The following is a 63,589-nucleotide window of genomic DNA, read 5'->3' on the forward strand; positions in this document are numbered from 1 at the left end:
ATAGTACCTGCCTCAATGATTATCCTCTGGCACAAAATGCTGGAGTAACTCAGTGGGTCAGACTAGCCAGGCTTTGCCCCGCTCCCACCTCTCTTCCAGCTTTCTCCCCACCTTACTGAGAGAGCTAGATCGAGCTCTTAAGGATAGCGGAGTCAAGGGGTATGGGGAGAAGGCAGGAACGGGGTACTGATTGAGAATGATCAGCCATGTTCACATTGAATGGCGGTGCTGGCTCGAATGGCTGAATGGCCTCCTCCTGCACCTATTGTCTATTGTCTATTGTCTACTGCAATCAGTCTAAGAAGGTTGCCGCCTATCCACGTTCTCCAGAGATGCTGCTTGACCCGTTGAGTTAGTCCAGCAGTTTCTCCTACTCACCTTGTCCATGCCGACCAGCGATCCCCGCACACTAACACAGTCCTACACACACTCGGGACAATTTACATTTACACCGAGCCAATTGACCCACAAACCTGCACGTCTTTGGAGCGTGGAAGGAAACCAAAGATCTCGGAGAAAACCCACGCAGGTCACGGGGAGAACGTACAAACTCCGTACAGACGGCACCCGTGGTCGGGATCCAACCCGGGTCTCCAGCGTTGTGAGCGTTGTAAAGGCAGCAACTCTACCGCTGCGCCACCGTGCTGCCCTGGGGATGTTAAGAGAATGAAGGGAAATGCGGATGGTGCCGGGAAGACAGGATCAGCCATCTTCTCATTGAAAGAAAGAGCAGGCAGGAGGGGAGGGGAGGAATGGCCATCTCACCTCTCCAACCACCATTGCTGACGTCCTCATGCCTCCTGGCAGCAACAGACTGTAAATTAAACATGCGTCAGGCCCATTCATATTCCCAATAAATCCTGTTTAGCTCAATCTTAAGTTTAAGGGCAACACTTTTACCGTTTAAAATGGAGACAGGTTCTGCAAACAGAAGGCAGTAAAACGTACTGAGGTCGACCACTGTGCACTTAAGTAGAGGTTCTGCATGCAAGACGCCTAAAGGTTAAGCAATATAACTTGATCTACGGCCGACTTGCTGGCTGAGCTTAAAGATTTGTAAGGACAGCTTTGGCTCAGGAACAGACACTCTGTGTTTAACGCACCACATGGCACTTGGGCTTAAACACATGCAGCGACTCACAGCTAAAAAGACAGTCGGCATGAAACCAAAGTTAAAACTGCATGCAGGTAAATTGGCACAGTCTTCACACCACACCGGGAAAGTGTTTCCAGTCAATACCTTCAACACAGACCTCTGCCCCTTGGCAAAGCCACATCAGAGAGTTTGACAATTAGAACAAAAATGTGATTTTATTTGGGTGAGGAAAATTATTGCCGTCCGTCATCCAACCCCAAACTGCGGCCGCTGTAAAGGTGAGTTAACTCTTTAGGTGCCGGGTTTTGACACAACCTGGTTGAAGCCAGGTTCCGAGCAAGTGTCTGAGGAAGGGTCCCCGAGAAGGATAGATCAGCCATGATTGAATGGCGAATAGACTTGATGGGCCGAATGGCCTAATTCAGTCAGAAGAAGGGTCTCGACCCGAAACGTCACCCATTCCTTCTCTCCAGAGATGCTACCTGTCCCGCTGAGTTACTGCAGCATTTTGTTACTGTTGTATTATTTACCAAGCTTGGTATTGTAAACCGGAGCTTAAGGTATATACGTCAAAGGTAGATTGGATGACTCACACATCCTTAGTGACTGTGATGCTCAGATGACTTTTACTCTGCAGATGCTGCCTGACCCGCTGAGTTACTCCAGCACTTTTTGTCTACCTTCGCAACAGGTCGGGAGATGGGATTCGGAAAACAGTGTAGCTGGGAGTCAAGCCTGCAAAACTCGAGTTGATTCGAGTTTATTCTCATATGCACCTGTACGGTGAAAGTCTCATTTGCAACAGCATCACAGACACATAGACTCGGACAATACACAAAAAAATATACACCTACATATTTTCATATAAAATTGTACAAGGCTGTAAAATAGGAAAAAAAAGACTGCAAAAAACCTAGACATTAGTGCAAAACACAATTAGGGATAAAAACAGGTACATAGGTTCCTTAAAAGTGGCATCACAGGCAGATAGGGTGGTCAAGAAGGCTTTCGGCACTTTGGCCTTCATCTGTCAAGAGTGTTGAGTATCGAGGTTGGGAGGTCATGTTACAGTTGTACAAGACATTAGTGAGGTCACATTTAGAGTACTGTGTTCAGTTTTGGCCATCCTGTTATCGGAAAGATGTTGTTAAGCTGGAAAGGCTGCAGAGGAGATTTGCGAGGATGTTGTCGGGACTCCAGGGAGAGATTAAGCAAGGTATTCCTTGGAGCACAGGAGGATGAGGGGTGATGAGAGGAATGGATGGGATAAATGCAAAGAGTCTTTTACCCAGAGTAGGGGAATCAAGAACCAGAGGACACAAGGTTAAGGTGAGGGGGGTGGGGGGATAGATTTAAGAGGAACCTGAGGGATAACGATTTTACACAAATGGTGGTAGGTATATGGAACGAGCTGCCAGAGGAGATTTTTGAAGAAAGTACTATCACAACATTTAAAAAAAAACATTTGGAAAAGTATTAGGGGTTTGGAGGGGTGTCAGTGATTATGGGGAAAAGGCAGGAGAATGGGGTTGAGAGGGAAGGATAGATCAGCCATGATTGAATGGTGAATAGACTTGATGGGCCGAAGGGCCTAATTCAGTCTGAAGAAGGGTCTCGACCCGAAACGTCACCCATTCCTTCTCTCCAGAGATACTGCCTGTCCCGCTGAGTTACTGCAGCATTTTGTTACTGTTGTATTATTTACCAAGCTTGGTATTGTAAACCGGAACTTAAGGTATGTACGTCAAAGGTAGATTGGATGACTCACACATCTTTAGTGTCTGTGATGCTCAGATGACTTGCAGCCAGAGGAAGCATTGCAGACAAGTTGCCAGGTTCACCCTGCCTGCCGTGCTGTTACATGGCTGCCCAGTCACGTCTGCAGGAGGCAGAGGGAGCAATGTCCATGTGTGGAAAGTAACCACGGTTGCTAGTGGACAACGAATATTGACACAAAATGCTGGAGTAATTCAGCGGGTCAGGCAGCAACTCTGGAGAAAAGTAGGTGACCATTCGGGTCGAGACCCTTCTTCAGACTGAAGAAGGGTCTCGACCCGAAAACGTCAGCCATTACGTCTCTCCAGAGATGCTGCCTGTCCCGCTGAGTTACTCCAGCCATTTGGGCCCATCTTCGGTTTTAACCAGCATCTGTGCGGCAAGGTGGCGCAGCGGTAGAGTTGCTGCTTTACAGCGAAAGCAGCACTGGAGACTCAAGTTCGATCCTGACTACGGGTGCTGTCTGTACGGAGTTTGTACGTTCTCCCCGTGACCTGCGTGGGTTTTCTCCGAGATCTTCAGTTTCCTCCCACACTCCAAAGACGTACAGGTATGTAGGTTAATTGGCTGGGCAAATGTAAAAATTGTCCCTAGTGGGTGTAGGATAGTGTTAATGTGCGGGGATCGCTGGGCGGCGCGGACCTGCTGAGCCCAAGGGCCTGTTTCTGCGCTGTATCTCCAAATCTAAAAATCTAAAAATCTGCAGTTTCTCCAGCACATCTTCCAGGGAAGAGGCATCGTGTCCATGGCAGCATTGGAGGTGAGAGAGTAGAGTCATGGAGTTATAAAGTGTAGAAATGTGCCATTCAGCACAACATGCCCACGCCGACCAACATGCCCCATCTACGCCAGTCCCACCTGCCCGCGTGCACTTGACCCATATCACGGGATCTCCAAGATCACCTTGGAGTTCTTCATGGGACGCACATGGGCTAAACGTCACGCCATTGTGTTGCGGAGGTCCTGTGCGTGGACGCTGGCTGTAACTTCAGCTCCATCTGTCCCTGCGCGAAACAAATTGGGCGAGTGGCAAATCATGAGGGCAGACAGTGGGAAGGACCATTCACCCCCTGCCTGCCGTGTGTGTTTGGTTCCACCGCAGAAAGGGGCGGCACGGTGGCGCAGCAGTAGAGTTGCTGCCTCACGGCGCCAGAGACCCGGGTTCGACCCTGACTACGGGTGCTGTCTGTGGGGAGTGCGTACGTTCTCCCCGTGACCACGTGGGTTTTCTCCGGGTGCTCCGGTTTCCTCCCACATTCCAGAGACGTGCAGGTTTGTGGCCTCTCTAAATTGAAAACTGTCCCTGGTGTAAAGGACAGAGCTAGCGTACGGAGTGATGACTGGTTATTTGTGGGCCATGGGGCCTATTTCCACGCTGTATCTCGAAAGACTCAAAGTCCAACAAACATTCTGCTGTGTATAATCTACAGATAGCACAATAATATGTTGCCGGATTGGAATCTCTAAATAATGCACCTTCAAGCTGCCTCTGTTGCCTGCTGGTGTTTGTCTGGCACTCTGTGTAATCAGCAAGGAAATGTTTTACACTTGTTCTACAGTGGTAGCATATTTAATAACCATTCATTATTCTCCCTTCATTCCTCCTTTCCCAGCAGTCTATTGCAGGGAAATGTTTATTTATGTATGTAGGATGTGATTGCTCCAGAAGAAACGCAAAGGTGGTTCTTTGGGATTAAACTTAGTTTGGAGATACAGCATGCAAACAGGCCCTTCAGCCCACCGAGTCCGCGCTGACCTACGATCACCCATTCGCACTAGTTCTACCCTACACACTAGGAACAATTTACAGAGGACCAATTAACCTGCAAACCCGCACGTCTTTGGAATGTGGAAGGGAACCGGAGCACCCGGAGAAAACCCACGAGGTCACAGGGAGGGCGTGCAAACTCCACACTGGCAGCACTCGAGGTCAGGATCGAACCAGGGTCTCTGGCGCTGTGAGCCAGCTGCCCTATCCCAGCGTAGATGTAAATGTGGCCTGGTATTTAGCATTTTATCTATGTGAAGAAACTGGACAGGCTGGGTTTGTGTTACTTGGAGAGGAAGCGTTGCGTGTGGACCTGATGGAGGTGCATAAAACTATCAGGGGCATAAACTGGCTCGATAGCGAGAAACCTTTCCCCCACAGCAAAGGGGATCAAACCAGAGGGTAGCAGTTGAGGATAAGAGGTTTAGAAGGCATGCGAGGAAATTCTTTTCACCCCCGAGGGTGGTCAGAAGCTGGAACGCACTAATTGAAGAGGTGATGGATGCAAGTCCTCTCACAACAGTTAAGAATGAGCCTAACAGCACTGGGGCCAACTGGTCGCACCTGTAATTGGAACGCTCAAGAACAGAGGGTGCAGAGGGGTGGTGGGCATTGCCCACTCCATCTGAGCATTGACCTCCCCACCACATAAAGGATGTACAGGAAGCTCGAACGTTCAGTGGAGACGATAGAAGGAGATGAAATTATGAGGGGCATAGACAGGGTAGACAGTCAGAACCTCATTCCCAGCGTGGAAGTGTCCAACACTAGAGGGCATAGCTATAAGGTGAGAGGGGGAAAGTGGCAGCACGGTGGCGCAGCGGTAGAGTTGCTGCCTTACAGCGAATGCAGCGCCGGAGACTCAGGTTCGATCCTGACTACGGGCGCCGTCTGTACTGAGTTTGTACGTTCTCCCCGTGACCTGCGTGGGTTTTCTCCGAGATCTTCGGTTTCCTCCCACACTCCAAAGACGTACAGGTATGTAGGTTAATGGACTGGGTAAATGTAAAAAATTGTCCCTAGTGTGTGTAGGATAGTGTTAATGTGCGGGGATCGCTGGGCGGCGCGGACTCGGTGGGCCGAAGGGCCTGTTTCCGCGCTGTATCTCTAAATCTAAATCTAAAAGTGTAATAGAGATGTGTGGGGCAAGTTTTGTTACACAGAGAGTAGTCTAGAACACCTTGCCAGGGGTGGTGGTGGAGCAGGTACGATAGTGGCGTTTCAGAGGTTTTTAGATAGGCACATGTATGCGCAGGGAATAGAGGGATATGGATCATGAACAGGCAGGTGAGCTCAATTTAACTTGGCATGATGTTCGGCACAAACATTGTGCGGTGAAGGGCCGGTTCCTGTACTGGTGGGTGTTCTGTGTTCTATGTCCTATGATGCACTGCCTCAAGAAGGCAGCTAATATTAACCAAGGCTCACACAGTCCTGGCCACACTCTCAGCTCACGTCCACCATCAGGAAGAAGGTACAGGAGCCCGACCTCCATGACCTCCAGGTTCAAGAACAGGCACAAAGTGCTGGAGTAACTCAATGGGTCAGGAAGCTTCTCCCCAGAGATGCTGCCTGTCCCGTTGAGTTACACAAGCACTTTGTGCCTTTTAAAAAAATATATAAACCAGCATCTGCAATTCCTTGTTGGAAGTTCAGGAATGGCTTCTCCCCATCAGCCATCAGGCTCTTGAACAACCCTAGGTAACTCTCACCTCAACACAAAGCTACTATAGACCCTAAACACTGAGGGTGCCCTATGAACTTGGGCTTGCATTCTCGTGATCTGTTTAGTTTTAGTTTCAGAGAAACAGCGTGGGAACAGGCCCTTCGGCCCACCGTGTCCCCTCCGACCACCAATCGCCGCACATTAACACTATCCTACGCACTCACAATTTACACACATACCAAACCAATTAACCTACAAACCTGTACAATAGACAATAGACAATACGTGCAGGAGGAGGCCATTCAGCCCTTCGAGCCAGCACCGCCATTCAATGTGATCATGGCTGATCATTCTCAATCAGTACCCCGTTCCTGCCTTCTCCCCATACCCCCTGACTCCGCTATCCTTAAGAGCTCTATCTAGCTCTCTCTTGAATGTATTCAGAGAATTGGCCTCCACTGCCCTCTGAGGCAGAGAATTCCACAGATTCACAACTCTCTGACTGAAAAAGTTTTTCCTCATCTCTGTTCTAAATGGCCTACCCCTTATTCTTAAACTGTGGCCCCTGGTTCTGGACTCCCCCAACATTGGGAACACGTTTCCTGCCTCTATTGTGTCCAACCCCTTAATAATCTTATACGTTTCGATAAGATCCTTTTGGAGTGTGTCTTTGGAGTGTGGGATGAAACCGAAGATCTTGGAGAAAACCCACGCGGGTCACGGGGAGAACGTATAATCTCTGTTTTCGGACAGCACCCGTAGTCAGGATGGAACCCGTGTCTCTGGCGCCGCAAGTGCTGTAAGGCAGCAACTCTTCCCCGCTTCGCCACCGTGCCATTCTTGTACTGCTCTGCTGTGTTTTCTGTTCTATTGCGCTCGTGCCTTTGTGCAAGAGCAGACCCTGTGCAATATGAACAGCGGGTGGCCACAAAATGTCCACAAAGGGCTGCGACAATTTTCTTTCTCTCAAATCAAGTGCTCACCTTCCCTGTGACGGCACAGCTGGGCAGCAGAGCTGATGTGAGACAGTGGGGATCCCTTGGAAGACAATGCCAGGAGGCAGGCTGCAAACACCTGGTGCCCCTGGGCTGGAGGCACATGCACCCCACAGGCTTTTCCATGTCTCCAGAACGGTCTTCCCGATGATCTTCCTTTTAGTTTTAGTTTAGAGATACAGCGCGGAAACAGGCCCTTCGGCCCACCGAGTCCGCATCGACCAGCGATCCCCACACTTCAACACACACCTACACACACTTTACAGTTAAACCACGTGAACAAACCCAAGCCAATTAACCTGCAAACCTGTAAGTCTGCAAGCGCTTTAAGGCAGCAACTCTACCGCTGCGCCACCGTTCTGCCCAAAATAAACAGTAGTAGACCATTTGGAGTTTTATAACAATCCAGTAATTCCATAGTTACCGCCACGTTAATCGAATTCTAGATTGTAATACTTGAAATCAAATTCACCAGTTGCCATGGTTGGGATTTGAACTCACGTCCTGGATTGGTTCCAGTCGCCTGCTTCAGCTGAACTTTGCAACTGCTGTAAAATACCAAGTGCTGGAGGGACTCAGCTGGTCAGACAGCATCTGTGGAAGGAATGGACAGACAAGAATTTGGGTCGGGACCTCCTTCACACCTCAGGGAAAAGAAAGCTGGAAAACAGAGATGGGGGTGGGACAGAGGTCGGTAGAAACGACTAACCGCAGATGCTGGTTTATACCAAAGATAGACGCAAAGTGCTGGAGTAACTCAGTGGGTCAGGCTGGATCTCTCTCGAGAAAAAGGATGGGTGGTATTTCAAAGTCTGGTCCCGATCAGAAATGCCACCCATTCTTTTTCTCCAGAGATGTTGCCTGCCCCGCTGAGTTACTCCAGCACTTTGTGTCTATCTATAAGTGATAGGTGGATACAGGTGAGCGGGGTTTGATTGGCAGATGGGTGGAGTAAGTGACAAAGACCTGTCCATTCCCCCCACAGATGCTGCCTGAACTGCTGAGTTCCTCCAGCACCTTGTGTTGTGCTCAAGATTCCAGCATCTACAGCTCCTTGTGTCTCCATCTTTCAACTTCCATGTTTTTACATATTCTCCGTGTTATACTGATCTGACATTGTTTCAACCGCAATGCAACCAAATCCTTCATGAAGAAATGGAAACTTAAATTCAGTCTAAATGTAGCAGATGAAATGGCAGTAGAGTTCATTATTGCTATTTTTTGGATGTCTCAAAACTTTATATTAAACAATGTTTTCATTCAAGGAGTGAGGAATAATTATTTGGCAGCAAAGATGAAATTGGGTAAATTCATTGTGCAACAAAACACGATTGTGAAATGGAGCGCAGTGTGATACAGCTGTTGAGTTTTAGAGGTTGTTGGGATGAATCTCACTTTCCAGTTTCCATGCCTCAATTGAAACATGTTCCCAATGTTGGGGGAGTCCAGAACAAGGGGCCACAGTTTAAGAATAAGGGGTAGGCCATTTAGAACTGAGATGAGGAAAAACTTTTTCAGTCAGAGAGTTGTGAATCTGTGGAATTCTCTGCCTCAGAAGGCAGTGGAGGCCAATTCTCTGAATGCATTCAAGAGAGAGCTGGATAGAGCTCTTAAGGATAGCGGAGTCAGGGGGTATGGGGAGAAGGTAGGAATGGGGTACTGATTGAGAATGATCAGCCATAATCACATTGAATGCCCTCCTCCTGCACCTATTCTCTATTGTCTATTGTCTATTGACCAACTTTCAGTTTTTTCACATCTAGATGTATGAGCATGCACAACACATACTCACTCACACACTCACACACACACATTTCACACTCACACACACACTTTCACGTGCACAAACACCTTCGCACACATGCTCACACATACACATACACTTTCACACACATTCCCAAACACACGCACACACACACTCTCCCAAATGCACACACATACTCAAAAACACACACACATAGACACACATGCTCTCAAGTCCATTCACACACATTCACAACCACACACTAGCACACACTCACACACACACACCTGGGACGGTTCATGGCTTTCAAGCTATCACTGAGCAAATATAAGATGGAGACAAAGTTATGTGGGCAACTGGTGCACTCACTGACATCTATCCACACACACACTCAAGCACACGCGCTTAACCTCGCACACTCATAAATGCACACACACACAATCAGTCACAAGCACACACGCTTAACCTCACACATACACAGATACATACATAGCCACACATACACTCAGAGGTACACAACTCATTTCAACACAGACACACACACACCCTTTCACGTAAATGCACACACACATACATAGCCTCACGTACATTCAGATGCACAACTCAGATGCACAACTCACATGGACACACACACTCTCTCACACACACACGCGCACACACACACACACAGGCACACTTCAGAAATATTTCGATATATCACCAGCTAGAACCAAGACGACACTTTTCTAATTCACCACCTGTACTCGATGAACGGCAAGCAAAGAACATCCATAGCACTGATATGTGGACACTGCCTGCAGGTTCTGCTGACCCTGTGACAGACTTCACTCTTGATTGTATTAAACGGATAGCCATAAATATCTCTTTGGTTGGCTGAATCGCAATGATAAATACTGCCTCCTAAACCGAAATGATATAATTAATGTAGAGGGATGCCGTGTGGGGATTGCTTCTCTGACTATGCATGCTGAACACGAGTTCCCCATTTCGTTTTCCAACCTTACGCAGGCTCAGTTGGTTAGTTTCATGCACATATTACCCAGCTTTAGTTTTGATTTAGATGGACTCGTTTTGGAATGTTTTCCTACACTTGAATTATGAAACGCGCTGCAAAGTTGATTCATGGACATTGGTCTCAAATCTTTGTGTTGAAGCAATAAGTGGAACTTAACGTGTAAACGTACATCAGAAAAGCCGGAGGTGGTGCAGCGGTAGAGTCGCTGCCTTAGAACGAGGGACACGGGTTCAATCCTGACCTTGGGTGCTGCATGCATGGAGATTGGCCATTCTGCTTGTGACCTCGTGGGTTTTCTCCAGGTGCTACGATTTCCCTCCCACACTACAAAGACGTGCAAATTTGTAGGTTAATCGTAAAATTGTCCCTAGTTTGTCGGATGGTGCTACTGTATGTTGGTCTGCGTAGACTCGGTGGGCCGAAGGGCCTGCTTCCGCGCTGTATCTCTAAAGTCTAAAGTCCAAAGACTAAATCTAACAGTGATAATACGCTGTTGAGGTCCTGTAAAAAACAATCACTGTTCAGAGGCCAGCCTCTCCCTAACTATTCCATCATTCTTTTCTCCTTTGCCTTCTGCTATCCTGCTTTAACTAATCCTTCCATCGGATACATAGACTGGGAGCATTGTAATGGCTTTGACACAGTCGGTGGGAGGAATGCAGTTTTGCATTTGACAGTATTGCAGTAAACACCAAAAGGTCCAAGAGAATCCAATCACAATCAGGATAGGTCAGTCACACCAGTGCAATAATATCATAAAACGGAACCTTGTTTGGGGTTTTTTTAATTTTTGCTCATTATTATCCCTGATCTTCTAGTTTTGTCCTTGGATTCACTTGCTGCTAATTAAGCTTTATTTTTAAACCCACCATTATATCAGCATGCTGTCATTACTTTGCCTCATTACAAGGTGGTGGTAGGAGCCCTCAGGGCTAGTAATGGCCACAATGTCTGAACAAAATGACATAATCAGCGTAATTATCAATCTGGAAGGCAACTTCAGCAGTGCATTTCCAGGCTTCGGATTTTAGGCACTTAGACTTTCATCACTTCTCAACCTGGCTGCGATCTCTCTCTCTCTCTCTCTCTCTCTCTCTCTCCCCTTGCCTGCAGCCCGTCAGGCCCTATCTCCTCGTTCGTTCACCAGTGGCCAACGCTCTGCTGTAGGTTTGCCTGACAGCAGCTCACAAACCTGCCCTGCCAAAAGAACTGCACCCGCGCCTTCCAATCCCTGCGTCTTCACTCGGTCCTACCCCGGGAACTTGTGGGGCAGAGAGTACAGCGGCTGCCTCACAGCGCCAGAGACCCCGGTCCCAAAGACGTGCAGGCGTGCAGGTCAACTGGCCCCAGTGTGTAGGGAGGGGGTGGATGCGAAAGTGGGATAACGGAGAACCAGCGTGAACGGGTGATCGATGACCAGCACGGACTTGGAGGGCCGAAGGGCCCCTTTCCATGCCGTGTCTTTCAATCAAGCAATCAAGGTGCGGGCACGCCAGACTGGCACGAACTGTCATAACATAACACTGGTTGTACCCATCCCTCACCCACTGTTTCTGCTACCATATTTTACATTGGAGAAACAGCATGGAAACAAGCCCTTCGACCCACCGAGTCCACATGGACTATCGATCACCCGCTGACACATTAGTCCTCCACACTCCCGACACACCAGGGGCAATTTACAGAGATCATTTCATCTGCAAACCCGCGTGTCTTTGGGATGTGGGAGGAAACGGGAGCGCCCCGTGGAAACCCACGCGGTCACAGGGAGAACGTACAAACTCCGTGCAGACAGCACCCATGATCAGGATCAAACCCGGGTCTCTGGCGCTGTGAGAAAGCGGCTCTACCAGCTTTGCCACTGTGCTGCTGGGATTCTCATTGAGCTCACAGAACAGTACAGCAGAGGAACAGGCCCTTCGGCCCACAATGCCCTACCGAACATAATGCCAAGATAATTCTAGCCTTTTCCTCTCTTTCCGTCCTGAACCTGAAACGTTAACTGCTGCTTTCTCCACAGATGCCGCCTGGCGTGCTGCGTGTTTCCAACATGTTCGGTTCCAACATGTTCAGTTCATTTGAGTCTGAAGAAGGGTTCCGCCCCCAGACGTCACCTATTCCTTTCTCTCCAGAAATGCTGCCTGACCCGCTGAGTTAATCCAGTCTTTTGTGTCTTTCTTCGGTTTAAAGTTAGATTTCCTGCAGGGTTTTTTTCAGTGTCCTTCTAAAACCAAGGGAGGGTGGTGCATCTGCAATTCCCTGCCCCAGAGACTGGTTTGGAAACATCTCCCCATTTTCTCACCATCACAGGGTCTTGATGCACAAAGTCTCTTGCCCAGAGTAGGGGAATCGAGGACCAGAGGAGCAAGGTGAAAGGGAAAAGATTTAATGGCAATCTTAGGGGTAGCTTTTTCACACAAAGGGTTGTGGGTGTATGGAACAAGGTGCCAGAGGAGGAGGTCGGTGAGGCTTGGACTATCCCAACGTTTTTGAGAAACAGTTAGACAGGTACATGGATAGGACAAGTTTGGAAGGATATGGACCAAACACAGACTAGTGTAAGTGGGACGTGTCGGCCAATGTGAGCACGTTGGGCCAAAGAGCCTGTTTCCACACTGTATCACTCTATGATTCCATGGCTATGACTCCTTGAATTATAGACAATATACAATAGGTGCAGGAGTAGGCCATTCGGCCCTTCGAGCCAGCACCGCCATTCAATGTGATCATGGCTGATCATTCTCAATTCTCTTCCCAACATCACAATGAAGGCACCTTCATCAGAAGAGCTGTAGTGGTTCAAGATGACATCTCACACCCACCTTCCCAAAGGCTGTCCAATAGTGAATAGAACTTTATTTGTCACAAATGCAACTGCACAGTGAATAGAGCTTTATTTATGCAACTGCACAGTGAAGTTCATTCAAGTGGGCGCCGACATTATTGGCCCCATTATTCAAAGTCCAAGGTCCAGTCGGCCCACGCCATCGTACTGGAATAGTTCCCGAGAACCGACCTCCCCCTGCTCTCTTAAACCCGCCATCCTAATTATGGATGGATAATAAATGATGGCCATCCCAATAACAACCAGCCCTAAAACAATAAATGTAAAAAGCAGTCAATAAAAAACTTAGCTACTGTACTTCTATCTTCTGCAATAAACTAAACTAAACCGAACTAAACTAATGTAAACTAAACTAAACTAAACTATTTACTGCAATTTATTATATTTTAGTTTAGTTTAGGTTAGTTTAGTTTACTTTAGTTTTGTTTACATTAGTTTAGTTTGGTTTAGTTTGGTTTAGATTAGTTTATTGTTACGTGTAACAAGGTAGAGGTGCAAGGAAGACAAGCGGCTCAATTAAAATAGTATAAGAAAATAACTGCAGATGCTGGTACAAATCTATTTATTCAGAAATGCTGGAGTAACTCAGCAGGTCAGGCAGCATCTCGGGAGAGAAGGAATGGGTGACGTTTCGGGTCGAGACCCTTCTTCAGACTGAAGCTGCCCAGTTATCGAATGGGGCATTCACAAACAAGCCCTTGGAATAAGTCAACAGGATGAGTTTTAAAATGGACCGGCAGCAAGTTAAAAATTGTCTCCATTAACTCCTGCCATTTCTCATCCACTGCTACCCTCTCCAACTATCCCCATTTACTATTGCCCTCCTCTCAATTCCTCCCCTGACTGTTATCCTTTTGTAATAAAGAGGAACCGCAGGTGCCGGTTTGTACCAAAGATAGACACAAAATACTGGAGAACATGGATAGGTAATGTTCTGGGTCGGGACCCTTCTTCAAACTGAACCATCACCGATCCATGTTCCCCAGCGATGCCGCCTGACCCCTGAATTACTTTGTGTCTATCTTTGTTATCCTCTTCTTCCTGGTTTTCTGCTGCAATCCTCTTTTTCTGCTCTCTATTGCTACCCTCTGATTTTTCCCTTTACTGTTCCCCTCCATTCATTTTCATGTCTTCTGCTGCTCTCTCCCAATTCCCACATTACCCTCCTCGATGTCCCTCAACTTGTCGTTACCCTGATTGCAATGTGATAACATGGTGAAGAAGGCAGGTTGGGACACAGGCCTTTATTCATCTGGTCACTGATTACAAGATCAAGGAGTTTACACTCCACCTTCATAAAACGTTGGCCAGACCTCAGCCTAGGTGCAGTTCCGCTCTCCGCATTGTAGGAACAATGTTATGGCATTGGAGAGAGTGCAGAGGAGATTCACCTGCATGATGCCTGGGATGGAGTGTGAGGGGAGACTGGGATAGATGGGTCTGTTTTCTCTGGACCACAGAGGGTTCAGAGTGGACATGATTGAGGTATATAAAATTATCAGTTGTATAGAGAGGGTCGGCTGTGGGAAACTGTTCCCCGTATCAGAGGCAGATAAAACTAGGCCACATCGATGCAGGGTAAGAGGGAAGAGACGCAGAGGGGATCTGAAGGGTACAATCTTAACCCAGAGAGTAGACACAAAATGCTGGAGTAACTCAGCGGGTCAGGCAGCATCTGTGGAGAGAAGGAATGGGTGACGTTTCGGGTTGAGACCCTTCTTCAGGCTGATCTGGGCTCAGTCTGAAGAAAGGTCCCGACCTGAAACGTCACCCATTCCTTCTCTCCTGAGATGCTGCCCGACCCGCTGAGTTACTCCAGCATTTTGTGTCTACCTTCAATTTGAAGCAGTGATTTTCCTATTCACCCAGAGAGTTGTGAGCACCTGGAATGCACTGCCTGAGAGAGTGGTGGAGGTAACGTTGCTGACAGCATTCAATAAATGTCTTGGTGAGCATGAGAATTGGCCGTGCAGAGAAGGGTGTGGGCCAAGTGCTGGAAGGCGGGATTAATGGGTGACCACTGGCTAGCATCGACGTGGTGGGCTGAATAGCTTGCTTCTGTGCTGTGGGACTTGATGGCTCTGCACGATTTGCACCAATTCCTAAAACCCATCCCCTCCCATCCCCTTTCACAGCATAATGTGAAGATGACCTCTCTTGGACCCACAATACCTCAACACTGATCAAGAAGGCTCACCAGCGTCTCTTCTTCCTGAGGAGACTAAAGAAGGTCCATCTGTCTCCTCAGATTCTGGCGAACTTCTACCGCTGCACTATCGAGAGCATCCTTTACTAACTGTATCACAGTATGGTATGGCAACTGCTCTGTCTCCGACCGGACAGCACTGCAGAGGGTGGTGAAAACTGCCCAACGCATCACCGGTTCCTCACTCCCCTCCATTGAGTCTATCCAGAGTAGGCGATGTCTGCAAAGGGCGCGCTGCATCGTCAAGGACAGCTCTCACCCCAACCACAGATTGTTTACCCTCCTCCCATCTGGGAGGCGCTACAGGTCTCTCCGTTCCCAGACCTGCAGGTTCAGGAACAGCTTCTTTCCTGCGGTCGTTACCTTACTTAACTCTGCGCTTCGGTGATTGCTGCCATTCCCCACCCCCTCGGGCACTCCTCCCATCAGTGACTGATCTCGCTCACCGGAATTTCCACTACCGCTCTGAATGACTGTATATATTATATGTTTTACTATTCCATCGCATGCACTCTGGTTAAGATGCTAACTGCATTTCGTTGTCTCTGTACTTGTGCACTGCACAATGACAATAAAAGTTTGTATTGTATTGTATTGTATGTTGTAAAACTTTGTTGGCGCCCTTTACATGGCAACTCTTTGCATACTCATGCACTGTAATCGAAACAAAGAATTTCACTGCACCGAGTACACGTGACAATAAAGTATTGATCAATCATTTGGTACAGAACAAGAGTTGTCCGTTTGGTCTGCTGACCCCATTCTGGCTCCAGGAAGGAACAATTGAATAAGACTCACTTCCCTGCCCCTCTTCCCTCGACCCTGCAAATTCAGTCCTTTCAGTTAACATGAAACAATGCATCGGGTTGCCAACTTTCTCACTTATTTATTTATAATTGATAAAATTATGAGAGGGCATAGATAGAAAGGGTAGACTAATAACTTTAAGGTGAGAGGGGTAAAGTTTCAAGGATCAAGTTTTTACACAGAGGATGGTGGGTGCCTGGAATGCACTGCCAGTGGCTGTGGTGGAGGCAGATACGATAGTGGCTTTTGGATGGATGCTTCTTATAAAAGGATTTTAGGCATTTGGATACGCAGGGAATGGACGAATATGGGTCATGAGCAGGCTGGGGAGATGGGTTTATTATCTTGGCATCACGTTCAGCAAGAACATTCTGGGTTGAAGGACCAGTTTCTGAACTGTAACATTGGAACAGGCTAGTTCCAGTCTGATAAAGGGTTCTCCAGAGATGCTGCCTGATCCGTCGAATTACTCCAGCACTCTGTAAACCAGCATCTGCAGCCTCTTGTAACTCCTGTTCTATGTGCTGTTCACTCCATCTGAATTTGAGTGGGCATAAAACTGCAAAATTACACTTCAAGCTTTCAATGATGAAAGATGATTATGTGTTGGTGATCTTTGATTGTTTTGTTCACAAAATGCTGGAGTAACTCAGCAGATCAGGCAAGCATCTCAGGAGAGAAGGAATGGGTGACGTTTCGGGTCGAGACCCTTCTTCAGACTGATGTCAGGGGAGGGGCGGGACAAAGGAAGGATATAGGTGGAGACAGGAAGATAGAGGGAGATCTGGGAAGGAGGAGGGGTAGAGAGGGAAGAGAGGGTTTTGTAATCCCTAAATACTGACACACCTTCCCATCCTCTCTTGGACTCTTGCCCTAAATTGGGGGAGAGTGATAGATGTCAAATTGCCAAAGTACAACCGGATGAGACCTGGAATTTACATGAACGTTTTGTGATATTATTTCAATGAAGCTTGGTTTAAATTGTCTTTGATTACACCATGAGTCTCCATGACTTCATTGTCTGCTGCTTCGTGCTACAGAGCAAACCTTCATTAGGTACACACAAGCAATCCCTGCACATCTAATAATAGACTGAAGATCCTCTGGAGAATTTTACCCATCTTGTTCAATTTATCCACACACGAGACGTTTAAATAATGTAAGCTCTTTGAGACCAAAGTGAGATTTGTTTTTTTTTGGAAGTTTAATATTCGCATCTTAACTCTACAACAAACTCCCCAATTTCCAGTGTAAAATAAACTCGCAGTAAATTGAATTATAGGGATTGTATCTCGTTTGAATGTTGCTCCACCTCCCCTTCTCTCCTTACACCAGGGCGCAGCTGGTGGAGCTGCTGCCTCACAGCGCTGGAGACACGGGTTCGATCCTGACCTCAGGCGCTGTTTGTGTGGAGTTTGCATGTGTTTCTTATGGCAGCGTGGGTTTCCTCCAGGTTCACCAGTTTCCCCCCACAAATCCCAAACACATGCGGGTTTGGCATCTGAAAGATGACACCTATGCAGTACTCCTGGAGGACCAGCCGATTTGCATCACAGCTTGGTTTGGGAACAGCTCCGCCCAAGACCACATGAACTTGCTGAGAGTTGTGTGTAGCCCAGTCCATCACACAGACCAGACCTCCCACCATTGGCCCCACCTGCGTTACACGCTGTCTCAGAAAAGCAGCCAACATAATCAAAGACTTGTCCCACCCTCCTTCTCCCTACTCCAGTCGGGCAGAAGATGCAGAAGCTTGAAAACCGCTCAACCAGTCTCAGGAACAGATTCTTCCCTTCTGTTATCAGGCTTCTGAACGGTCCTTCCATAAGATAGGTTCACCACTCCCCCATTGTGGACTTTGGACTCTAGACTTTTGAGATACAGTGCGGAAACAGTGTGGACTTTGGGACTGGTGCCCAACAATGCTGAGAACTATATCCTGCATTCTGTATCTTCCTCTCTGCTCGAGGCATCGTACTTGAGTTGGACTTGATCGTGTTTAAGGACAGTATTATCTAACCTGTGTCAACAGCATGCAAAACAAACCTTTTCACTGTACCAGAGTACACATGGCTATAATGAACCTAAACCTAAAGTTGAGATCATTCACGAGCAACCTTGGCATCTCTGAAAGGTGGCACCTGTTCTTTCTTTCTTTTTTTTTCTTTCTTTTTTTTTTTTTTCTTTCTCTCTCTCTCTCTCTTTCTCTCTTTCTCTCTCGCTCCCCCTCTCTCTCTCTCTCTCTCTCTCTCTCTCCCCCTCTCTCCCCCTCCTCTCTCTCTTTCTCTCTCTCTCTCTCTCTCTCTCTCTCTCTCTCTCTCTCTCTCTCCTCTCTCTCTCTCTCTCTCTCTCTCTCTCTCTCTCTCTCTCTCTCTCTCTCTCTCTCTCTCTCTCTCTCTCTCTCTCTTTCTCTCTCTCTCCCCCTCTCTCTCTCTCTCTCCCCCTCTCTCCTCCTCTCTCTCTCTCTCTCTCTCTCTCTCTCTCTCTCTCTCTCTCTCTCTCTCTCTCTCTCTCTCTCTCTCTCTCTCTCTCTCTCTCTCCTCTCTCTCTCCCTCTCCTCTCTCTCTCTCCCTCTCTCCCTCTCTCTCCTCTCCCCCCCCCCCATTGGGAATGAACTGCTCCCCAACATGAGTTGTGGATGCAGCCCAGTCTACCCCACAGTCCAGACTTTCCACCAATGACATGTTGGCCCTTGTGGGCAAGTTGGGCCGAAGGCCTGCTTCCATGCTGTAAGACTCCGTGACTCTGTGACTCCGTGACGCTATGACCCTATGACTCCATGACCCCATGACTCCATGGCTCTATGACCCCATGACTCCATGGCTCTATGACCATGACTCCATGACCCCATGACCCCATGACTCCATGGCTCTATGACTATGACTCCATGACCCCATGACCCCATGACCCCATGACCCCATGGCTCTATGACTCCATGACTCCATGACTCCATGACCCCATGACTCCATGGCTCTATGACCATGACTCCATGACTCCATGACCCCATGACCCCATGACTCCATGGCTCTATGACTATGACTCCATGACCCCATGACCCCATGACTCCATGGCTCTATGACTATGACTCCATGACTCCATGACCCCATGACCCTATGACTCCATGACTCTATGACTCCATGACTTAAACAGGAGCCGTCCAGGCTCCTTCCCTCCTCCAGGGAAAGGAGTAACTCATCTCTGGAGATGGTAGCAGGCAGGTGCAGAACTCCCAGTGGTACAAACCAAGCGCTGTTGCTATGTGGCTCTGGATTGTTACCGTGCTGAAACCTGGCAAAGTAATCCTTTAGTTTAGTTTAGTTTAGTTTACAGATACGGCGTGGAAAACAAGCCCTTTGGCCCACCGACTCTGCACCAACCAACGATCGCCCGTACACTAGTTCTACCCTACACACTAGGGACAATTTACAATGCACAGAAGCCAATTAACCAACGAAACTGTAGGTCTGTGGAATGTGGGAGAAAACCTGAGTAACCGCAGAAAACCCATGCGGTCACAGGCAGAACGTACAAACTCTGCACAGACAGAACCCGTAGTCAGGATCGAACCCGGGCCTCTGGCGCTGTAAGGCAGCAGCTCCACCTCTGTGCCACTGTGCCGCCCTCTCTTAGCTTGATCAGCGCTGGGGCTTTGATTCTCAAAGAATCAATCAGCTGGCAATGGGTTCAGATGCCTGCCTGCCCTAAGCTCTTCAGACCACTTTCAGTGATAGGGTTTAGAGTGGACAGGGAGCTCGGGCAACTGATGACAATAATCACTGCTCCTCCAGGGAGGAAGAGAGCAGCGCGGTAGTTGATTTCCACAAGTACTACCTGCGGGCTATGAGGGGGAGAGCCATTAATAATGGCCATGGAGGGCCATCGACTAAGAGCTTGGAGACCTCAGAGCTCAGAGCCGACTGCTCGCCGGGATAGCTGGGAGTGTTGGAGGGCATCACTGAAGAGATGAGAACACAGCAACAGGTCATTTGTAAACCCCAGGCCGACCTGCAAGAGTTGTCCCTTCATCCATTAGCTATCTGAACACCTTCAATGGAGAAATTATTTAACAGCCCTATGTCCAGCAACATGAAGAAATGCTTTTACTCACGGAAGGCAGATTAATACTCCTGCCTGCATTATCCTGCAGAAACAAGGGGACTACCTTACATTCAGTTCCCTCACGACCCATTGGAGCTCTCCGCAAAGTGTATGATAAATAACCTAATTTCCATGTCCAATATACCAGTCAATGTTTCAGCTTCCAGGAACCTTAAGATATTGAAGCCAAATGGGTCCAGACAGTGCAGGAGCACTTTCATCATCAGAATTGTACTCCGAGCCTCTGATTTATTAATCAAATGCCAGCCGGGTATTTACCTCGTCCACAGAAGACTCTTTTAATGAAGGAAGTTATGATAACAGGGAATCCAACAGAGAGCAAACCCAGTATTTTTGATAATGAAGGACTGGAGAACTGTATCCCATGAATAACGCTGGAGGCTGGTACTAACTGCAGAAGACTGTGAAAGAAACAGTCTTATTATTATTATTCATGAATGCGTTGCTGTTGTTGTCCTGGCAGCACATTTCCCATCTGGGAACATTATTTACCTTTTTGCAGCAAGAGTAAGTATTGTACCTTTGTATTTAGTCACTTTGTCTTTAATTGAAGAAATGCCCAGCAACCATTTTACATTTTTTCAGCAGCTACTGTAAACTGTAAAGATACTGTAGACTAATATATGCAGCTCACTTTTCAAGTGACCTCTGTCTTGAAGTCACCTAGTTTCTAGGCTTCTAATTTTCATTCTTTTAATGATAGGGCATTTCAAACGTCGGAAATGGCAGTCTCAATTGGCCCAATACTTGCTCTACCTGCAAAAAAAATTCATATTTACAAATTGCAACTTTTAATCTTTTACTTCTACCTACGAGCGTTGATGCCTGGAGAAAGATGCACTGTCCCTAACTGTACGAGATTTGTTATGTGTAGGAAGGAGCTACAGATGCTGGTTTATACCGAAGATAGACACAAAATGCTGGGGGCTCCCTCTCCCCTGACAAGAGAACTCTGCAACACTCTCTCTCGCTGCTCGCCCTCTGTGATTCCTCCTGTACTCCAGCTTTACGACCACATATTAATCCAGACTCGCTCCTTGTCACCCTCCCCTTGGCTAACAATGAACCATTCTACATTCCCTTATCATCATCTGCCTTGATCTGTCGTTTTCACAACCTACCCTTCCACATCTCCAGACTCCCTTTCCCCTGACTCTCAGTCTAAGGGTCTCGACCCGAACAAAACGTCACCCATTCCTTCTCTCCAGAGGTGCTGCCTGACCCGCTGAGCTACTCCAGTATTTTTTGTGTCTTCGGAGATGTGTTATTTCCCTCTTGTGAATGGTGTCGAGCACCCTGTACGGACTTAACACCCAAAATCGTTAAAGACTGCAGTGCCTGGTGGAAAACATGCCTGACATTTTCCACTTGTATAATTGCATGGAGCTGTGGATTAAATTCACTGCCAAGAGAACGCTTTAAAAATTAGAACTACTTTATGCTAATTTATACATATCAACAGAAATGAAGACTGTTCAATACATCACATTCAACTGCACAAGAATGCGTACAGGACAGTACAATTGATATTATAGAAAATGTACAGCATTCAAAGCCAGCGTGCTTTTCACAACCAGACAAAACACACAGCATCAAAACAATAAAAAGGGTCGGCAAAGTTCATTAAAGTGTTCGCACGGAAATCCACTGCGGCCTAATAGTCTTCCTCTAGGTAACGTTTCTCTTGTCATCTGCAACTCCAATGCGGGGATTATTGGCGTTGAAGTGGCCTCATACTTTCACGGTTCCGGACACTTAAAGTGGAGGATTCAGACTGGGGACCTGCCTCAATATAGTGAACCCAATGGAAATGAGGAGCTGAATTCCAAAATGCCCCAAAAACTCTGAGGGAATCCATATGCACTCATAATTTTTTTAATTTTTCTTTCGCCAGTTTTTTTTTGGTTTTTTTTCTTACTTTTTTTTTTTCTTTCTTATGGACATGGGGAGAAATGTAGACGGTGCAAGTGTAACCAATCCACACTTGGCCTCCTTTGCTGGTATCTGCCACCCAGCCTAAATTTGGCAGCTTGCTTCCACAGCCACCTCTTCCAGCGGTGCAGGCTTTACCTAAACAACCCCATTGCTGGCGGGAGCAGCCTCTTCGCTTCCCCGTAAATGTTTGTGGGTTTAAATAACAGTGCCAATGACAATTCTACAGCTGCCTGTCTCTCCGGACCAGGGGAATGCAATATCGGAGACTTCCACAACACTTGGGCTGTGAAGTTACCCAAACATGCTCAGAGGATGGGAATGCATATTCTGCACTGTTGCATCTCAAGCCATGGTGTTCAGTAGAGTTTGCTCTTATTGTTTCTGCCTGTTTATTCTGTGTGTGACTCTGGTACTTCTGAACAATAATAAATAGTTTATTTTATTTCAAACGCATTAACTTCAATGCCATCACGAGGTCCCCAGACTAGGTTTAACGGCGCTACAAAGCCAGTGGCAATCACGTCTGACCACGCGAACCCTCCAGAAAGGGGAAACTTCTCTTTCAGTTAAAAAGGATCTAAAGCAATGGTACAGTTGCACACCACGTAGCAAAATGGCAGTGAAACCTTTTCTGTGCAGGCTTCTAACATCGCTATCTGGCTACATATTATTCACTGTTAGGTTTGATCAATCTAACTCCTAGTTTCATTCTCTCGGCTGGTACCACATTAGACACACAATTGGCCTGGCATCTGCTGCATTGGGGTCTGTAATACAAACCTTTTGGCATGGCTGTCTTGCTGTACAAGTGGGTGCTGTCAACAGCAGAAACACACTGTATAGCCTCCCAGTAAACACTGAACACACCACTGCTCAGACATGGTACATGGACATCAGGGCAATCTCTTAATTTTCTTTTTGTCCTGAGCCAATTAATCCATTTGCAAGTAGCCAAGCTTCGTTTGGTTCCAGTGTTCCTGGCACTTAGCTTTGTCCTCTCCAAAGTAATAACTAGTGTGTCGCATGCCTCCAGTCTAAGCACCCGTTCTTGTTCAGTGTCATCCAAATTAGGTTTCAAAGTGGAATCGTTTTTATCAGCGACCTTGCAGAGCTCTGTTAGCGATCTGCGTTCATGTAAACAGCCTGGGATACACAAAGACCTGAGCAGCAGATCCACAGGCTTTCAGGCCTGCTGTCAAACTTAGCCTGTAGAAAGGGGTCTGAGGGAGAGCCCATTAGTAATCTAAGAGCCCATAGCAGTGGCAGAGCAGTGTGTCTCATCCTGGGGAAATGCTGCCCTGTGCAGTTCTGGCCGTCCCATCACAGAAAGGAGGTGGGAGGCGGAGGCTTTGGAAGAGGATGCACATGAGGTTCACTTGGACGCTGCCAGGATTAGAGGGCATTGGCCCTGAGGAGAGGTTGGACAAACCTGGATCATTCACTCTGGAGCGTCGGAAGTTGAGGGAAGACTTGGTGGAAGGGTGTAAAATTATGAGAGGCAAAGATAGGGTCTGGTTGTCCAAGGGTGGAAATGTCAAAGGTGAAAGGGCATATCTCTAAGGTCAAAGGTGGAACGTTTAAAGGGGCATGTTTTTTAGAGGGTGGAGGGTGACTGGAACGTTCTGCCTGGGCTGTTGGTGGAAGCAGATATGAGAGTGGCTCGAGATCGGTGCATGGATATGCAGGGAATGGAAGGATATGGATCATGAACAGTGCGAGCACATTAGTTTAACATGGCATCATGTTCGGCACAGACATTGTGGGCTGAAGGGCCTGTTCCTGTGCTGTACCGTCCTATATTCTATCAATCCTCCATTAAGCTCCGTTGAGTAGGTACAGTACACGCATCAGACACACCACCATCAGGACTGACTGTGGACTTTGGTGGCGACAAATGTGAAATGAGAGGAAATAAAACACATTAGAAATAAAAGTTCCTGTTGCTGGGATCATTTCCCAGTGTGCCTGTATAACAAGGTGCCAATCGTCAAACATTTTGAACTGAAACGAAAATTAAAATGAAGTCCGTTATAGATTTGTTTTTAAAGGGAGATGTGAAATCCTAAATTTCCTTTGTGAACGTTGGTAACGTTCAAATATTACATTTAAAATATTTTTTTTTGAACCTTAAAGCTGAATTTTGCCAACTCTCAACCAAATTTTGTTTTCCAAATGGCCAAAGTGGCCCCTGTTCCATGGATTCACTGAGATTGATGCAGGGAATGGAAATATTCTGCTGCGTACACAGATTACTAGACGGTTTTCAATTCTTTCAAAGAGAATTCATTGCAATTTACTTGTGAACTATTTAACGGACCCCCAATTCCATTGAATAACTTCATCCACCAAACATCATTCTAGCTCAGACCAATCCAAGCCCGGTTTCCCCTCACAATATGGAGCTGTTTAGAAAATCCATGTCACCATCTGTCGGTGAGTGTGAATGATAAATTTAGCTCCCAGCTTTGGGATAATTCGCCACCATCAATTAACAATCCAATCGCAGTAGGTGTTTAAAATTAAAGCTGGGTGCTCCCAAACTCACAGCGTTATGTATTATGGAGACCTCCTCGCAAGAAGGCGGGCAGGTTTGGATTCATGAAAGGGCCTTCGGAGTACTTTACCTGAACTGGATAACTTGCAATGTCTCAGTTCTTGGTGATGTTTCAGCTACTTCAGACTGGAATATATCACATAATGCAAAACAAATGTACGTGCGACACTGTCGCAAAAGGGGAAATGGTTGCAGATATGACTAGGAAAGTGCCCAATAAAACCAAATGTTACCTTTCGGGTCCACTGAGATAGACTCCTGAACTCTGGATGGCCATTGAGGTATAACTGCAAACCTATATGAATTCAAGAGGTATACAGATACTGAGATATTTCAGCCCCGTTCAATCACATACCGCAATATTTCAATGTCCGAAACGTTCTTTGCTTTGTGTTTTGTTTTATAACTTTTAGCACAACTTTATTGAAGCTGACCTTTCACTGTGACATTTCGAAAGGCCCTTGAACTTCCAGTGCACCAGGTAGACAAGTGGTAAGAGTTGACCTCATAAATCTGAATTGAATGCAGATGCAGTCCATAGTGTGTTTATAAGACAGTATATTAAGGCACATGACAGTCTTTGAAAACTTAGAACTACACATAATTCCTAGCCAACTTTATTTAATGGTTCGTTTTTTGTGAATTCATTGCCTTGATCAGTCCACAAAACTGTACAGTTACACAAGAGGGAATCCAACTCAACTCTGCAAAGCTTGTCCGTAGCAGAATGTAAACTTTTTTTTTTCTCCCGATTTGCTTTTTCTGTTTTTCAGTACAGGTCCATAGTGCTGTTAGTCAGTTGTACAAAGCATCTAGTAAAAATACAGTTGTAATTAAACTAAGATTTTCCTCTTCTCCCTGGGAGTCGTGTAAAAGAGTTCTCAGAAAAGGTTTGTGAGAGTAGTTTGTGTGGGGCTCCGGGAGTCGCGTGCTTCAAGGCTACCAGGCACTGACGTTAAAACGGATGTCACGGTTGGCATAGAAGGATTAGTCAAGTCAGTTAATGTCGTGGAGGTGCTCGAAGGGCTGAGAGAGGCGTTGGAGATTTCTGATGCCGGGCCGGACGGCGTTCCTGCTTGCAGCGATGTGCCGTCAGATGCTTTGTCACCCCCTGTATTTTCCTGCCGTAAAAGATTCCTCCTGAATTTTGCTCTTGCATTTTGGAACCAAACCTGCAAACCAATTTGACGTAATATTGTACCAGTTTTTAACCCACATAGCGAGCTTAACGTCAGTAACGCGATCACAACAGAAGGTCTTCTGCTACTTGTCTTAGAGATAATACTTCCGCGTTTAATCAGCTTTGGACTATAGAGATACAGCGTGGAAACAGGCCCTTCGGCCCACCGAGTCCACGCCGACCAGCGATCCCCCTTACACTAACTCTATTGTACACACTAGGGACAATTTGCAATTAACCTACAAACCTGTACGTCTTTGGAGTGTGGGAAGAAACCGGAGCACCCGGAGAAAACCAACGCGGTCTCAGGGAGAACGTACAAACCCTACACAATCAGCATCCATTGTCAGGATGGAACCCAGGTCTCTGGTGCTGTAAGGCAGCAACTCTACCACTGTGCTGCCCCATAACAACCCAAATTACCTTTTTCTCTATTTAACTAAATAAGATGCCATTAAGGACCTACCTTAAGGTAGGTCTTTGTGGGGTTTTTTCCTAAAAGAATGGGAGCAATTTGTGGGGCATTCTAAAATTTAGTCTGATTTTGTAGAGGAACAAATCCTGAAGTGGAAGGGATTATCTTAATGCTGAAAACTGTTTACAGAGATTTAAATATCCTATGATTGCAATAAGTGTCACCCATGCAAATAATATTTTTTTAAATAATGCAATTTTAAATTTGTGTTACGATGCATCCATTTGTTTAAGTTGACTTTAGACTTGGTACAAATCAAAGGTCCACCGAATGTCCTGCATTCTCAACTTTAAGATAAACTGTTGACAAATTTATAGATTTTCTATCTTTGATTTTATTCATCTTATTTACCATTAGAAATGTTGGCTTCAAACAACATTCAAATATAACAACATTCCCATATTTCAGGCTTCTTTTGGTTAGTTTGTACATATTCATTGGCAACTTTCTATTAATATAAGTTACCTAACTAAAAGTTAAAATAAAGTATTTAAACCAACTGCAAAATATGAGGTGGTATAGAAATCTCCCTTTGTCGTAAGAAACTGCAGATGCTGGTTTAAACCGAAGAAAGACACAAAATGCTGGAGTAACTCAGCGGGACAGTCAGCGTCTCTGGAGAGAAGGAATGGGTGGCTTTTCGGGTGTAGAAGGGTCTCGGCCTGATTCCTTCTCTCCAGAGATGCTGCCTGCCCTGCTGAGTTACTCCAGCATTTTGTGTCCATCTATAGAAATCTCCCTGCTCCATTCAAACACGCCTCCAGGACGATTTAAAATCACATGAATCAAGGAATATATCCCCCTCGATGCTTCAAAAGTTATCTGATTGCCTTTGATGCTGCTTGAGGCAGTCCAGTGACAAATGATAATGAAGCTTTTGTGAAAAGTTGATATGGGTAACCTGGTGCCTCCCTCACTAAGTATAAATGACTGCAGTCACCAGAGACGTGACTGGAAAATATCTACATGTGGATGGCACGTGTGAATTATATACATGTGTTTTATGCCAAATTAATTTGGTGCAAGGCGCGCTCCCTGGTGGATTGATGTTATGTGTTAGAGTTTACAGAACAAATTTTTGCCCCAAGCTAATCCCAAGATTTTTAAAAAAATGTTGATCTACATGTTGCAACATCTCCCCACGCCTGTGAACTGAGGGTGGTTCAGAAAGGCATCCAGCAATTCCATCCACAGTGCACTTTGGAAACAGAAGAGAGGTTAGGGACACAGTGAATTCTACTGCACCGCCTTGTGAAAGACCAAGCAGTCCCTCGAATAGACGACCCGTCGTGTAAATGCCATTTAAGTTTCCGTTGCAAGTGCTTTGTGCGAGGATAGAAATGCAGATGTCACAGTACACGGACGGACACACAAACATCTGAGCACACCAGTCACACCAGCATTATTAAATCTCTCAGGCAACACGTTTTGCAACAAAGAAAATAAACGTGCTCATGTGTACAAAAGCCTTGTGTTAGTCCAGTCTTTGAAGGTATGCTCAGTGTTGGTGTTTGATGGTAATAAATGTACACTGAGTTTCAAAACCCTGGGTATTATCGTTATAGTTGTCGCGGCATCATAGTGAGATGCTGTGGATAACTGCTCACAGGATTCTTGCCCACGGGGCTTTACCTGCCTTTGATTGTGGGACTCCCACTGGGGCCCTAACAGAGAGAGCTTCCACATAAACGTCAGTACACTGTATGTACTTCTGCACTCTGGAGTTTAGTTTGGTTTTGTTTAGTTTAGTTTGGAGGTAGAGCATGTACCCACCAAGTCCACGCTGACCATTGATCTCCCGTTCACGCTAGTTCTATGTTGTCCCACTTTTGCGTCCACTCCCTGCACAATAGGGTCAATTTTACTGAGGCCAATGAGCCGCCAAACCCGCACGTCTTTGGAAAGTGAGAGGAGACCGGGGCACCTGGAGGAAACCTGCACGGTCACAGGGAGAACGAGCAAACTCCACACAGAGAGCACCCGAGGTTCGGATAAAACCCAGGGCTATGGCACTTTGAGGCAGCAGCTCTACCCGCTGCGCCAATGTGCCAGGGTAAGAGTAGACCGTGTAGGAATAACTATCTCTCCCTCTGGGGAAGGAGATTATTGACTGAGTGCATCCATGCCACACGGCTCGTTAAAGCACATTGGTGCTCCACGTTGTATGATTACATTGTTTGGGTTCTTGAAGAATAATGTTACCTGATGACCCCAATGAAGTCTTTACCCCTACCCCCACTCAAGAGATTAAGAAGGTGCCGATTACAGTAGGGATTGTGATACCAAGTCCTATAAGCTCAACTTATACTTTAGAGTGTAAATGCAAAGGAGTTTTATTCAGCATTGAGCAGGAATGTCCCAACAATCAATTTTTCCTTTTCCAATGCAAAAAAATCAAGTAAGTGCCAAAGGACACAGAGTGCTGGAGAAACACAGCGGGTCAGGCAGCATCTCTGAAGAACATGAACAGATGACATTTCGGGTAGGGACTCTTTTCAGGGGCATGACCTGATATATCACCTATCCATGTTCTTCAGAGATGTTGCCAGGCCCGCTGAGTTCCTTCAGCACTTTGTGTCCTTCTGTGCAAACCAACTTCTGCAGTTTCTTCTATCGACACTCTAAATCATGTAAGCGTGGTGGTTTGGGGGGTTTTGCACAGGGATTGAGTTTCTAACAGACCTGGCAGTATCATCTTTTTTTACACGCGATCTGAATTTGGTAGAAGCAGGGCCGCACAGTGGCGCAGTGCTAGAGTTGTTGCCTTACAGCGCCGGAGACCCGGGTTCCATCCCGTCTATGGGCGCCGTTTGCACGGAGTTTGTACGTTCTCCCCGTGACCGCATGGGTTTTCCCCGAGTTCTTCGGTTTCCTCCCAAACTCCAAAGACGTACAGGTGTGTAGGTAAGCTGACTTGGTATAAGTGTAAATTGTGCCGAGCGTGTGTAGGATAGTGTTAGTGTGCGGGGGTCGCTGGTCGGCGCGGTCCCGGTGGGCCGAAGGGCCTGTTTCCGCGCTGTATCTCGAAACTGAACTACACTAAACTGCTGTCTACTAAAGTGAACACAGTGCTCACAACCACCTTGTGAGAGATACTTTATAGGAAGGTGAACTAGATCGATGGACATCGCCCAATAGCAGGATTAGTGAAAGAAAGGGAAATGCTATTTAAAAAATAAAGCAACCTTGCTGGGTTTGTGCGGTGTCAGAGACAAACGGGCAGGGCTGGCATTTGTAGCTTCAGCTGGTCAATAAACTGGTGGTCATTGTGGGGCCATCATTATCAGAACCGTCTGGACCTCTCCGACTGCCTCCCCATACACTGCTCACTGTTCACCGCCATCAGACAATGACCATGGGGATGGACAGAGGACAACCGCTGAAGCAAACCAGAACCTGAGCCCCCAATAGTGATCGAGTCTTCATTCACCGGCCGCAACATCCCCCCCACCATCCCACCTCCCTGCCCTCTACTCTTATCTAAAGGAACCAACCCAAAGGTCCTTACAATTTAGAAGGATGAGAGGAGATCTTATCGAAACGTATAAGATTATTAAGGGGTTGGACACGTTAGAGGCAGGAAACATGGTCCCAATGTTGGGGGAGTCCAGAACAAGGGGCCACAGTTTAAGAATAAGGGGTAGGCCATTTAGAACTGAGATGAGGAAAACCTTTTTCAGTCAGAGAGTTGTGAATCTGTGGAATTCTCTGCCTCAGAAGGCAGTGGAGGCCAATTCTCTGAATGCATTCAAGAGAGAGCTAGATAGAGCTCTTAAGGATAGCGGAGTCAGGGGGTATGGGGAGAAGGCAGGAACGGGGTACTGATTGAGAATGATCAGCCGTGATCACATTGAATGGCGGTGCTGGCTCGAAGGGCCGAATGGCCTCCTCCTGCACCTATTGTCTATTGTCTATTGTCTAATTTAGACTTCAGAGGTACAGCGTGGAAACAGGGCCTTCGGCCTACCGAGTCCATCCTGACAATGATCACCCCGCTCACTAGCACTGTCCTACACACTAGAGACAATTTACAATTTACCAAAGCCAATTAACCTACAAACCTGCTCGTCTTCGGAGTGCAGAAGGAAACTGGAGGAGACCCACGCGGTCCCGGGGAGAACGTACAAACTCCATGCAGACAGCACCCGTAGTCAGGGCCGAACCCGGGTCTCGTGCGCCGTAAGGCAGCAACTCTACCGCTGCACCATCCAAAAATAAAATGACGTTACGTTTTGTTTGTAAGTGCGCGGTTCTGATGCTCAGGTGGGAGGGTAGTAGTTACGTTACCGGTTTAATACATGGATTCGGATTATTGATTCGGTTGCACGAGCATTAGATCCCACAGCAGCGGCAGCTGGGACGTTTAGCAAAAAGCACTGAAGTGAATTTGAAATTTGGGAACTGACGAAGGAGTGGGGAGCCAGATACTCTCAGAGGACTTAAGAAGCATTCTGGACAAGCCTCTAAACTGCCGAAGTATGCTGAACAAGCCAGCGTTTATTTTGAGAGGACTAGAATATAGAAATAGGGATGTAACGCAGAGACTTTGTCAGTCACTGGTCAGGCCGCATTGGGAATATTGTGTCGGGAAAAAAACCTGCAGATGCTGGTTTAAAAATCGAAGGTAGACCCAAAATGCTGGAGTAACTCAGCGGGTCAGGCAGCATCTCTGGAGAGAAGGAATGGGTGATGTTTCGGGTCGAGACCCTTCTTCAGCCTGAAGAAGGGTCTCGACCCGAATCGTCACCCATTCCTTCCCTCCCGAGATGCTGCCTGACCCGCTGAGTTACTCCAGCATTTTGGGTCTACCTCGGGAATATTGTGAGCCATTTTTGTGCCCCATTTCTACGGAAGGATGTGCTGGCTTTGAAGAGGGTCCAGAGGAGGTTTACAGGAATGATCCCAGGAATGAGTGGGTTAACATGTGATGGGCGTTTCACGCACTGGGCCTGTACTCGCTGGAGTTTAGAAAGATGAGGTGGGACATCATTGAAACTTAATGAATAGTGAAAGGCTTGGATAGAGTGGATGTGGAGAGGGAGTCTCGGACCAGAGGCCAGAGCCGCAGGATTAAAGGATGTACTTTTAGAAAGGAGATGAGGAGGTATTTCTTTCGTCAGAGGGTGGTGAATTTGCAGAATTCATTGCCAGGGATAGCTGTGGAGGTCGTCATTGGGTGTTTTTAAGGCAGCGATTGACCTATTCTTAATTAGTAAGGGTGTCAGGTGTTACGGGGAGAAGGCAGGAGAATGGGGTTAGGAGGGAGAGATAGATCAGCCATGATTGAATGGTGGAGTAGACTTGATGGGATGGGAGGCCTAATTCTGCTCCGATAACTTATGAACTGGTGAATGGTGCAGGGTTAATTATCCTGCAAACCCGCACATCCTTGGGATGTGAGAGGAAACCGGAGAACCCGGTGGAAAGCCAGGTGGTCGCAGGGACAACGTGCAAGCTCCACACAGACAGCACCCGTGGTCAGGATCAAACACAGGTCTCTGGCGCTAGAAGGCAGCAGCTCTACCAGCTGCGCAGGGCAGGCAAAGCCCACATCCCATATCCAGGAGCTGGCATGGACTCAACAGGCTGAATGGTCTCCCTCTGTCACAGTCCCACAATTCCGTGATTCTAATTGTAACAAACGCTCCACAAAGGTGGTGCAGCGGTAGAGTTGCTGCCTTACAGCACCTGAGACCAGGGTTTCATCCTCACTACGGGTGCTGTCTGTACGGAGTTTGTACATTCTCCCTGTGACCACCTGGGTTTTCTCCGGCTACCTCCGACTCTCCAAAGACGTACAGGTTTGTAGGTTAATTGGCTTCAGTAAGAATTGCTAATTGGCCCTAGTGCGCAGGATAGTGCTAGTGTACGGGATGATCGCTGGACGGTGCGGACTCGGTGGACCGCACTGTATCTCTAAACTAAACCAAACGTGTTTGAGAAATGAGTGGTTGGACCAAATCACGGTTTCCTGCTCCATTCACAACAGCATCATGCGTGAGGTGGTGTTAGACTGAAGCGTGAATGTGATCATTTAACTTTAAATAGCAATATGAGGCAGGGAGGATAAGAAGAGACAGATTGCCTGCGCAACGTAATTGGAAAAGGGGCTCAACTGATGTCCAGTGAGTCAGGCAGCATCTGCGACGAGAGACAGAGTCAATGCTTCAGCTTAATGATCCGTCATCAGGACTGAAGCATTAACACGAAGCTGGTCGAGCTGCTGCCTCACAGCGCAAGAGACCCGGGGTTCAACCCTGACCTCAGGTGCTGTCTGTGGGGAGTTTGCACATTCTCCCCGTGACTACAGGGGTTTCCACCGGGTTCTCCAGTTTCGTCCCACATCAAAAGACGTGCAGGTTTGTAGGTTAATTTTCCTGGAAATGGATGCGAAAGTGGGATAACTTAGAACTAGTGTGATCAGGGTGGCACGGAGGTGATGCTGCCTTGCAGCGCCAGGGACCCGGGTTCAATCCTGACTACGGGTGCTGTCTGTACAGAGTTCATAAGTTCTCCCCGTGACCCCGTGGGACTTCTCCGGATTCCTCTCACATTCCGAAGACGTACAGGTTTGCAGGTTAATTGACTTCGGTTAAAATAAATTGTAAATTGTCCTTAGCGTGTGGTCGCCGCGGACTCGGTGGGCCGAAGGGCCTATTTGAGCGCTGTGTCTCCAAACTAGACTAAATGAAACTCAGGTGATCGACAGTCCGCATAGACTCTGTGGACCGAAGGGCCTGGTTTACATGCTGTACTTTTAAACTGAGCTAAACTGAATTCTGGCGTTCCCTCCACAAATGCTGCCTGACCCGCTGTGCATTTTCCTTCGGGCTGCTTGCCTGCATTTTCAGATTTGCAGAATTTCCGACATTTAATCGAAGAGAGATTTTCTTACCTGCAGAACGCGCTTTGTCAGCCCGGTCTTCTGTGCTAGTTGTTTCAGATCCTTTGCGTCGGGGTTGTGATTTATGGCAAAATAAGACTTCATGGTCCTCAGCTGGTGGTGTTTGAAAGAGGTGCGCATGCGTTTTGTCTTCTGGGTGGGTGGGTACTGCTGCTCTCTGTCCAAGTGCTCACCATCATTTTCATTACAACTCAATGCTACAAAATATTAGGAAGATTTACTGTAAATTTAAGAAGAAATTTTGAATAAGTGTGACTATTTGGCTAAAATGTATCCCTCTGATGATTTCATAGAGTCAGTGTTCTCTGCGCCTTTTACTTGGAGAAGTTCCCACTCTGTGAATGGGGGAAGGTGCCTTTAGTTTGGTGATTAGTTTTGACTTGGGATGCATCTCGAATGTGTCAAATATAATGGAGAGCGAAAATTCAATGAAAGAAGGGCCGGTTTATGGAAATGGGCAGGAAAATAGGACGCAGTTTTCTGGTCACTGCTTTGCTGCAAGGATATGGAGGCTTTGGAGAGGGTGTAGAAGTGGTTTAACATGATGTACGAAGAAATGTCCTGACCTGAAACGTCACCTATCCACGCTCTGCTGAGATGCTGCTGCCTGACCCTCTGAGTTACTCCAGCAGCCTGTGTGTTCCATGCCCATACAGAGATGTCATTTATCCATTCCTTCCACTGAAGCTGCCTGACCCACTGATTTGAACTAGCCACTGCAGTTCTTTGTGCCTCCATTTTACCAGGATGGTGCCTGGATCGGAAAGTATTAAATATAAGCAGAGGTTGGACACACTTGGGTTGTTATCCCTGGGGCATCAGAGGCTGTGTAAAGATCGATTGAGTTTACTTTAGTTTACGGTGTGGAAGCAGGCCCTTCGGCCCACCAAGACGGTGGCAGCCAACAATCCACTTCTATCCTTCACGTTAGGGGCAATTTACAGAAGCCAACTAAGCTACAAACCTGCACATGTTTGGAATGTGGGAGGAAACCCAAACTCTGTACAGATGGCACCCGTGGTCAGGATCGAACCCGGGTCTCTGGCGCTGTAAGGCAGCAACTCTACCACTGCGCCACCGTGCCACAAGGTCTAATAGAGGTTAATAAAATTCCGAGAGCCATGGACAGGGTAGGGAGAGTCTTTTTTTCTCAGGGTGCAAATGTCAAAATATTAGAGGGCGCAGCTTTAAGGTGAGAGGAGGACGGTTTAGAGGCAGGTTTATTACAGGGAATGATAGATGTCTGGGACACACTGGCAGGGGAGTTTGGAGAAGCAGATACCGTGGCAGAGTATCGCAAGGTTACACGGTGGTGCAGCGGCAGAGTTGCTGCCATACAGTGGCAGAGCCCCAGGTTCGATAATGAAACAACCCAACTCTGGCAGCAGAGACACAAGGAACTGCAGATGCTAGTTTACAACAACAACAAAAAGACACAACGTCCTGGAGTAACTCAGCGGGACAGGCGGCATCTCGGGAGAACATGGATTGGCGACCTTTCGGGTTGGACCCTTCTTCAGACTGTTTGAAGGGTTTACACGCCGGGACAAGTTGCGATGGAGTTGGGGAGGGTCACGTCGTGAGGAGGTGGGGTGAGGGAGCTGTTAATCAAAGCTTGAGCAGTGTTGTTGGGACTATCATGGAGTTGCTCCTCTCTCAGTCTGATACTGTTGATCAGCCCATTTCTCGACCGATCCGAACCATTCCCTTCTAGGTCGTTAATTGGCTCACTCGTGCAACGCTGTCGTGAGCAAGCTCCACCCTATCCAAGCAGGCCTCTGGCCCCAGAAACCACCTTCTAATCATTAACCGCGAGGCGTGTGGTGAGTATTTCGAGCCAGAACCGATGGCGCCTGAACCATCCAAAATGGCACACAACACCAAGGCCGAGAAATCAGTGAAGCCAAAACCATGAAAGGGATCGTTCAAGAAATGGCTTTGAAAAACTGTCCTGCAAACCTGGAGGCACAGAAAGTAGGAGCAACAGGAGGAGGAATAGGGCAACAACACAAGAATGGCACAGCGGTAGAGCTGCTGCCTTGCAGCGCTTGCAGCGCCAGAGACCCGGGTTCCATCCCGACTACGGGCGCTGTCTGTGCGGAGTTTGCACGTTCTCCCCGTGACCTGCGTGGGTTTTTCTCTGAGATATTCTGTTTCCTCCCACACTCCAAAGACGTACAGGTTTGTAGGTTAATTGGCTTGCTAAATGTAAATTGTCTCAAGTATGTGTAGGATTGGTGCGCAGGGATCGCTGGTCGGCGTGGACTCGGTGGGCCGAAGGTCCTGTTTCCATGCTGTATCTCTAAACTAAACTAAACTAAACAGGCCTGCCCCACCATTCAATCTGGTCCGTGTTACCGGTTCTGTTCTGTTACTCCTCTTCTGTACTGGTTCCTCAAAACCTCCAGTCCCTTGATCTTATGACAATGTATCATCCTCCTCTTTCAATCCCTTTCAATCCAGCTCCCAGCACCCTCTGAGGCAGAGACTTCCAAAGATTCACCATTTGTACACAGTAGCTTCCACGCCCCTCAGTTTTAAATGATTTCCCCTTGAATCTTGTATCTCTGTCCCCCTCGTTCGTGAATCTCCCACTAGTTCAAACATCTCAACATCGATCAGTGATGCCCCCTGAAGATCTCATTGTCCCTCATCCTCTGAGGCTTAGATAGGATACACAGTCAGAACCTTCTCACCAAGATGGAAATGTCAAAGGATAGAGGGCATAGCTTGAAGGTGAGAGGGCCAAAGTTTAAAGGAGATGTGCGGGGGGCACGTTTTTTTTTTTTTACACGGAGGGTTATGGATGCCTGGACTCTGCTCTCAGTGCCGGTGGTTGCGATGGGAACATTTAAGAGGCTTTTCGATGGGCACATGGATATGCGGGGAATGGAGGGGCATGGATCATGTGCAGACAGAGGAAACACGTATAACTCAGCATCATATTTGGAACGGACAGTGTCATTGTGGGCCGAAGGGCCTGTTCCAGCGCTGACCCTTCCTCTGTCCATATTCTACGTTAAACTCCAGAGAATATAGACCATCCATCGACAAAGGACAGAATAACTCTGCCAGCACGCTGCTTGCCAACTTAATCAAACTATGGTATGCCAGTATTTTCACCTCGCTAAGCGCTGAAGAAACAAATCCAGTCGCTCTTTAAAAGAAACATTTCTGAACATGATATGCATTATCTTTTAATATTTCAATCAATTAAAGTTGATCTGGATGGTGTTCTGGCAAATTACAGAATGGAACGGAACTGTGGCGCAGTGGAAGAGCTGCTGCCTTACAGCCCCAGAAACCCCGGTTCGATCCTGACGATGACTTTTGTCTGTACGGTGTTTGTACGTTCTTCCCGTGACCGCATATGCTTTATCCAGGTGCCCCGGGTTCCTCCCACACTCCAAAGGCGTACAGGTTTGTTTGTTATTTGGCTTCGGTAACAAATTATAAATTGTACCTAGTGTGTGGGATAGTGTACGGAGTGATCGCTGATCAGCGTGGGCTCGGTGGGCCGAAGGGCCTGTTTCCGTGCTGTATCTCCAAACTAAACTAAACATGTTTGGTCCAAATCACAGCTTCCTGCTCCATTCACAATGGCATCATGATTGAGGGGGTGTTAGATTAACGCGTGGATGTAATCATTTTACTCTATATAGCAATGCGAGGTGGGGAGGAAGGTTGGCGCGGACTCGATGGGCTGAAGGGCGCATTTCTGCCCTGTATCTCTAAAGTCTAGAACAGTGTTTGCTTACGGTGGGCGTAACATTGAAATGAAGTATCTCTCATGACAGAAGGCTTAAATCACATCTGCAGCTTTAGAATAAAGCTGAAGAAGGGTCTTGACCCGAAACGTCACCCATTCCTTCTCTCCCGAGATGCTGCCTGACTCGCTGAGTTACTCCAGCATTTTGTGAAAAAAATACCTTTGATTTGTACCAGCATCTGCAGTTATTTTCTTACACTAGAATAAAGGAGTATCGTTTATAAAATATTATAATAAGTGATTTAATATCTACATTTATTTTAAATCTGACCGTAGGAAAGTGATTGCAAAGCTGCAGCAAGTAAGAATTGCATTGTTGTCTCGTGGCTCTGACTTAGGCAGACCTCCTTGCCCCACCAAAATAACACGTGTGTTGTCTTTGTTCACGGCGCCCATAGCTTGTTATGTGCATGTGACAGCAGCTATCTGTTAGCAATTGTGAAGTAAAGACGGGGAGCCGTTAATCCAAGTCCCACCACAACTTAAATTCGGTTAGTAAAATAAAATAAAGCCCGGCATTAAATCGTGGCCAGCCCACAGCGATGAGAACTCTGTGTAGTTCTGGTCACCGCACCACAGGAAGACACCAGACAGGGGTGCGGAGGAGATTTACGAGGATCGTGCCACGCTGGTGGATTATCCAGCGATGCGGAGAGACAGGTCTGGCTGTGGCTGTTTCCTTTGGGACTGAGAGGAGCTGAAAGTGAGATGTTAATTAAGTGTAAGAGGCCTAAACAGGAAGGGCTTGCTTCCCCTGGTAGAAGATCAATAATTGGGAGGCTTGATTAACGTTAATTGGAGGAAGGATCAGACAAGAGATGAGGAATTATTTCTTCAGCTGAAGGGAACGGAGGTCTGAGAGTCATTGCCTGCTTGCCATATTTAATGGGGTAGCATTGACGAACAAGGATCAGCTGGGTTTAGGACCAGGGGCCAGGTGGCAAGAGGCACCTGAACTGTTCCACCTTTTCCTTTAGACCAGACCCTCCGGCCCACCGAGTCCGCACCGACCAGCAACCCCCCCCAAACACCACCACTATCCTACACACTAGGGACAATTTTAAAATTTTACTGAAGCCAATTAACCTACAAACCTGCACGTCTTTGGAGTGTGGGAGGAAACCGAAGCACCCGGAGAAAACCCACACGGTCACGGGGAGAAGGTGCAAGCTCTGCATAAACAGTACCCGTGGTCAGGATCGAACCCGGGACTCTGGCGCTGTAAGGCAGCAACTCTACCATTGTGCCAACGAGCCTGCCTTGGTCACGATGGGCTTAACTGACTCCTTCTGTGCTGTATATTCCAGCACGTCTATTTTTTCAGTTATGCAGCCCCCATGGTAAATTTGACACTACAGCTTCTCATAATTTTAGAAACCTCAATAAAATTATCATCTAGTTTGGATATAGTCATGGTCATACAGCATGGAAACAGGCCCTTCAGCCCACTGGGTCTGTGCCAAAGATACTAGAGGAGCAAGATGAACCACTCCGTCGAAATCGCCTATACTGAAGTGTAGTACGCAAAGGAGCGTCACGTCCGCCATTTTAGTAAGCAAAACCCGCCGTTCGCGACGCCTCTCGCGGTGTAATCAGTCTTTTGGGGGAACAGTATGTGTGATGATACAATAAAAATGCAGAATATATCTCATCTATCAATTCACAGATTGTTGTTATTTTTCTTTTTAAATGTTTCTGCAAGTTTCTGCCTACTAAAATGGCGCCGTGACATACTACGGTTTTTAGGGTCGAGTGGTCTATCTTGCTCTGCTCTATTATCTTTGGTCTGTGCTGACCATCACCTGCCCTTTTACGCTAATCCCATTTTTTCCTCTTCGCATTTCCATCATATCCCCCTGATTCTGCCGCTCACCTTCACTCTCCCGGCAATTTACAGCAGCCCATCGTGACCCTGGCAGCTAAAGGTGACAACTGATTCATTGTCTGAAGAAAGGTCCCAATCTGAAACGTCACCCATCCATGTTACTCCAGTGATGCTGCCTGACCAGCTGAGTTTCTCCAGCACTTTCTCTCTTTTTGTGTAAATCATTGCAAAGTCCTACTGATCTTCGGGAGTCTGGTGGGATGGAAAGCTGTTCCCTCCAGACACCCAGCAATGTGGTCGACACCGAACGACCTTCCCAAGTGTCCGCACTTGGCAGGAGCAGGTCGTGCTGGGCCGCAAATGTGGACCTTGTCATCCCGTGAAACAGTAAGGATAAACAAACGTGCCTCCAGCGTTAAATGCACTCAGGCATCCCCAGCCTCCTAGAACTTGCATTGAAAAGACCGAAGTTTAGAAGGATGAGGGGGGACCTCATTGAAACGTACCCTAAAGGCCTGGAAAGAGTGGATGTGGAGAATGTTTCCACCAGTGGGAGAGTCTAGGACCAGAGGGCACAGCCTCAGGATAGAAGGGCGTACCTTTAGAAAGGACACGAGCAGGAATTCCTTTAGTCAGAGGGAGGCGAATCTGTGTCATTCATTGCCACAGACGGCTGTGGAGGCCAAGTCAGTGGGTATTTTTAAGGGGGAGACTAGCAGATTCTTGATTAGTAAGGATGTGAAGGGTTATGGGGAGAAGGCAGGAGAATGGGGTTGAGAGGGAAAGATAGATCAGCCATGATTGAATGGCGGAGTAGACCTGATGGGCCAAATGGCCTGATTCTATACTGATAACTTATGAAAAGCGTTAAAACATGACTCCACTTTAACTTAAAAGTTCCATAGAAACAAGCTCAGTGGTGGAATTTTGGCCTCTGAATCAGAGTCCCATGAAGTGGTCCGGAGAACTGGGATGATATCCTCAGCAAACCTTGTCCCAGGATGTGGGTGGGTGAGGCACTGGAGGAATTCAACAGGCCAGGGAGCTTCTGCAGAGGGGATGGACGGAGGACATTTCGGGTCGGGACCCTTCCTCAGACGGAAGAACAAACCCATCAGTACCATCACTCCGCTCTTTCCCAAAAGAATCATCCTTCTCATGAGCCTGACAGCATCTGAAGAAGGGTCCTGACCCAAAACGTCACCTGTCCATACCCCTCCACAGATGCTGCCTGCCCCACTGAGTTACTCTAGCATCTTGTGTCTATCTGCAGTTACTGCCTCCTTTCTCCAGCATAGGGGTTGCTGTACCCATGAAACTCTCCCTCAGATTATCTGGGTCGGCCACATTAGAACTTCACAAAAATCTCGCAAACATCGTTTAGTTCAGTTTAGTTTAGTTTAGTTTAGTTTAGAGATACTGCGTGGAAACAGGCCCAAGTCTGTGCCAACTAACAACCACTCATTCACACTCGTTCTATGTCATCCCAGTTTCACATTCTACATATTGGCAGCAGCTTACAGAAGGCCAATAACCTACAAACCTGCACATCTTTGGAATGTGGGATGAAACCGGGGCACCTGGAGAAAACCCACGCGGTCACAGGGAGGACGTACAAACGCCACACAGTCAGCACCCACGGTCAGGATCGAACCCTAATCTGCACTTCCTGCATGTGATCCATACCAATCCAAACCTGCACATCCATGTGCCTATCCAAAAGCCTCTTAAACACCATGATTGTATCTGCCTCCACCACCACCTCCAGCAATGCGTTCCAGGCCCCCATCACACTCTGCGTAACCAAACATGTCCCACACATCTCCTTCCAGCCTTGTCCGTCTCACTTTAAATCCATGCCCTCTCTTATCTGACGTGTCCGTGCTGGGATAAAGGGGCCGGATATCTACGCCTCCCAACATTTTATAAATATCTACCAGGTCTCCCCTCAGCCTCAGACTCTCCTGAAAAAACACAATCCCATATGCTAAAAACAAATTACGTTTGCGAATAATTTTGTTGGCACTTGGACACGGATGTTGACATATTTTGATGTACTAGTTCCTATGGAGATTGCACCTTGAAAGAGTGGAAGAGCAAGTTGCATTCTGTGGGGATGGAGATCGTCATTAATAAACAAGAGCCTGCTCAATGCTCCCAGTGTAAAGAGAGGGCACTCTGCGGGGCTTGCATGTCCTACGTCTGTCCCGTACAAGAGAGCATCTGATGTGCTTCACCATTCGTTGCTCAACACTACAGAGTGGCACAGCTGCTGGAGCTGCTGCCTCACAGAGCGAGAGACCCAGACTCCATCCTGATCTCAAGAGTCCAGAGTGTTTTATTGTCATGTGTCCCAGACAGAACAATGACATTCTCACTTGCAGCAGCACAACAGAATATGTAAACATAGTACTCTGTAAACAATACGTTCAGTATGTATGTGTGTGTGTGTGTGTGTGTGTGTGTGTGTGTGTGTGTGTGTGTGTGTGTGTGTGTGTGTGTGTGTGTGTGTGTGTGTGTGTGTGCGTGTATATGTGTGCATGTGTATGTATGTATCCATATATAATATATAATATATATATATATATATATATATATGTGTGTGGAGAGATACAGAGAGAGAGAGAGAGAGAGAGAGAGAGAGAGAGAGAGAGAGACAGGGAGACAGGGAGAGAGGGAGAGAGGGAGAGAGGGAGAGAGGGAGAGAGGGAGAGAGGGAGAGAGGGAGAGAGGGAGAGAGGGAGAGAGGGAGAGAGGGAGAGAGGGGGAGAGGGAGAGAGAAAACACACATGCCTACATACACTTGCATACCCAATAAAAAATAAACAGACAATAATAGTGCAAAAAGACAAAATCAATGCCACCAAGTCTTTGTAGTTCAGAGCTATTTGAGGTTTTCATGTTTAATAGCCTGATTTAATAGCCTCATCGCCTAGCCTGCCATTGTTTAAAAGGCTGAAGGGAAGAAGCTAAAAATGTGCAAAAAAATTTGCCAATGCTCTCTTTGTGGAGTTTGCATGGTCTCCCTTTGACCACTTGGTTTTCTTCCTGGTGCTTTAGTTTCCTCCCACATCCCAAAGACGTGCGGGTTTGTAGGTTAATTTGGCCTCTGTAAATGGCCCCAAGTGTGTGGGGATTGGGTGGGAAAGTGGGATCACAGAGAACTAGATTGTACGGGTGACCGATGGTCAGCGTGAACGCGGTGAGCCAAGGGGCCTGTTTCCTTGCAGTATCTCTAAACTAAACTAAACTAGTGCCGAACAACTGCCAGTTTCCACTACTTCTGCATTGCACCGTCACCTCCACGCCACGTAATGGAAACATGTTGAAGGACGGGAAGGGAAGGGAAGGGAAGGGCTGGATAGTCATCAATGCAGATTGTGGACGTTTTGGGCAAGGCGGGGGAACTCGCTGGAATTTAGAAGATTGAGGGGGGATCTTATAGAAACTTACAAAATTCTTAAGGGGTTGGACAGGCTAGATGCAGGAAGATTGTTCCCGATGTTGGGGAAGTCCAGAACAAGGGGTCACAGTTTAAGGATAAGGGGGAAGTCTTTTAGGACCGAGATGAGAAAGTTCTTTTTCACACAGAGAGTGGTGAATCTGTGGAATTCTCTGCCACAGAAGGTAGTTGAGGCCAGTTCATTGGCTATATTTAAGAGGGAGTTAGATGTGGCCCTTGTGGCTAAAGGGATCAGGGGGTATGGAGAGAAGGCAGGTACGGGATACTGAGTTGGATGATCAGCCATGATCATATTGAATGGTGGTGCAGGCTCGAAGGGCCGAATGGCCTACTCCTGCACCTATTTTCTATGTTTCTATGAACGTTAGAGGGGGCTTTGCAAGTACTGATGCAGAAGGCAATGACTGCAACAAGGAAGGAGGATTTCCTGGAAGGCCCAGCAAATGTAGAAGCACCATGACAGTTTGCATGGTAACTGTAAAACACAGGGAGTCCAGAGGCTGCAGAGTGATGGACTCAGCCCAGCACATCACAGGCACAGCCCACCCCACCATTGAAAGCATCTACATGAGCGGCGTCTACTCGAGCAGTTCGGTGGTGCAGCGGTGGAGTTGCTCTCTGACAGCGCCAGACACCCGGGTTCCATCCTGATGTCGGTTGCTGTCTGCGCGGTGTTTGCGCACGTTGCCCCTGTGACCACATGGGGTTTTCTCCAAGTGCTCCGGTTTCCTCCCACATTCCCGAGATGTGCAGGTTAATTTGCTTCTGTAAATTGTCCCTGCGGGGCCTGTTTCTCGAAAACTAAAAACTAAAACTAAAGACAACATCAGGCGCCGACCCAAGATGGCAGCATCTTTCATCAAAGATGGCCACCCTCCTGGCCACGCCCTCTTCTCACTGTTACCATCGGGCAGGAGGTGCAGGAGCCCGAGGTCACACACCATCAGGTTCAGGAACAGCTACACTCCCACAACAATCAGGTTCCTGAACCGACCTGTCCAACCCTAATCCTCCCTTAATTACAGAACACTATGGGTCACCTCTCGCACTACCTTCGACTTGTTTTCTAAATGTGTTTCGCACTAATGTTTTATTTTTGTGCAGTCTTTATCTTTTGACTGGATTTATATGCAATTTATGTATGATTTATATTTGGTTGGCTGAGTCCATGTGCCTGTGATGCTGCTCCAGGTAAGATTTTCATTGTACCTGCACATCACCATCGAGATGACAATGATCTCAACTTGACTTGAAATGAGGGCGTACAGATAAGTGTTCAGCAACAAATGGGGGGCAATCATATTTTGGAGGGGGGTGAGGGGGGGAGGGGTCACTAAAGACTTCCTGACAGTCAGAGTAGACACAAGGATAAGTTGCACGGACTTGGATTGTTTTCCCCGGGACATCGGAGGTTGGGGGGAAGACCTGTTTGAAGTATATAAAATTATGAAAAGTATTGATAGTGCTTCTTTCCAGAGGATGGAATCTTTTTCAGAGGCTAAAAATGCCAAAGGGTGTTAAATATGAACTAGCTTTAAGATGAGAGGGGCAAAATTTAAAGGAGATGTACAGATGTACAGGAGTGCCTTTGTTTTTTTACGCACACGCACACGCACACGCACACGCACACGCACACGCACACATATACACACACACAGTCGAGAGTGCCTGGAATGTACTGTCTGGGGTGGTGTGGGTGCGGAGGCAGCTACAATAATGGTGTTTAAGTGTCTTTTAGATAGGCATATGGATTAGTAGGAAATGGACAGAAATGGATCATGTGCAGGCAGATGAGAGTTGGTCTTGACGTTGTGTTCAGCACAGACATTGTGGGCCGAAGGGCCTGATTCTGTGCTGTACTATTCTACATATAGACAATTCACAGGATAACTTTAGACCATTAGGACGTAGTGGCCCAGCGGTAGAGTTGCTGCCCGAGACATGAGATCAATCGAACGTTCCCTCTGTGACCAAATGGGATTTCTCCGGCTGCTCTCGTTTCCTCCCACACTCCAAAGACGTACAGATGTGTAGGTTAATTGGCTTTTGCGAGTTATAAATTGTCCCTAGTGTGTAGGATAGTGCTAGTGTACGGGGTGATCGCTGGCCCGCACGGACTCGGTGGGCCGTAGGCTCTGTTTCCACGCTGCAAGTCTAAAGTCTCGAGCAAAGTAGTTGTCCACTTTCGTGTGAAGGATAAGAAGGGGGTGGAATTGTTAAAATGCATCCAGAACCATTAGGACCAGAACACAGGCAGTCTGACGAGAGGAGGTTTCATTCTGGCCCCTAATGCAAGGAAATTGTTTACTGGCGATGGGAGAGCATTCTGGAGAAAGTGAAGTGCAGGTGAAGACGATGGATTTGGATTTCCACAGAATAGAGGAGGCTGAAAAGGCACCTGATTGAGGTGTGCACCCGGATAAGTAATGTGGATAACAGGAGACTCTATAAAGTCAGAGAGTAGGACTCTAAAGGTATCTAAAACTAAAGGGCACAGGTATAGGGCGAGAGGTAATAGGCTTCGAGGGGACCTGGCGCACTGCCTGGTGGATGATGGAGTCCCATGACACGAAGGAAGTATCTGGACAGGTAAATTAATCTGACCAAGGTCGCAGGCTATGGGCAGGTGCTGATAAATGGGACTAATGTAGATAGGTTAGTGATGGCTACCATCGCTGGGTGGGCCGAAGGGTATGTTCGTTCCTGTGCCACATAACTCTGATGTAACTGTGAGTCTTAACTACGATAACTACAAATATGTATAACTATGATCCATCTATAGAACACACTTTGGTATTACGCATCTCTTTTCCTTGTCTACTAATCGACATGTGGACAGATACGCCAACAATGTATCGCCTCGGCTACTTCAACCGAGTCTTCTGCAATACTTAAAAAGTATTGTTTCACATGTAGATTTTGTATCTGTTCAATGGTCACAGAGTGATATGGAAATGGACCCTTCAACCCACTGAGTCCGTGCCGACCTGTCCTGATCTATTTTATTCACATTAACATTCTAGGGGCAATGTAAGAGGCCAATTAACCAACGATTCTTTGCACCTTTGGGATGTGGGAGAAAAGGCACACGGCCACAGGGAGAACCAGCAAACTTCAGAGATTGGTAGATTCTTGATTAGTACGGGCGTCAGGGACAATGGCAGAAGGCAGGAGAATGGGGTTGGGAGGGAAAGATAGATCAGCCATGATTGAATGGCGGAGTAGACATGATGGGCCGAATGGCCTAATTCTGCTCCAATAACTTATGAACTTATAAACAAACACCACACAGAGAGCTCTGGAGGTCAGGATTTGAAGCCGAGTCACAGGACATATAAGACAGCAGCGCTACCCACTGCAACGCTCTTCTGCTTGTGTTAAAAATGTTTGTCAATACGTTGGAAAAATAATCTTAATAAGCGGGTACGTACAGTAGATTTCAATGCTTGTACCCCAAATGTCTTTTGGCTTAAACAGTTCCAGAAGAGGTCGACTCTATTATCTTTTATTTCCCAGTGATAATCTAAGCTTCCGAGCTCCCTGCATCTGCAAAGGCATTTGTTTCTCCTCCCTACCTACACACACATTGATATGCTTTGTTCTATTAAAGCATTTCACATATTTCCAGATTTAAATTAATGCTTTACACCCGAGGTCCCAACGCTTTTGTTACAAACCCTACGCTGAAAAGAGATATTTATTAAAATGCACAATTGTCGGAAGGTGGGCGATGATGCGTCAGAAATTGGCAGTGATGGGGTCGATACTAGGTTGGGACCCAAGGACGAATACAATCTCAGAACAGAAGCACGACTTGGGAAGATATCTTACGAACAACAGCCTGGAAACGAAGAGGAACAGCGGAGAAGTGCCATTTTTAACTGGACTAATGACCCACAAGCCGGGACTAATGATCCAAACACGAGTTCAAATCCCAGCAGGGCAGCAAGGGGACTTTCGTTCAGGTAATTAAATAAATCAAGAATTTTTAAAAGGTCAGCGTTGCCAATGATGGCCATAAAACTGCCCCAGGTGGATCACTAAACTCCTTCAGGAGAAGGAATCTTCTGTTCTTACCCAAGTCTGGGCCTGCACGTGACATTACACCCACAGCAACATGAGTGGCTTTTCATAAATGGCCCAGCAAACCATGCAGTTTGGGGAAAGAAAAACGCTAGTAAATGCCAACTTCATCAGTAATATCCCCATCCTGAGAAAAAAACTTTCAGACTTTTTTTTTTTTTCCAGTTGCTGTAGAGTTGGGCACGGAGAACTCTGAGTCCAAATGTTTAGGAGAGCACAGACATGTAAGGGCACAATTCACAAGCGGCCCACCCAACCGTCCCACCAGTGGACGTATCTGCAGATCCAGCATTGCCATCATTAGCCACCTCGAAGCCCACTGAACCAGAATGGAAGCAAGCGTTCCTCGACCCCTAGAGCATGGGCATGTGATTACACTAAGTGAGGACAGAACTCGGACAAGGGCGAGCTACGAAGAGAGGGGCGCACTGTTAGGACAATGCTCAACTAACACTCAGTCACTATCACACTGGGGGCAGGCCAGTATTTGAAAGCCTGAAAACTGGAACATCCAGGTTCAGGAGCAGCTACTTCCTAACAACTATCAGGCTATTAAACACCAAAGAGAGACACAAAATGCTGGAGTAACTCAGCAGGACAGGCAGCATCCTCCAAATAAGCTGGGGAGCATTGTTCTTGGCTTTGCACTATTATTGTTTATATGTGTGTGTGTGTGTGTGTGTGTGTGTGTGTGTGTGTGTGTGTGTGTGTGTGTGTGTGTGTGTGTGTGTATATATATATGTGTGTATATGTGTGTATATATATATATATATATATATGTGTGTGTATATATATATATGTATATATATACATCTGTATTTATATAGTTATATATGCACATAATTTTTTTTGTTTATTATCTGTTTTACAGAGTGCCATGTTTACATATCAGTTGTGCAGCAGCAAGTAAGAATTTAATTGTTCAGTATCAGGACGTATGATGTTAAAATACATTTGACTCTTGACTCAAAGAGCTTTTAGAGTATTTGCTACATTTTCTAGTTAATTTTCTAATTTCTCTGCCTGGTTACTCTCCTGCGTCAATCACTCCTAAATTTCCTTAAATCGAATAGGCCTCTGCAATGAAAGTATCTCCATTAGATGCTCCGGGCACTCCAGGTCTCCGGGCTTATTCCGATCCTCTTGCTCAGAACAGTTTCTGAAGCTACCTTGTCACCGTGTTTTCCCCCAGCACATCATTAGGAACCCAGGAAGACAATCTGTTGGAGAATGTTAGGCTTCTGTGGGGCATTATGTTCTGGCAAATCATGGTTTACAGCACCAATCACCGCTCTTGCCCTTAACAGTCAGAGGCAGAAGCCAGAGGAAAGGAAAATGCGGCCGTGGACATTTACGCAAGTTGCACGGTTGGTCTGGCCTGAAACTGACCTCTGGCGTAACGTTACGTGACTCAGTAACTACTGGCATTCAGTCCACGCATCATGTGCATTGTACCACAGCCGGGCCAAGACATACCAGCACCTTGCTTGGATGCGCTGTACGCCAGAAGCCAAAGGGCCCACTGTTCTGAAGTACATTCCACACAACAGAAAATACAATCCGAAAGAGAGTCCTCACCTTACATTTATAGTCAAGGAAGGTGGAAATTATACCTTACAGTCAAGGTATAATTGCCACACGAAGAACATCTATTTGTGCCATTACATTACTTCATAAATTAAAGTCAGTATTTTCAGATCTTGTTTAGCAATTTAGTTTCACCATTTAGATAGTGCTAAAATATGGAAAATGACAAGATGGTGTGAATGTTTGACACCTTATTTCACTATTTAAATTTATTTCTATCGCCATAGAATGTTGTTGTACATTCTTTGGAGACTTGTCCGTAATTTTTAAAATGAGTCTTTAAGATAGGCCTGTCACCATATTCAATAAAGGCTGCTTCTGCATACTTGCTGTGCTGTATTGTTACTGAGAATGTTTTCAGATTATTCCAACCACATAAGCAAACTCTCAATCAAACATCACCAGCAAGAACAACACAAAGTGGTTTTCTCTGCAACTTCTGATTGTTGTCGCGGCCTTACATTTAAGGTTGCACTTCCAAATTAAATGTTGCACTTCTTATCACGTTACACTGAGCCCTGATTAGAAACTAATGGAAACTTAGAAAATAATTGAAGTTTGACCATCGAGGGACATGATTAATCAGGAGGAGACACACACACAAACAAAAAACAACAATGTTTCCTTTAGACATCCCAAATTGTTATTCCTGCAGATTGAAAAGTTGGGGGTGGGTTTTCTCTACCAAGTGGATTTTGGGCTCAGGTTTTGAAAGTGGGGAGGAGATTGCAATTGCTTGCCTCGTTCACTGTCCAGTGGATAGTGTTCGAAAGGTTTGCGGCGCTAGTCACCAGACCGCCTCCAGGGGGAGGCAGTGGTCCAGACTCGGTGGCCACTTGCACCAAACATTAACTAACTTTCCACCAGCAACAGCAACGATGCGACAGAATGAAAGTCTCTGTGGCAGTTCGTACTGAGAGACCGGCTACGTTTTATTTTTAAAAATTCCCTTCACATTGGACGTGTCTGAGTGATTAAAAACATAGAAACATAGAAAATAGGTGTAGGAGTAGGCCATTCGGCCCTTCGAGCCTGCACCGCCATTCAATATGATCATGGCTGATCATCCAACTCAGTATCCTGTACCTGCCTTCTCTCCATACCCCCTGATCCCTTTAGCCACAAGGGCCACATCTAACTCCCTCTTAAATATAGCCAATGAACTGGCCTCAACTACCTTCTGTGCCAGAGAATTCCACAGATTCACCACTCTCGGTGTCGCAAACAACTACAATAAAGTTCTACAACGAATGTTGAGAAATTGAACGTGGTCCACTGTGTAATGATGCTCCAGTTTGGGAAAGCAGTTGAGGTGTTTACTGTGGCCGAGGTGGTGCCGGGAAAGATTAATAGCACACAGCCTTTATATCATTTCCAAAGATTAAATACTTGTTGACGTCACCCTTGCATTAGGAAGGGGCAGGTTAACCGTGATGTGGCGGCTTTCAAATCAATAACTACCAGAAATGATTGCTGCTCTCGGATTCGCCCGCCTAAAAACACAAACTAACCCCGAATACTGTGTTGCAAGTATGTATTTACAAGCCTGCCTCGCGTTGATCTGATCACACAATACAAAAGCAAATATTTACACAGGTTTTTAATTCCCCGATCTGACGAGACTTTCCGATGTAATCCAATTTTAAAAGATTTCAGGGATTCCAAAGCCATGTTGCCGGTTTGCGTTAGAGTTTGGCCGTGATCTGTTCCTCGACTTCAGATCAATTTCCTTCAATTAAAATCCACTAATCAGTGTCAGGCCCGCATTAAGGCTTTGGGGAATAGATGTAAAAAACCCGGCGCCAGACAACAGCCAATGATCCAAAGAGAATACAGAGCTGGGAAGAGGAGTTAGTCAGATTCATTGGAATCGCCATTGCTGGGACACTGATTCTAATCATTTCTTCCAAGATGAAAATAAAATCTATTTAGTAAATAATAAAGAGAAAATAAGCAAATCGCTCTTATTTGTCTTCTCTCCTCGTGTCTTTGTTGTAAATGGTTTTCCCCCTCCCTCTCTCTCCCTCCCTCTCTCCCCCCCCCCCCCCCTCCCTCTCTCCCCCCCCCCCCCCCCCCTCTCTCTCTCTCTCTCTTTCCCTCTCGCAGTTAAATTAAACAACTGGTGTGGTTTTTTTCTTCATCCGAGGATTGCAAGGCCCGTTTTATGTATAACAACAAGGTGTTTAGTAACGAGAATATGTAATTAGTAGGCAATAGACTCAATTAGCATAACTGAAGATTAGTGCTGCGTGAAGCGCTTCAGATAATGAGTTAACCATGAATATATTGACAAATTTTATTCTGTGTGTTTTCCTCGCTATCTTGGGGAAATATGTTTTATGGAGAGCAAGAGAGAGAGAGAGAAAGAGAGAGGGAGAAATCTATATTTTAATGAAGCTGAGAAGGTTTTAACAGAAGAATCGTCATTGGAATTTATAAATTCCAAAAAACCACACGAAGGATAATTAACAAATGGGCAATACCGTAGAGTAAAAAAAACAATCGGAACTCACGATTTTAAACACTAGAATGTCCTCCACAAGGAGCGGCCCTGCAGATGTGCATCGTAAAATAAAACGCCATGCGTTATTCTAAACTCTGGGACGACTTGATGAGTTACGGTCACTCGAGGGAACTCAGTGTTTGATGCGTTTACTAGACCCGCTATTTACTTCGTTTACCATAAATGGTGCCGAACGGGAATGAATACCAACATCTGTATCGTTATTATTGTAGGCATCGTTTTCGCAACTTGCAGGTGGCTGGAAACAAAAATCATTACCTAAAACGGTCTGTGTATTGTTTTTAAATGTAAAAAAACCCCAATGCATTATTTGCCTTTGTAAAACTTGTTGTTTCACTTGGAAATGTGTTCGAAGATTCGAAATGTGTGTTTGACGGTTTTGGCAAAATTAAAACACGGTTACTCTCCAGTCCACAATTAGCAATGCAGTTTCGAACCAATTAATTGCAATTTCCTAATTTATAAATGTAAACGGCTGCTAGAAATGGGCCTTATCATAAAGATGGGAATGACATTATGCAAAAATAAAAAATAATCTTCAAAGAGAGACACAAAAAGCTGGAGTAACTCAGGGTGAAGTTTTCTTCGGGATTGTTTGACTCGCTGGGAAACGGCGAAGGGAGGAGGGGGGGAGAGTATTTGTTTTGTACAGGTGTTCCGTTTCAAGCCAAACCCGTGTTCCACAAGATTTCACTCATTGATTGTACTGACCGCAAAACACTGGAGGTCTCCGTGAAAGCCGCGGGAGGGGGGGAAATGGTCCCCTATTCGACTGATGAGCAGAAAATGGGAGTATAAAAGAGAAATCTTGGCAAAGAAAGGCGCCTCGAGACCCAGGATATGTCTGACCTGCTTTCCACTTGTCAGTGTCGATCCTTCTCTGAAACTTGCTCAGAGTCCCCACCCTCCCACCCCAACTTTCTAAAGACCCGAGTACAATGTGGCAAAAGTCTCCAGTAAACTCCCGGGGTCTTTGAAAGCGAATCAATGGCGGGGAGACTTCTATTGCAAAGGTTTCCCCTGAATTTGGACCTCGGTCTGTGCAGATCAGCCGCCTGAGTCACCCCCAGCGTGTCTTGCATTAATGGAAGTGTACATTGAAATGTGGATCCAGACATTTGCTAACTATGGTCTAATATTAAGTCCTGCAAAATGTGTTTATCCTTTCCAGGGCAATCACAACAGAAACCCCAAACATGGTGCATCCGGAATGTTTGAAATTTGAAGAATTAAACTTTCCATTGTTTACTGCTAGGATATGTAGTTGGTTAATGGGAAGGAGGGGAGGGGGGGTGGATGCGAGTCGGGGTGATGGAGGTAGAAAATGCTCCCATTATAAGAATGGTCTTATGCATTTGGAAAATGCTCCCAAAAGGACTGTCCTATCCAGCGGTTTCCAAAACCGAGTCAGATATATGAGCAGCGGGCGGTACTTGGGTGCAACACGAGAACTGCCAAACGCGAATTCGCTTCCTTGCCCCCCACCCACACCTCAAATGCCCCTAGGCTTGGGGTGAGGGGGGGGGGTCTAAGTTTGCAACCCCTTCCAGTTCATCATATTTCGTTATAGCTTGACAGTCTCCACCCCCCCCCCCCCACCCCCTCCCCTCCATTTTCTAAACACAAAGTGCCTGAGAAACTCAGCGGGTCAGGCAGCATCTATGGAGGAGAACAGACAGGCAACGATTCGAGTCGGGGCCCCGTTTCGGACCCTTGACAAACGCTGCCCGGACCGGCTGAGTTCCTCCGGCACTTTGTGTTTTGCTGAAGATGCCAGCAGCTGCAGTTCTTTGTGCCTCCGGGCTGGTGACCAGCGAGAGGGGGCTTCAGCAGGCAACCCTTTCACCAGTGCCAGCCCCTTGCGGAGATAGCGTCCTCTACACAGGAGCAGGGCAGATGCACTCACACCGACGCTCCTCTCCAAACACCCCAGGACTTTCAGCGCGCTGGTTCATCTCACCAACGCCTTCCAACTAGTGACAGGGGGCTGGGGGATTGAGTGGGAGAACGACCCACATCACCCAGAGAGCTCGACTTTCATTCACAAAGCACACAGTACTGGTGGAACTCAGCGGGCCAGTTAGCAACTGTGGAGAGAGTAGCCAGACTAAAGACGGGGCCCTCGACTCGACGGAAAAGTCCCCTGACTGTCCATTCCCATCACAGATGCTGCCCGACCCGCTGAGTCGCTCCAGCACTTTGTCTTTTACTGAAGAAGAATCCAACGGCCTCTCAGTGTCGCCGCCGCTTTGGCTCAACGCGAGTGTTTAAAGTTAGTACTGAGTGTATCTGGCAAAGTGGTCGGACAAGGCGCAAACTTTTCCGGGCGGATCCCAGAACGCGCTGTTTCATTGCTGGGGAGAGGCGTCAGAATTGAGACATTTGTCGCTTTAACAATGATGAAAAGTATATATATATATATATATCTCAGTAAAACAGGAGACGAGGGAAGGCTAGCAAAACATGAAGAGCAGAAAGCCTTAAAACACAAATGCACTCAATCTGGCTCATCTAAACACACGCACACTTTCTTTCCCTCACTCTCTCTCTCTCTCACACACACACACGCACAAACACACACACACACTCAACACACACACTCAACACACACACTCAACACACACACTCAACACACACACTCAACACACACACTCAACACACACACTCAACACACACACTCAACACACACACTCAACACACACACTCAACACACACACTCAACACACACACTCAACACACACACTCAACACACACACTCAACACACACACTCAACACACACACTCAACACACACACTCAACACACACACTCAACACACACACTCAACACACACACTCAACACACACACTCAACACACACACTCAACACACACACTCAACACCCACACTCAACACACACACTCAACACACACACTCAACACACACACTCAACACACACACTCAACACACACACTCAACACACACACACTCAAACACACACACACTCAAACACACACACACACACTCAAACACACACACACACAAACACACACACTCAAACACACACACACACACTCAAACAACACACTCAAACACACACACAAAAACACACACACACACACTCAAGCACACACACACTTAAACACACACACTCAAACACACACACACTCAAGCACACACACACTTAAACACACACACAAACACACACACACACACTCAAACACACACACTCAAACACACACACTCAAACACACACACACTCAAACACACACACACTCAAACACACACACACACACACACAAACACACAAACACACACGCGTGTGGACGTTCCGTTCCAAATAGGTTTGGGTGCAGATTAGTGGATCTAGTGGAGCCATACAGCCAGCGCCCTGTAACTGGAAGGATGCTACCCCGGTTGAGTGATTCGTTTACAAGTTGCGGGCGCGTCACAATGACAGCAACCTCTCAGCGAGTTGGGACCACATTGGGCCCCAGAACTGCAGCTCTGAAGAAGGGTCCTTCCTGCCCGTCCCCACTCTGCAGATGCTGCCTGACCCGCTGAATTCCCCCAGCGCTTTGTGCCCGGGGCCACAGCTGTCGGGTGTTATTCTGAAAGTACAAGGAACCGCAGATGCTGGAGTCTTGAGCAGAGCACAAAGTGCTGAAGGGTCAGACAGTAACCGTGGAGGGAAATTGGCAGGCGACGAAGCGGGTGGGCCCCTTCCTCGGACTGATTGGTGTGGTATCCTGACTTGGGTGCACCTCCATCCTATCTGTCGTTAAAATGAACCAACTAAATCGGCTGTGGATTCTTGTCCCCCCCCCCCCCCCCCCCCCCACACCCCACCCACCAAGTGTGTCCCATCTCCAAGAGTGATCACAGCCAGCCTGTTCCCGAGTGCGGTGAGTTTGGTTCAGTGGGAGGTTCCTACCTGCGTTGTAAGCTGCCAGGTCGCCTCCAGGCCCCGGACTCTTCCTCTTGCGAGGCCGGCCCTTGGGCACAGTGTTCAGACCGTTGTAGAAGGGTAACCCCAGAGCGCCGCCGCCCTTGGAGCCCACGTCCGTGTGGTTGAAGTGAGCCTGAAAATCGCCCTGAACCAGAGTCTCGAAGTGAATCCTACAGTAGACAGCGTGTCCTTCATGCCAAAGTGATCTCCTGTGGCCAACATCTTGTTGCACGTCGTGCATGTGAAACAGTTCAAGTGGTAGACCAAGTCTCTGGCTCGCATCACCATCTCCGAGGCTGAGATGCCGAGGTGACACCTGGCGCACCTTTGCACAGAGAATCTCCTGCAGAGAACGGGAGGGACAGTGTTATACTTCACACATGTGGGGGCCTTGTGTCAAATGTGGCTGGACTCGTTTAAACCCTCTGTTATGGTGAACAACATTAACACAAGCACATACTTCGGTGAACGAACCAGTGTTGTACAAAGAAAGTGGAACATTCTGCACTGCTCAATTCAACACACTCCCACACACACCAATACACACACACCAATACGCACACCAATACGCACACACCATTACTCACACACCAATACGCACACACCAATACGCACACACCATTACTCACACACCAATATACACACACCAATACACACACAACCAATACACACACACCAATACACACACACACACACCAATACACAGACAAACACCAACACACACACAAACACCAATACATGTACACACACACGTACCAATACAGGTACACACACACACACCAATACATGTACCCATGTACACACCAAGACATGTACACACATACCCCAATACATATATACATCCCAATACATACACGCACACACACCAATACATATATACACACACACCAAGACATATATATACACACACTCAATACATGCACACAAGCAGCTATATACATGCACACACACCAATACATACATACACACATCCCATACATACATACACCCATACGTACATATATACACACACACATAGACATACACACATACATGTAGACACACACACAAGAAACTGCAGATGCTGGAAACTTGAGCAAAACACAAAATGCTGGCGGACTCAGCGGGTCAGGCAGCATCTGTGGAGGGAATGGGCAGACGACATTTCAGATCGGGGCCCTTCTTCAGATTGAAACAGACTCACACAAAATCAATGACACACATGAACTCCCAATCTCTCTCTGCCTTACTCCAGCACTTTGTGTTTTGCTCAAACAGCATCTGCAGTTTTCTTGTGCCTCTTCTCTCTGTCTTTTTCTCTCTGTCTTTTTCTCTCTGTCTTTTTCTCTGTGTCTCTCCCTCTGTCTCTCTCTCTCTCTCTGTCTCTCTCTCTCTCTCTCTCTCTCTCTCTCTCTCTCTCTCTCTCTCTCTCTCTCTGTCTTTATCTATCTCTCTCTCTCTCTCTCTCTCTCTCTCTCTCTCTCTCTCTCTCTCTCTCTCTCTCTCTCTCTCTCTCTCTCTCTCTCTCTCTCTCTCTCTCTCTCTCTCTCTCTCTCTCTCTCTCTCTCTCTCTCTCTCCTCTCTCTCTCTCTCTCTCTCTCTCTCTCTCTCTCTCTCTCTCTCTGTCTTTATCTCTCTCACGCCCACACACACCTGTACTTGCAATCTCGCACATTCATGTAAACAATAGCTAGACTGGATTCCCAGGGACGGTCAGGACTTCCAGAAAGGGGGTTTCGGTTTTGGGCACGGATCCGATCAGGAGTTAGTACCGTTTATATTTGCAACAACACATTAGCTGAAATAACTCATTCCAGAGTGAAGAGATTAATTTCAAAACGCCTCTGTATGCCTGAAATGTCAATTTAAAATCAACACACTCATTGTCGAGTCGTCACTTGGATGCGACTCGCTTAAGTTCAGACCATCTTATGGAAGACTGTCTTGTCGTAGCTGTAAATATTATCAGGGCCAACATCACGCACTCCCCAGTCATTTCTTTTTAATTGTTTTTACTTTAGCAATATTACAGTAATTTGGCCACAGTTCCTCACAGACAGATATTTTACAGGCTGGAGTTAATTCGTTAAGGACTCACACATTTTACAGCTGTTAGTTTAATTCTCTCGCCGCTTCTCCGGGTTAAAGGTGCGCTCAGTTTCAATCCTCGCACTTTCACTTTCGTTAACTACTATTGAAGCAGGAATCCAAACTGTATATATCTAGTGTGTGTGTGTGTGTGTGTGTGTGTGTTAAACAATCCCTCGCCCTCCATGCTTCATACGCTGTATCCCACACATTTTAGCCAATTCCCCCCCTACCCCCTCCCGAAAGATGGTAGTAATTCCTTCTCTGTATTGTCCTCTCTATCTTTAGCTCGGAATTTTCCGTAAAATCTCCAGAACGGGAAGCTTTAAACTGCTTCACGGGGAACCTAGTCTCCGGTTGACTGACGCTGGGCCTGCCCTAGAACTGAAATGAAAATCAGGCATTATATTTCCTCCCATTTGCCTTAAATTGCGTCGCGCGTCCTTTAATTAGAAGGTCATACATAAACATGACGCTCCGTGCAAACCGCATGATTAAAAAATTAACTATTTAAACGGCCTATGCAAATATAGAAGTGGTCTGTAGGAATACCTCACGGGCCAAACAGACGCTCGGTGTGAAATCTCCGTGAAACTGTCTGTTCCCGTTCTGCAGATGCGCTGATTACTGTACTTTAAGAGTTCACTAAACTGGCCACGAGTGTGGATTAGATTATCGTTCTAAGCCTTTTTATGCGGTGCACAACTTTGAAATTTCTTTTTTTTTTGCTTCTCACTATTAATGCGTGAACAAATTACCGGGTTTTTTTCTGCAATACAACAGGATAAGACCACCATGTCTCGCCCTCAAATTACAACGTTAAGAACCAACGTTAACGTTACTCCCCCGCCCCCCAAAAAAACTTGTTTGATTCCCCCTTCTTCGAGTCCGTTAAAATAGTCTCCCTGAATGTCTCAGGTACAGATCCGTCTGTGTGCTTTGCCACACGTTAAATTCACAAAGCTATTTAATTCCACAACAAGCGCCTCAATACAAATAAGTTGGCCATCCTCAGGTATACGGCTTTCGCCTGAACAACGGGATCTGACAAGTTATTCTAACTGTTGGACGCTATTCCTTCCAGTGCATTTTAACTGCACGAATCATTGTTGTGGCATTACATTTTATATAACACAGTTAGAGCACAATTAAGCTTGATTAGAGCATTAGCACAAACCTCATTTTATTATTTCTATTGTGGTCTACCCATGGCGTGACTAGTGCCCGATGGTTTGAATGTTTTTATACACATCCAATAACTGGTTTCAAACTGTTTTGTCTCGCACAAATCAATTTAATTGGGTGTTTGGATTCAATATTCCGGGGCGGTTTCAACGTTCATCTCTGTCTCCACGTTCTCACCCAGACGCAGTGATAAGAAATTACAAACATTGTCTCTAAGTATCTCATTACATTAAAATCATTTTATTTTAAAATCCAGCTCATTTCGCCAACGGGAAGACTGAACTCTCGGCTTCGAGTGCAGTTATCTATTCTCTATTCTCAAGTCCTTCTTGTGAAAAGAAAGTCTTTTAACCGGCTCACAGTGATTCCGATAACGGCAGCAATAACGTTCAACGCTAATTATGGGTATATCAGTCTAAGTCTGACTATCCAACTAATTAAGTTGGAATTCACGTCTTCTCTCTTGCTATGTGGTCGCCCCCCCAAAATAAGATTTGGACTGTAGGTTGTGGTTTTAACACTTGTGTGGGGTTTTATTTAAGGTACCTGTAGTAATCTTCCTTGCAGTAGATGCTACCATCCTTGGCGAAGCACGTCAATTCGGACTCCAGAGCCAGTTTACATTCACAGCATTTGAGGCAGCGCATATGCCACTGCTTGTCACAGCCAGTAGATAGTAGCGGTCCGAGATCTTGCCCCCACAACCCGCGCACAGAGCCGGCCTGTCGCCGCTAATGGACGGCATGGTCTGAAAAACAACAGAAGGATTTACCCCATCTGCACCACTGTACCAAGCAACACACACACACACACACACACACACACGGCTTTGCATCTCCTCAAGAGCTCTCACCGAAGAGCAGATTCTGTTTTTTCAAAGCGTTAAGGACAAATTATTGTAGGATTAATTCCACTACCTTTTCTACATTATACACACAGTATGTTACAATCGGTGCTGTGCTGCATTAATTTCTGATAATGGTCAACAAGGAATTGTTACTGGTTGTGATACCATCGCTTTAACACTACTTGTGTGGATCTTACTCTCTTCCGAATTCTGGCAAACCTTAAAAGTAACAATTATAAAAGTCACCTATTCCTTCTCTCCGCGATGCTGCCTGACCTGCTGAGTTACTCCAGCATTTTGTGAATAAATACCTTCGATTTGTACCAGCATCTGCAGTTATTTTCTTATACAATTATAAAAGTAAATTTGGGCTAACAATATTTGTGCTTTAAAAAAAAAAAAAAACAGTCTCTGCAGTTTCTTGTGTCTAACGTCTCTACACAGAGTATTTTGCTTGCATGCTCCCACCAAGACCTGCTGTTTAAAAACGTCTCCCACATTTTAATGCAAATATTCCTGCTACCAATTTTCGCTCAATGCAAGCAGCGCTCTCGTTCTCCAAATAGTGATCACTGATCCTTTGCCAAGCTATTAATCATATTCTGTTGCAATAACTGTCAGGTTTAAAGTCGCTGTTTTATGACAAGTTTTATTATTTATGATACAGGCCTTTCTTGGGCTACGGTTATTTTTAAACCCGATTATTCCTTTGCGGCTAATTCTTTGCAACCCAGACGCCGGTAGAGTGGGGGGAAAAAACCTGTTTCAATAAAGCAACATCTTATCGCTCGTTTTGTGACAAATTGTTGAAAGTTTGTTTTTAACTATTTGCCCGCTACATTTGCGATTTTTGTGCTAGCTATAATCCCCCTCCATAGATTCAATTACCCCACAACTTATTCCCAATTTTCGTTGCGTCAGAAACACCGAAAGAAACACCAAGTATATTCGAATCGTTGAACCTTTTCGGCGCGGGTTTCCGATTTCTTACCGCCTGCGCGCAGTCATCGCTATTTCAATTTCGACAAAATAAAACTCGTTCAAACACCGAAATCGAGCTGCCCTTGAATTTTTGTAAAAGCATTTTTTTTTGTTTTTGGTTTTGTTTTTTTTTGTTTTTGTTTGTTGGGTGAAATTTAAAGGTTAAAAAAAAAAGTCAGAGTTTGTAATCCGGGACTCCTCTCCGGTCTGGTCACTTCTACGCGCTTCTCAAAGTTCTGATTTCCCAATTTCACACATCTTCCTTTAGAATCTGGTAAAAATGTCATTTGCTCGGTTAAATCCTCCAAATCTGACACAGAGAGGGAGAGAGAGAGACTCCGAAAGCTTCACTCTCTCCGAATTCCAGCTTGGATACAAGGATAATGCGCTCTGGTTTCTTTGCAGTAACTAACATGTTCTCGGCAACACAGATTATATCAAGGAGAATAAAAAATACATAACTTACTTCGTGAGGCCGTGGTGGATAAAACGATTTTGTTTTAAATAACAATTGCCCAATCCCAGCGCAGTCCTCTATAGATTTGTTAAACGTTTGATGCCTACCGTTTCCGTTTCCCCAATGTCTATCCCCGCACTGCTGGCTGGCTCGATCTTCGAACGTCTCTCCATCTCCTCTATAACTCCCTGCATCTCACCCCCCGAGATTCCGTGGAAAAGCATCGCTGAGTGGCGGAAATTACACGTGTCTTGCTGAGATTTCGAATTCAGAACTTCCATAAGACGGAGACTCAAGCCATGCATTTACACACACACAGCTACCTCTCGACCTTTCTCCCAGCGACAGAAACAAAAGACAGATCACACCACGGGATCGCTTTTCAAAGAGAGTCTTTTTTTTTTTTCACCAAAAAAATAATCGCAACCTTTTGTTGTTGTTTAGCGGGTAGGAAAAAGGTGCCCCCGCTCGGGTTTAAATAGCTGCCACCAGTCGCTTGATCACAGGGAAATTACTAGGGTGGGGGGGGGGGGTTGTATTTTGTGATGCCTGATCTCGATGCAAAAAGCTGCAAGACTTGATGGCTTGTTGTTTTTAGTAAGTTACTCTTGTGCAAAGCAAAGCCTTGTGTGAGTAATTGGGGAGGTGGGGTTTAGCTCTGAATTTGGTGTAATCCTTTAACGCGGCTCAGCTGCCTGACTCTCACTCTCCGTGATTGGCAGCGGGTGCGAGCGCCGGCTCCGCGCCTTTTCTACCGGGACGTTCACTTCACCGCCTCCCCTGTGCAACCATTGGATGCATCAGCGCCACCTCCTTCTTATTATCGAAACGCGTGCTTGGGGAGGGGAGGGGAGGAGGGAGGTGGAGGGGAGGGGAGGGGAGGGGGGGTGGTGCTTTTAGATTTAAAGGGAGACTGCATGGAAAAAAATAAAAAAATGTAAGAGCTCAACGATTTTATTCCCCTTGCAGATTCCTAATTAGTTTGTCCCATTAAGTCAATCGCAACCCTAGCTACACGCGTTCGGGTCATTGCAATAATTACCCTGACTAACTCCGCGCTGCTTTGCAAAGAAGCATCTATCTGCTCCAGAATTTAATTCGGGGCTTCGATGAATCGGAAGAACGGGTACATGTTTGCAGAGTTGAACTAGCGGCTACTGTTAATTGGGTTTCACAGGGTTGTACAGGGTTGTACAGCGTGCGTTGGTAGACATTGTGCAAAATCATCATTTGCACGAAACTGGAAGTAAATGTGTGGATTGGTTTGAAAAGATCAGGCACAACCCCAATCGAGTGCAAAAGACAGTCCCAATTCTGGGCTTGCAATTTCGCCTTTGCCCTTAAACACAACACAACACAACACATTAAACCGGGCGAAAGAAGCATGTCCATATAACGTGAGCACCGACCGTGTCAGTCTCCTGATTTAAGAGGCGCATATGTAGCAGTCCTTGCAAAAGGTAAATATTCACCATTGACATTTAATCTGATTTTGTTTAAATATCATTGATATCAGATCTTATGTCGGTACGTTTTGGAAAATCAAAAGGTAGAGTTTCAAAATCTGTTTTTTTTCCGTTAAGAGCAAAGTTTTCAGATTGACTGCATTTAACGATAAATTAAAAGCAAACCTTTTCAGCAAAATATTCCTATTAACAAACCAATCCCATGTGAATGAGTGGTGCATTTGTTAGATCTTTAAACTCTGTTGCTGGCTGCGATTTAAAATAGAATTCGAAGTTGTTCGTTTGCGGTGGTACTTGAGAACTCTTGACAAAGCCTTGATTAATATCGATGTATTATCAATGGCGAGAAAAATAACGGCTTCCATTAAACGTATATGATTTGCCTTAAAAACTGGTGTCCTTATATTCATTATTTGTTTGGTTTTATATTGTGACGGATTTAACGACGAGTTCGTTTTGTTATATGATTCTTTTTGGAAGAACAATGAGGTTTACATTCAGTTGTGAAACTGCAAGCCGTTTATAATGCAAATAGAGAGGTATCCATACAAAGATAGTCGGTTGGGTCCTCTGGGCACCACATTGCAAACACCCAAGAGGCAGGATCCCCCCTGGCGGGGGATTGTCTTGCTTCCCTGGGCCGCCCTAAACCCGGTCGCGAATGTTCGGCGGGACAGTGAGGGTTTTTTTGATTGTCACATATGTATTGGCCGAGTCAATTACTTGGGGACCACGCAACTACGAAAGCCAGCTGTCTTTCTGCAAACTTTGCAAGTGCATGCGATTCTGCTCGGAGCAAGGGGAATGGGGAAAATGGATTGCTTAAATAACATTAAAAATAAATTACAGCCGGTGTTCATGTTGTCTTCAAAGCGATGTAAATATAAACACAGATGGCCTACTACCCAGTTAGCATTGGATGGTATGTTTTCAAATACCGCCTCACAACAATCGTTACATGTTACCCTGTTTATGCCAGACAGCGAGGGGGGAATACAATTGTTTGCCTGAATAAGTCAACAATTTATAAAGTCACTGCACATAAACAGAACGCATTCTATTTACAACAACCCCACAGTTATTATCCTGCACCTCTCTAATAATTTTAATGCTGAATTGCAGGTAAGTTGAAGATGCTACACTCGGATATACTTGACAAACAAACAGTGGCAGCAAAGCCAAACCACAGAGGCCTTCCCCCACCTTACAACAGGCTTGTTGACAATACCTAAATTGGCTGCCACCGTTTTTTCTGTTACTCAGTGTAAAAGAAGGTAGTGTTTACAAACAGGCAGAAAATGCTGGAGTAACTCAGATGCCACCAATAGAATAAGATTATTCTTCTCACTGGACAGCCGTTCCCATGTTGATAAATTGAAGTGCTGCATCTTTAATTGAACTCTACATAAGCTAGAGGTGTGAGCGTCTGCCATTGGCGGGGACCCGCATCTTGCAAACTTAAGATGCAAAGAGCCGAAGTACATCGCCGGTGTGTTTGGCAGCAGGGGGAGTCTAAATGCTCATTAAATGCAAAGTTGTTAACGCGTGTTTGAACAGTCCAAAGATAAACAAGTTGGCATGTTACTGTTCTACTTACATGTCTTTCCGTTGTAAACCATTTCTGGTGACCGAAGACTAACTCCCCCTTTTTTTTGTGACAAAGAGCGACTGGAGGTCTATATTGGATTCATCGCTGGGGTGATTTCAGGCAACTGAACGTGGCGCGCTTTATGCAGTTGAGATCCTTCCTCCCTCTATACCCAGTCATTAGGAAGAGCATCCCGGTCTAGATATCGTTTATACCTTTTTTTTCGGGAATTAATTTCTCTGAACCATATAGGAAATATCAATCTGCAGCGTTACACGGGGGATATAAGCCGTACTCTTTCACGCGAGTTTCCCCACAACAGTCAAGATATTGTATCCGAGGTAATTGATGAATGAACCATGTATTGGACGATTGCCAGTGTATGATTAAATCCCAGAACGTGCATGCCAGCCGTGACGTCTGAATTTTCCTCCTTTTTTTTTTGGGTTGCAATTAAAATAATTCCTTTTGGAATATTCTCACGAATGCATTGCAAATATAGCTGTTAGCGCTCGCCTCTGAGCGGAGCGCAGGGTGGGGGTGTTGGGAACCTCGGATAACATGAACTACAAGCGGATCGCCTTAGAAAACAGAAATAATCATGTTAGTCGAGGGAGCGGACGATGCCCAATCAGAACAAGATTAAATTTGGAAATCAAGGCATCCCAGGCTGATCACAAAGGAGCCGGGGGCACCCGTGAATACAGATGCAATTTAAACAAAGTGCAACCGCCGT

The 63,589-nt window shown here is 46.4% G+C and overlaps 1 protein-coding gene across 1 annotated transcript; it reads right to left on the bottom strand.

Moving 5' to 3' along the window:
• Positions 1-21,515: 21,515 nt before the first annotated feature.
• Positions 21,516-60,508, bottom strand: LOC144608352 (LIM/homeobox protein Lhx2-like). Its single transcript, XM_078426020.1, is given in 7 exon segments — positions 21,516-25,698; positions 33,077-33,282; positions 54,248-54,445; positions 54,448-54,605; positions 58,061-58,178; positions 58,181-58,262; positions 59,907-60,508. Coding segments are annotated over 7 exon segments (1,251 nt in total). The 5' UTR covers positions 60,105-60,508; the 3' UTR covers positions 21,516-25,407.
• Positions 60,509-63,589: the final 3,081 nt, after the last annotated feature.

Source organism: Rhinoraja longicauda, chromosome 31, assembly GCF_053455715.1.
Source record: "Rhinoraja longicauda isolate Sanriku21f chromosome 31, sRhiLon1.1, whole genome shotgun sequence".
NCBI lineage: Eukaryota > Metazoa > Chordata > Chondrichthyes > Rajiformes > Arhynchobatidae > Rhinoraja > Rhinoraja longicauda.